The sequence below is a fragment of the Chenopodium quinoa genome, unplaced genomic scaffold, assembly GCF_001683475.1.
Source record: "Chenopodium quinoa cultivar QQ74 unplaced genomic scaffold, ASM168347v1, whole genome shotgun sequence".
NCBI lineage: Eukaryota > Viridiplantae > Streptophyta > Magnoliopsida > Caryophyllales > Amaranthaceae > Chenopodium > Chenopodium quinoa.
In genome coordinates, this window is record NW_018745488.1 from 44,986 (window position 1) to 117,074 (window position 72,089).

Consider the following 72,089-nt stretch of genomic DNA (forward strand, 5'->3'; position numbering starts at 1 on the left):
CTAAGGTTTAATGTCGCTTTACTCATTGACTTGACACGACTCAAGGTATGAACTTGACTCGCTGTAATTGACTGACTCGAGGTTGACTTGACTCGATGTCACTTGTGTGTGCATAGTGTTGACTCAATGTGATAACGCAACATGACTCAATATGTACATGACTCGTGTGTGCATTGTAATGTGACCGTGCGACTCGAAAATGCAAAAAGGCAAAAAATTTCTGTCATTTTTGTGGAGGGTACCGACTTTCTCCCGAAAAAGAAAGGCGCGAAAAAGAATCAAAGTGAAGTTTTTGAAGGTGCATGTTGAATGAGCTTAGTCAAATGTTGTTTCTCACAGTACAACGATTGTAACATCTTAGACTATCCTAGTTGACTCGATAATGAAAGTATTTAGGTAACTTAGGCACGGAGGCTAAGCACTTCATACTTCGATGCAATGATGATTATGATTGATGAGTGATTTTGATATGACAATGCATGCTTCAACGTTGTGTTAAGATTCCATGACAAAGGGTTCCTAAGGGAAGTATATTTGGTCATGTATCTAAGATGTGGGTGAAAGTGATTCTAAAGTTAGGCCGCAAGGGCTAAGTGTGTGGGTAGATATTATTTTAAGAAGAGTCAAATTATAGTGACTCTTAGGTTAGGTAAGCTAATAATGTAGGGATCAAGCCCCCAAGTCTAGCTCTAAATTAATATGGATGAGCACAGGGGATCCCTTGATATGATCATGGTGTGAGTGTGTGAATGTGAATATGAATGCATTTTTGTCACGGCCGCACCTCGATGTGAGGTTGCCTACGTATACGTTAGGAATCAGGCCGAACGTAACTCTAGCCGAACCTCGCACAAGTGTGTGTATATATCAAAAAGGTCTTTTTAAGGTTTGTAACGTGGTTAGGCTAAAGGTTGAAGAAGAAGGGTATAAAGGCTCAAGACCCTCGATAAGCCCCCAAGGTGTGCAATCTTGCTTTTGAATCTTTGTATTATTGTGCTTGAGTTTCTACTCTTTTTTAGCTCTTGTTTTTGTATTTTGTATTTTTTTTTTGTGCTTTAGCATTTATTTTTATTTTTATAAGTGTGGGAAATCCCGATCATGCGGTCTATCACTCACTTGGCATTCATGTTTCTCAGGCACGGTACCGAGCACTCGATAAGAGACGCAATCTGAGACGTGTTCATATCAAAGACTTGTTCATGTCAAAGACATTGGAACACTTGCCCTTTTTATACACTTTTATTTATTTGTTTTCTTATTTTATTTATTTTTTGCTATTTTAATCTTTTGGAATCACTCAAGATTTTTATGAAATTGAAAATTGCATAAGTTGCACACCATCCCATCCCAAATTTAGATAGATGTAGGTTGAAAACTGAAAGGTCTATCGTTAGACGAGGCACAAAGTGGTTTATGAATAAAGGATTGTATATTTGAAGGGTGAAAATGATATGATGTGGCTACAAGGGTTGCCTCAAATCATTGGTATACCTTGTGCTTAGTTTGATATGGATTTTTATTTATTTATTTATTTATTTTTTTTTTTTTTTGCAAATACAATGATCATATGTAAGGAAATCAATGCTCTTTTTATTTAATAAGTAAAGGGTAAAAATCAAACTCTAAGAAATAAATTCAAGGAAGATGATGGGTGCCTATGCTAGACTTATTGGGGAAAGGGTTTGAAAAAAAACAAGAAGAAAGCATGAAATCTTGGTGAGAAGCTTGTCTTGTGCATTTATTTCATCATTACCCTCATTTTTTTTAATCACATGACTCAAACTCGATTCAACATGCAAGGATGGAAGAAGGTAGGAAGAATGAAGGTTGTGATATGTAGAAAGCATGTAGAGAATGGAAAAATGATGTAGATGGAGAGATATGAAAAAAATTAGGAATAGAATGTACCCCCCAACTCAAATGACGGAAAAAACCGACTCATGCATGAACCTAAGACATGGTCATGGTGACATATACACAAAGTGTGTGCTACGACTAGTGGGTGTAGGTGACATGTTAAGACTTGTGTCATGACCATGTGGCTAGGCTATGTGACTAGACTCAAGCAAAGACTAAGTTAAGACTTCGTGTATATGCATTAAACTGGGCAGGCTGTGGTATTTTAGTCATAACTTTTGATCTACGACTTTGATTTGAATGAAACCAACTCCAACTTAAAGATAAAACTCGGGGCTACAGATCCATAGGTTATAAGACACGTAGTTCTTCCTAGAACTCCGGATATTACCAAAACAAGTTAACGTTTGCGCAGTATACGTGAATAAAAATCCGGGTTGACTTAAAGGAACTATGACTCGATTTTAGGTATATTTTTTAGCTCAAATTAATTAATTAATTAATTAAACAAAGTCCTTTAGTCATTAATTAGTTTGTTTAGGCTTAATCACAAGTGAAACAAACGGTTAGGAAAAACACATAGAGTATGCACAACAAATAATGCACAATTAGGCAAGTAGGCACAATATAATGCAATGAGTTTGCGACCTAACCATGGCTCTAGTTCTCTAAAGTTCGGGATATGGGTTAGTTTAAGAGGGTCCATGGTTAATTGTACGGATGTACCATGCGGAAGCCTAACCGTGAAGGGTTGGCGCGAGTGAATGGGACACCGCGAATTTAGAAAAACGCGCTTCCATGGTTTGGTGAATTCAACATTCTCAGATGTACCCTTTGTTGCTCAGAGCGTTCAATCAGGTAGATGGAGCATGAATTCCCAAAGGGTTATGTCCATATGTAGAACACATATGGGTTTCAAAAAAGTTAAAAAAACTCAATCAGGAAGTAGGATCGAGAAAACAGTGCTAAAAACTTGTAAAAATTAGAACGCATACTTCTGGCTCGGTATTGGAAGAACTTGGCGCCAGCAAACAGAGGCCAGCGTCACTTTTTGGCTTTAGCGCCTGGCGACAGAGGCTATCGCCTTGCGCTAAAGTCAAAACATTGGCGGTATTCTTTGTTCGCTGACGCTAGTTCCTACATGTCTCAGCAGCTTTCTAAGCTCGATAAAATTTTCCAGTTTCGCGCAACATTATTTCCATCCTAGTTGTGAAAAATATTCCTCAAATTTCCTTCGTGTAAAAATCCTATGTTTTAACTCATTACGGATAGTCTTTCCAATGATATCTTTTTTATGCATACGACAATAATGTTAATAAAAAATACGCACATGAAATACTTAGAACTTTTCGAGTCTCATCAACTCATTCTAAATCATTGCCAAAATAAATTTTAGGAATTAAAATAGAAATCCTCCTTAGTGGAGTCGCCAAAAACTGTAGGGAATATTTCAAGCATCATCCAATAGCTTGAACCCCACTGTTATCATACACTTAAGTACGATGGCGTCCAAAGGGAAAGAAGATAGAACAAAAGAGTCGCCAACAAGTTTTAGAAACTTGTAAACCATTCACGAGGTGAAGGTTACACCCCTTAACGATCTAGGATATCGTTAACTCCAATAGATATAGAACCATGACTGGTAGTTCGGGGATGAAGGTACAAATCCAACCTAAAAGAGATTGAACCTGCCCTAATAATAGGCCTCTACTTTATTCTGATCGTATTCATGTGCGCTTTCTAACTAACATGCAATCATTAGATTTACCCTAAACCTGTTTATCTATGTTGGTTGAATATTAATGCACAAATAAACTATTATTGTCGATCACTTGTATTATATTAAAATTAACCATAAATAAGATTATTAATTATCTTATTAAGCGTAATTACAAGTATCAAATTCCCTTTAAACATGCATAAAAGGTGTGATCAAAAAATAAATAAAAAATCAAGCAACATAATAATAATCAAATTATATATAAGTTATCCGTCAATTAACAAATAACTTGAAATAATTCGAATTTTGACAAATTACGTAAAAAAAAATTCGTAACTCAACAAATTATGTAAAACAATTCGTAAATTAACAAATTACGTTAAACAATTCGCTAATTAACAAATTAAGTTAAATTATATAATTCGACACAATAATCATAATCATAATCATAGTCATAATTATCATAATCATGTTCATGTTAAAGCATAATAATAGCAAGATCCTAGGCATGATACTGACAAGATTAATAACAAACCCTAGCATGTCACAAAACAATAAAGATTAAATATGAAACCCTAACATGATACTAACATGGATATTAGGAAAGAATATTGGAAGTATCGCAGGAAACACAATTGTCATATTTGATAATAGAAATTATAGTTGTTACCCTAAACATGATACTAGGAAGATTAAAACGCCCTAGCATGATAGTAAGACTCATAATAACAACCTAATCATAATAACAATGTAAACAATCAAAACACTTAGTTGGATGCCTCGTACCTCTTTCTAATAACAAAATACACGCGTTAGTAACTTCAAGGAAAATAATAAAACAAACAATTAAATTTAAAAATTGGAATAATGATTTGGGACCAAACCCTCAGAAATTAAATTTTTCATGTCTAGGGCGAAGGCAACTTTGAACAATGCTAGGTATGTCTAGTGTTAATGTATGAGGAATTGTGTTTGTAATAAGAGTTAGTTTAAGAAAAGAGAGAGATAATATTAAGAGATTTTTTATGAGAGTTAGTGAGAGAGAGAATAAGAATTGATGAGAAGGATTCATGAGAATTGATGATTGAAAACAGAATTTGAAGAGGCTATTTATAGATAAAATCAGTCGGATGGATAAAAAAATGAATCAAAGTTTCGACGAGAATGAAACTCGATCGCAGCGTCAAACACGCGCGTGGCTCCAAATGCTAGACTCTAGCGCCAGACGCCAGGATTGGTGCCAGACGCTACAATTTGGCGCCAGACGCTAGGCATGGCGCCTGGCGTTGGCAAACAGTTTTTGCGAATTTTGTTTTTATCATATCCTTTGATCCAAAATTTCAAATAAGTCATATAATATGTCGTTGGAAAGCTCTTGAAGTAATTTTCCAACCCAATTGGAATCAGATTAAAATATTTTGTAGATATGGCCGAAATAGTGGAAGGATGTCAGTTTTAGATAGAGTTTTGTATCTCATTCATATATTTTTTCGTTATATCTCGGATTTAATATTATAATATATCATTGGAAAGATAACTTCAAGATCTATCCAACTATATAAAATTTGGATAAAGATTATGAGGCACGAAAATAAAATCTAAATATATTCCACTTTGACAAAACAAGGATTCTTAAAAAGAGTAGTTTTATTCAATTTCAAACTCTTTAAAACATAATTATCAATCCTAACTCCATTAGGATTTAAAAGTAATTTCTAGAGTATTCTAGAAGACTATAATCAATCCTAATAGCTTTAGGAATGATAATTAATAATAGGCCCTCCCCTAGATCATTGGGCCGCATATAAAAACCAAACCGGGCCCAATTTAGTATTTTAATCATAACTTCCTCATTATTCATCGGAATTGGGCATATAATATATCGTTGGAAAGGTATTTTCAATCCCTATCCAACTACACCGTTATTGGACTCATATTATGGACCAAAATAAACTAGAATGCACGTTTTTCATAAATAAAGTAAGAAAAGAAATATTTTCAAAAACAGAAAGAAGAGATATTTTAATAAAAACATCCTCATCACTAAACTTTGCACACTTTTGCTTTGTTCGATAATCAAATGACCTGAAAGGTATTCATCACTGGGTTTGGTTTTGGGGAAACACAAATGGGTGTCTACATGTTCTTAAAGGAAAGGATGATCGATTTGGATATGGATGTGTGAGTGAAGTGTGTGAATGTGATACTAAGGCTGGCTGCAAGGGTTATGGTGATGGAAATATATGTGAGAAGAGTCAATGATGATGACTCTTTATGCTAGGTAAGCTAACGTGATGTGGTTTCAAGTCCCCAAGTCTAGCTCTAAATGGGTAGGGGTAAGCATTGGATATTCTTTGACTCAATCATGCATGGATGTGGATATTAATGTGGCTGCACCTCGATATGAGGTTGCCTACGTATCCGTGATTGTTCAAGTTTGAGTTGAATTTGTGATTGAATTAGTTTTATTGATATGATGATGATGAAATTGTTGATTAGCTTAGTTTTGATCTTAATTTCAATGGATTGTGAGTAGTTCTCTTGCTAGGGGAATGGTGAAGCATGTATGAGTGATGGATTGATGCTAATTAAGGGAAATTTATGGAGTTGATGTTGTGATTAAATTGGTTGATTTATTAAGTGCATGTGTGTGATTAATTGAAGAGTAGCTAACTTTTATTTGTTGCACTAGAATGCATTGTAAGCTTGCATTGATACGAAAAATTGATATGTGGCTTGCTTTTGTCGATTGAGTAGGTTTGCAATGTTCCTAGTTAGAGTCTCTCGTAGTTGGTGCTAGCTTGACCTCTAGGAGATTAGCCTACCGTACTCTCTTGATTGCTTAGTTGATTTTCCCTCGCAACACTTGACTTAGTCATCTCCAATCCCAATTAGCTATGTCCATTCTGAGTACATGCGGATCCTAACCCTAGTGCGGCTTGTTAAATTTGACTTCAATTTGATTGTTTGATTGTTTTGAATATACACACCTCACTTTATTGCTTCAAAATAGCTTAGCTTTGACTTTAGAATTCATTTCCCATTCCTAGTGGTTCGACCCTCGACTTACTCTATTCTTTGTGTAGGGGTGTGTTGAAAGATTATAAATTTTGTTTTGACCAAGGGTAGATTAGTTTTCAATGACCTAGTCTCGTCTTCGGGTCAAAAATGGCGCTGTTGCCGGGGAATGGCGTAGATGATTGCTATTGTTGTTCAGTCTATTTCACCATAATCTCAAAAATAAAAAAAGATTTTTCTCTTTAGGCTACATTTGTAGCTCTGCTATTGATATTTGCTTTGAGTTTTTGTATGCGTAGGATAAGAGGAAGAACTTTAGTTCCATTTGACTTGGAAATTGAGAGAACAATAGCAAGGATAAGGGTTGCTAATCATTCTTTGAGTCCAAGCTCTCCAAGATAAGAAGTGCACCAAGAAAGAGAAGAAGAGGATCAAGTAAGCATGGGAGATAATCCAAGAGTTGCTTTGAAGGAGTTGGAACTCCCGGTGCATATAGGTTTGAAAGTGGGATTACATTGCCAACAACACCGGCAAATGACTTTGAATTATGACCGGCCAGATCACTTTGATTGAAAGAAGACAATTTAACGGGGCTAAGATTGAGAGTCCGCTAAACCATATCAAAGAGTTTGAGAAGTATTGCAATATTATCAAAGTGAATGGTGTTTCTCAAGAGTTTATTCGGCTCAAGTTGTTCCCCTTCTCTCTCATAGGTCGAGCTTTGGAATGGTTAGACAAGGATATCAAGCTAAATTTTCATAGAACATGGGATGAAGCTACCAAGGAATTCTTATCTAGGTTCTACCCCAAAAGAAAACGGCGGAGGCAAGGGCTTTGATAAAAAGTTTCAAGAAAAAGCCTAGTGAGAGCTTGTATAGATTTTGGGAAAGGTATAAGGAGTATCAAAGATAATGTCCCCATCATGGAATCCCAACATATCAAATCATTCAAATTTTCTATGGAGGGTTGAGTCCTCAAGGAAAATCGTGTCTTAATGCGGGAGCCGGAGGCCCAATCATGAACAAAACCGAAGAAGAGGTTGTGAACATTATAGAAGATGTGGTGCGCCATTACATGGATTGGCAAGAAGGAGAAGAGAGACTTCAAGCAAAAATGGATCAACAGTTTACTTGGTTGATCACCTTAATGCCAACAACAATCTATCCTCTCAAATTGCAAGTTTGGGGAAGGAGATGACAACAATCAAGGCCAAGCTTGAGAGTGCAACTTCCAATGTGCAAGGTCATCCTTCCCACATTGAAGGGAGAGGTAAAACTTCTAACTCTACTCCTCTTTTTACTTCTAACAATATGCCCAATTTATGCTTGTTTTGTGATAATTGTGGGTCTTATGACCATGATGCTTCTACCTGTTCAAATGGGTTTGAAAATCTTGATGATGGTGAGAGTAATGAATGTGAACATGTGAATTTTGTCTCAAACAATAATAATGGTCAAAGGTTTGAAGGACCAAGAAACTTTGGAAATAGAAATTCTCACCAACAAGGTGGATTTGATAACTATAAAAATGGAAATTATAGGAACCAAGGAAACAAAAATTTCCGAGGCAACTATAATAGCCAAGGTTATAGGAATCAAAACCAAGGCCAAGGTTATGGAAATCAAAGCCAATCTCAAGGCTTTGGTGGCCAAAACCAAAATTTTGGCAACAATCAAAATCAAAGAAATTGGAACAATCAAAATAGGGGAAATTTTCAAAACAATCAAAGAGGACCCCCACCCGGATTTGGTCCAAAGTCTCAAGGTGTTGGTGAAAATTCCTATTCTCAATTGTCCAAGTCCAATTTGGAGGAGATAATTGAAAATCAAACAAAAATCTTAAACACCTATATGGCGGTGAGCGATAAGAAATTTAATGAGATCATGACACATAACAAAATGATTGAGACACAAATCATACAACTAGAAAACACTTTGAAAGATTGAGCTAGTCCTTCTTCATTTCCTTCTCAAGGAGTTGATCCTAAGAAACCCGTTTATTCCATCACCACAAGGAGTGGAAGAGTTCTTGAAGAGAGAGTTTCTAGGGATTGTGAGGAGGTCAAGAAGAAGAGTGTTTCAAGTGAGCAAAAAGAGGAAGATGTGTCAAGAGATTTGAGCAAAGAAGAGAACCATGAGAAAAATAAGAGTGATGAGATAAAGCAAGAGGAAGTGTGAAAACCCGACCTTCTAGTCCCAAAAGTTTATGAGGAACAAACTAGATGAAAAATTTGGGAGACTTCTTGAAATGTTGAAGGAGGTTCATCTTTCTATCTCTCTTACCGAAGCCATGACCCAAATGCCTAGATATTCCAATTTTCTTAAGGATATCTTGAGTGGCAAGAGAGATTGTAATGAGATTGATTCGGTGGAGCTTGGTGAGTGTTGTAGTGCATTGATTCACAATAACCTCCCAAAGAAGATGAAAGACCCGGGTAATTTCTCCATTCCTTACAAAATCAAGAGTAAGATGTTTGAGAATGCTTTTTGTGATTTGGGTGCTAGTGTGAGCATAATTCCCTTCTTGGTCTTCAAGAAGCTAAAGCTAGGAGAAATTCTTCCTACCAACATGATTTTGCAATTGGCCAATAGGTCCATCAAGTTTCCCAAGGGAAGAGTTGAGGATGTTCCCCTAAAGATAGGTGGTTTTACAATCCCCGTTGATTTTATTGTACTTGAAATAGAAGAAGATGACCACATTCCTATTATCTTAGGGAGACCGTTCCTACCTACTTCGTGAGCTTTGATTGATGTTAAGGGAGGCCGAATTACCTTGAGAGTTTGTAACAAGAAAGAGAGTTTTGAGCTAAAGCCAATGCTTGAATCCTTATCCCTTGTGAAAGGAATCAAGAGTGATGATTCCCTTCGTTCTTTCGACAATGTGTATGTGATTGGTTCTTCATCTAACAATGTGCATGATATTTTTTATGATGTGCTTGTGAGTTTTGATTTCATGAAAGTTAGTGAAGAAAAGAAGTAGCTTCCAAAGTCTATGAATGAGGAGGAGATTGACATTCCTCATTGATTTGAGCTCTACCCTCGAGAGGAAAAGGAGGATTCCATGGAGGTAGATGGTGTGAAACCATCTACGAAAAGAATTAAAATCAAGAAGAAAGCAAGAGCTTTGAAGAAGAAGAAGAGAATGATATTGAAGATAAGAAATGAAAAGATTGTTTTTGATGTGCAAGCTAGTGAAGTTTTGTCAAGCAACAATGAGAGGTTGCTTAAAAATGAAGGAGAAGTTGTTCTATCCGCTACCTTTGACAACGTGGTGTTCTTTGACCCTCTGTGATTTGGAGGAAGGGTTGAGCTAAGGACCTTAAGCAAGCTCTTCCCGGGAGGCAACTCGGAGATTTCTAACCTTATCTTTTGATTTCAATTTTTCTTAATTTTCTTTCTTTTAGTTTCTTTTATTTTCTTTCACTTGTTTTTACTTTGGATTTATAGGTTGAATTCTTGGAGTTGGTTTACATCAAGTGGAACGAGAAATGGAATGGTGTTTTGCGGTTTTTGAAGTGTTTTATGTTCAATTTTATTGAAATTTTGAGGTAAAAGGGGTAAGAATTGTTAGAAAGGTAAGTTAGGAAATTTATGCTTAAGTTTGAAGAAAATGGAACTTGGTGAGTTCATCGTGGTGCTACCATTATTTGGGGTGTTGAACCCACTTTTTTCACATTTAGAAACTGATCGTTATGATGGGGTCAAAAATCACGGAATGATATTTATTGTTGTTATGAACGCACCAAGGAGAAAGGCAAGAACAACAGCTGGTGGCGCGGGCGCGCCAAGCCCCTAAGCGGGCGCGCGCGACACTGGTGCGGGTGCGCTGCCAGGCCACGCGGCCGCCCACTCCTCTTGGTGTGCCTATCTCATTTCCTTTCTTCTTTTTTTCCCTCATTTCCCCTTCACCCTCATTTTCTGACGCACACAAACCCCTTCACCCTCATCAAAACCGCACCATATCCCTACACTCATTCATCAAATTTTCACTCAAATTCAACCAAATTTCCATCAAAATTCATCAAATCCTTTTGTAATTCTTCCAATTTTAACAAATTCATACTACATATCACCCATAACAACCACCATTCTCTCTCTCCTCCATTGTTGAAGCTTAATTGGGGTTTTTCGTGTTGGTGGAAATTGGTGGCTAAGGATTGCTCTAATTTGCTTCTTGTATGGTATAATCATCTACTCTTACTCTTAATTGCTTTATTATACCATATAATTGCATGTTTTAGTTAATTCATGGGCATAAATAGTAGTAGTATGTATTTTGATGGTTTTGATGTTTGAATTTGGATTTTGGTTGGTTATTTGTGATGTATAATGATTGTTTATTGCTTACATTGTGTTGTTTGTTATTTGTGTAGCAAAATTGATCATTATTGTTGAGAATTGTTGTGATCAGATTTTTTGTAGTAGTGCTTTGTTGATAATGTTAAGCCTTGGTTCTTAATTTCTTTGTGCTTGGTATATGGTTTGAATACATTTGGTGGCTTGAATTGGTGGTAATTGTGTGTATTTGGGATCGCTCATCTTTGGTAGTGAATATTTTCTTATCGGTTTTGGTTAAGGAGTTCAATTAAAGCATTCAAGATTGTCGGTTGGAGTTTATTTGGGGTGATTGTGGTGTTTTGAGTTGCTACATTTGAAAATCATCATGTCTAAACACATCAAAAGCCTCTTCAAGAAACGTAAAGCTAATGAAGAACCCGCTCCTTCTCCATCTACCTCACAACAATGACAACCTACCCCTATACCCAAACTTAAAATTACCGACCCAATCAAAAAAGCTAGACATTCCAAGCTCAAAGCAAACCGTCCCCTCAAGCTTTCTCGTCACTATTTTTAACCGGACATGATTAAATTGGTGATTGATGAAGACTTAAGGGAGTTGATCAACAACCTTCACATGGGGTCTTTTGTGAGCAGGAGCTTCCGTACATATGTTCAACCAACTTTGGAGTTCTTGGCCACACTTGATCTTATGGTGATTGAAGGTGGTATCTACCATGTTCGATTTAAACTCTTCAACATTCAATTCGATCAATCTTTGGAAGGGTTTAATGCGGCTTTTGATTTTGATCCAAATTCTGATATTTTGGATCCCGAGTTCTTCTTCAACGATGAGTTTGATCAGAATTCGTGGTGGGACAATTTTTCTGGTGGTGGGACAATTTTTCTGGTTGCGGTGACTTTGTGACCCGGTATGCCAAGATTAGTAAGGTATACTAACCATGTCTCTGGGTGCTCTATAGGCTATTGGGATATTCGGTGTTCCCGAAGCAAGAATTGGGAAAGAAGAGCCAATTGGATCTTCGAATTTTATGGGTGGCCACTCGAGCGGAGTACTAGGGTCACCTAAACTTGGGGTACACTTTTCCAAACTATTGCCAAGGGTTGCAAGATAGGGAATATGGCGAGATCCCTTGTGGGAGCATGGTCACTAGGCTCGTGACCAGCCTTGAGCTAGGGCATTATTTGCCATCTTGCACTCCGGTGGGGGATGTTGATTCTCTGTACCTCAACATCAAGCAATTAAAGTAAATCCATTTCTTGGCGAAGAATGATGATGAAGAGGTATTTAAGTGGCTAAGGGACAATGAGCATTAGTGTTATCTCCCTAACCCTTCCTTGACTTCTCTCCACCGAGAGAATGTTGCAAACATTTGGCATGTCCCCATTAGTTACCGCCCGCCGTACTTCAATGATGATGAAGAAATGGGTGAAGAAGAAGAGCCTCCACAACAACAACAACAACTACAACAACAACAACAACAACAACAACAACAACAACAACAACAACAACAACAACAACAAGAGCAACATCATCAATATGCTAGCGCTGACTTGGATGCCCTTAGTGCTCAAATGAAGGGCATGCAAATCCGGTTGGAGGGCATGTGTGTAGACACCTAAAAATGTCTCCCTAAAACCAAACCCGATGATGAACAACCTTTCACCCCCATTATTGGTCGGGTTGAGTATTTAATCTTGGAGTGCTTAAATCCATAAATCCATATTTCCATAAACCAACCCAAATCCTATCCCATTTCCCCAAACCATGACTTATTTTCCTCTTTTCGTGCCTTTCAACCCAAAATAATTCATTTCGTGTCCTTTAAAATCATTCATTTCGTGTCCTTTTTATAAAAACGTTTATTCCAGTTTTTTTTGGTCCATAATATGGGTCCATTGATTGAATAGTTGTATGGGGCTTGAAAAGAGCTTTCCAACGATATATTATAAGCCCAAATCCGAGTTATAACGAATAAGTAATGGCCAAAATATTAAACTAGCTAGCCCAAACCGAACCTAAGCCCACCTTACCTTCGACCCAATGATCATGTGGAGGGTCCAAATTACTTGATCCAATTCCTAAACCAATTAGGATTAATTAGTAGCTTCTATAAGTTTCTAAAAGATCTTAATTATTCATTTTTGAAAAGATAAGATTAAAGAGTTTGAAATTGAATAAAACTCCTTTTTTTAAAGTTCTAATTTTATTCAAATTGAAAGACATTCAAAGATAGTCTGATATGATTTTTGTGCCTCATTATTTTTATCCAAATTTTATATGGTTGGATAGCCCTTGAAATTATATTTCCAATGATATATTATAATATCAATTCCGAGCTATATTGGAAAAGATATGAATAAAATGTCAAACTCTATCCAAAACTGACATCGTCTCACTATTTCAGCCATATATTTTATTCTATAAAATATTTTAATCTGATTTAAATTGTGTTAGAAAGTAGAATTAAAGATATTTCCAACGATATCTTATTCATCTTATTCCAATTTCTGGATCAAAAGATATGATAAAAACAAAAACCGCAAAAAACTGATGTCTATCACAAGAGTTTTATCCGATTCGAATTCTTATCTTTTGTTGATTCTTAGACCCTTTTTTTCCTCTATAAATAGAGGCATATCACCCCTTTTTCAATCATCAACAAGCTTGATCACAAAATAATTCTCTTCTCCCTCTTTAGCCTAAATACTAGCCACCCTATTCTCTCAAAATACTTCCCCTAATTAAGCACTCCTAGGAGTTCATACAATACCCAAAGTTCTATACTTAAACCAAGGCGTGAAAGTTATAATTAACTGAGGGTTTGGACCAAATTAAATCTACATTTATTTAATTTAATTACCATTTTATTTATTTTTATTGAAGTTACTAACAGTTTATTCATGATGTAGCAATTTAAAGGAAACGCGGAAAGTGAGTAATTAATCACTTAATTACTCTTATTTTGATTCTTGTTGCTAGTATCATGATTAGGTTTATTATTATTTGGTTTGATTAACGCTATTATTGTTGAATTGCTTCCAATATTAATGCTTATTCTATTATATTTATTGATCACCACATTGCATGTTTAAAGGGAATATGTAATTGAAATCACGCCTAATAAGATAATTTGGACAACCGGTTTAGGTTCCTTTTTAATCTTGTTATTTAATTCAAGTGATCATAAATATATATGAATTATGTGTTGCATTAATATTAAACAAATTTAGCTTAATAATTGTTTGGAGCAAATTGAATCTTTGTTTGTATGCCTTTGAGATCGCAGGAGTCACTTTTCACTATAAGAATCGAGTAGAGGCCAATACGGGCGAATGTGACTCCATGACTCACTTCGTACCATCATCCCCGATCCTCCTTTCATGGTTCCGAACCATATGGAGTTAGTAATCACATGGATTATGAATGGGGTGTAACCTTCACGGGTCAATCGTTGTTGCCTTCGTTGTCCCTTAATCATGGTTGCCTTAAATGATCCGTGAACAGTTTACAAGTTCCTTAAAAACTTGATGGCGGCTCCCTACTTTCCTTGTCCCTAATCGTATTATGTCAATTCCCACTTCCTATGAGTGCCAAGCATATTCACAACATGCTTTTACGTAGGCGCACTTCGAACGACGCCTACAATGTGTGATCAAGATTTTGAGGCCCTCTATACCCATATGATAGGGATTTCGGAGATGCAACAAGGAATGTTTCTCCAACAAAAACACTTGTATGATGCGAGTGTTAACCAGAAAGGAATCACTCCCCCGGTTAACTACCCTTTACTTTTCACCGCAATATGGTCCTTTACCATCTTTTGGGGGTGATGGGGTACCTACGTACCCATATTGGCAAGGACCCCCGGGGTCCAACATGGAGACTCGCTCATTCCCCGATGAGCACGGTAACTATGATTACCGGGTTCCCGGTGAGAGAGACTATAGGGGTGATCCTAACTACCCCTATGAACACCCCGATCATCTACTAACGCTCGCTTTGCCCGAGCAATTCACTCCCCTTGCCCTTTAGCAAAAAGATTACTTTAGGGGGCATTATGGTTGGCCACCTGGTTACACCGGGGGATGGGATCCTCATGGTCCCCCATCCAGGTTTTCCTATGATGGGGATAACAATGATTGCTCCGGGCCAAGTGGTAGTGGTCGCTAGTTCCCTCATTTTTGTGCTTTGTGCCTCTATCCCTTGTCTTATGTGTGCTTGCTTTGTATTGTTGGGATGTTTAGATGTGTCTTTTTTTAGCTTGGGGGAACTTTTTCTTTTTCTTAGGGGCTTTGTCTCGGTGGCCAACTTGTTGTTGAAACTAACCTTGCTTCTCTTGATTCTTTGCATGATAATCTCATTCTTGATCCTACTTTGATGATGTGTGCTCATTTTCGATCTTGTTGTTGTTGTTGTGATGATGATGTGTGTTTGCTCCCTTGTATCAAAACCCCCAAAATCCTAACCCCCAAAATCCAAATCCCATGAATCCAAACCCCTTTGAATCCAAATTTTGTAGTTTAGTATTTTGTTGTTTAGTTAGTTGTTTAGTTAGTTTTTTTTTAGTTCTTATTTTCTTATTTTTGTTTTCTTGATAGTTTAGTTTTGCTTATTTTTGCTTTTTATTTTCTTTTCTTTTCTTTTGAAGTTACTAACAGTTTTCTTTGTCTATAGTTTTCTTTTCCATTTTTGTTCTCATGTGGCTTTAATGATGATGCTTTGATTTTTGGAGCTTCTTGATTGGTTGATTCTTCACCTTACTATTTTAGCATTGATTGGAAGCCAGTGAGGTCTTTCTTTTTTCCCTTTATTCCCTTTTATTTTCTTGGATGCATAGTTAAGGATTAGTTTTAGGAAAAGTTGAATGGTTCGAGGATGGATGCTTTTAACACCTAGAGTGTTTTGGATCATTGGCGATGTTATCATTTGATCACTTGTTTGTCGATTGGAAATTACATGTTCTACTTGCATATTCGTTCCATTCTTTATTTTCCTTCTTTTCCTTTAACTATGTTTTTCCTTTTCTCTTTTCTTTTCTTTTATTTTTCTTTCTTTTTGTTTTTGGATTTTGGTATGTTTTTGAGGATTAATTTGTCACCTTTTTGTTTTTCTTTTCGAATTGGACTATATACAACCGATTTTTGCTTTTGAATGAATATCTTCCTAATTGGTATGGGTATGCATGGTTTGAGAATATGTTTGGTTGATTCTAGGATAGGTGTATGCTAAGGTGGCATGTTCTAGAACTAGGAGGATCATGAAACCGGATTCTACTTGTTTGTGGCATGTTGGTAGTTGCTTCCTATGGTCGATTTGAAACCTTTAATGAGTTTTTGCTACATCCATGTGAGGTTATTCATTTTTCAAGCCTTCTACATAACTTGCATTAGTGGCATGGATCCTTGCCTATTACGGACCTAATCTTGAATCTTGACTCGTAATTCTAAAACACGAGACCGAACTATCTAGGGAGGACAAAGGCATCTTTTTGAAGTGGTAATTTTTCTTTTTTTATTTTAATCTTCTTTATTTTAGTTCTTTGGGTTTACATTTTCCCTCTTGCTAACCATTTGAGCCTTTTCCCTTCTTTTCAAGCCACATCTTTAGAAATTTGAGCCTTTTGTTTCTTTTTGTTCCATTTTTGGTTTTTGTGAAGCAAATGGTCATGTTTGTGGAGTTTGTGGTTTATAAGTATGGTCATTGGTTCTTTTTGTAACCAAGCTTGTGTTTTGTAAATTTTTTGTGATAATGGCAAATGTATGATAGAAAAAGTCGTCCAAAGTTAAAAAAGGCAAGGACAATTGCTTTGAATTTTTGCTTCAAAAAAGTTGAAAATGAGAAAATTCAAAATATTTTGATGTGATTCTTTTCCCTTTTCAAGCATAACCTACACCTACACTAAACAAGTTTAGTGGTAAGTAGAGGGTCGAACCACGGAGACGACATAAACACTATCAACACCACCACCAATTAAGCTAGGTCAAAGAGATAGGATGGATAGAACAATAAACAAAATGAGATTAATATTAAGTTAAACTAACACCAAGGGAGAGGGTCAAACATGACAATGGTCTTTAATAAAGTTAGGCAATGGAAATGAGTTTACATGCAAACCAAATATCTCATATAAGGAAATACCAACAATACCATCTAACCACCTATCGGGGTCAAAGGCTTTCCCAACTTAACACATGCTCATACTATGGTCATAAGCTATGAAAGTTAAGGTTTTTGCATAGAATCGATCACCTAATGGATATCCCTAAGTTACACTATCGTCATAACTTAGTTCAATCCACCCAATTACAACACATGATTGGCCATTCACATGGAGTAATTAGTAAAACATGGTTACAAGGTATATTTAATCACATATAAACAACATTTGTCTAGCCTAATACATTCAAGATTCACCACATGCTATCACCAATCCCTTAGTAAAGGGAATTACTCACTAATCATGAACACCTAACACAAAACCCAACAAGAAGAACAAAGAGAAGCAATTAAACTAAACAACTACTCTAATCAAGCAAGAAATTAAGAAAGAACAATAAATGAGATAGAGTTTAGAATGCTCATTAAAGTATTGAAAAGGAATCCAAAACAATGTCACTTTGGATCTTCATCTTCATCAATCCACCATTGAAGCTCTTCACTTTCTCTCTCTAAAATACCCTAAATTACTCTTAATCTACATTACAAAGTATAAAAACAAAGATTAAAACTAAATCTAAGCCTAATTTATGTGAAGATTGATGGAGAGATGTTAGGGTTTAACCCCTCAAAGAGGAGAGAGAAAACCCCAAAGAAACCCACAATCCAAAACTCCAAAAAGAGGAGAGGAATAAGCGTTTAAAGAACCCGTAGCTGCTCGTGCGCGCCCGCGATAGAGGCCTGCGCGGCCGCGCACTGGGATTGGTCTGACAACGACATTCATTTTCAAACGACCATAACTTCTGTTCTAGGAGGCTTCTGGAGGCGTGCGACCTACTGTTGGAAACCTCTTGAAGTCTAGTTTCCAATACAACTTGAATCACTTCAATCCGATTTGTAGATCAAAAGTTATGGCTAAAAGGTCAGTTTTGGAGTTTAGGCCCTTGAGCGCCCGCGCCTAAGCCGCGCCCAAATCGCGTTTACATTCTGCCTCCAATATTTTCGACCCCAAAGTTAGGCACGCCCGCGCTAGGTTTGGCGCGCCCGCGCTATTCTGAAAGCGCGACCCGCGCTGTTCGCATGGCCTTGCTTGCTTGCTCCTTAACTTCCTTTGTAGCTCTTCAAATGAACTCCAATTCTCCAAGCTCTTCATTCTCTTAAAATCAACTCCAAAAGCCTACAAAACACGAGGAAAAGCACAAAAACATAATAAAGAGTGAAACGGAGAAAAAGTGGTACAACAAGGGACAAACGTAGAAAAATACCGCGATTAGAGGATCTAAATAGTGGCATAAATGCCACTGATCAAATTCCCCCACACGTGCCTCTTGCTTGTCCTCTAGCAAGAACAAAAGAAAAAACAAAAAGAAAGAAAAAGGATCTAATAACACTAAAAGGAGAGGGGTGAAAAAGAATATACACTAACTCACTTTCGTATGAATCACGGTTGTTTTTAGCGTAAACAAAAAGCTATTTAAACCTCAAAGTCGCCTATGAGGACGAGTTTGCTCTCGTAAGGGTTTCCAAAGAGTTTAACCCATAACTCTACACATAAAGCAACACAAATAAGGCAATGCATAGACAAATAAAATAAACACAAAAACAAGACGTTCTTGGTGGACTTTTTGGAACGAAACAAGCACCAATGAATGCACAACTTTCTAAACAAATAAGGGTATGCACGTTCCAAGATGTTTAGGGTTGAAAGAAACATAGACTAAGCTAAGCATAGAGAACTAAGAGCTGTACAATTCACCTTTCATCCCAAACTAGCTAGCCGTGTTCTCTCCACTAGCTTCAAGTCAACCATTAGGTGGGCTTCTCATGGTTCCTCGAAGGAACCGGAAAAAGATAAAGAAATGAAAACGATGAGAAGGTTATCCCGACGTCTTGGCTATGCACTCTCTCTCTATAAGCTTGACAACTATCTTCCTCCATCGATAAAGACTAAACTCTATAGGGTCTAAAGGTTTTTTATTGGTTGTTAGGGTATGCTTGGGGTGTAAGGTGGGAAAAATTTTGAAAAATTTAAAAATTTGGTGGTATTCCCCCACACTTGTTCAATAAACACACACTAACAAGACTAAGAAACAGGACTCCCCCACACTTGAACGGAGCATTGTCCTCAATGCTCAAACACGAGGGATATGAAGGTTTTTTTTTTTTTTTTTGGTCCTTACCTTATTTGAGTAAGGACGGCTTTTCATAAGCATTTGCTCTTATTTCACTGAATAGAATCACAGTTTACTCACTTGCTTGACCAAAGAACTACAACTTTCTCATTTGCGTTCAAAATAAACACAAAACAATTCTCAAACCAACATGCTTCACATAAACAAAAGGTTTAGGGGAACAAAAGGTCATTCGGTTTGTAATGTGGCTCAAAATCAAGAAAGGGAAATAGGCTCAAAAGGTTAGCAAGAGGGGCAAATTTAAAAGAAAACAAATTTTGTAACAAAACAAAAAGAAGGATTAGAAAATGAAAAATGCCTATGTCCTCCCTTAAAGGGTTCGGTCACGATCTCGGGTAGATAGAAGTCTAACTCTGGATTGAAAAATGCATAACCAAGGATCCAAATATGCCACTCAACAAAGTTGATGAAGGCTAGAACAAATAAACCTCACACGAGATTTGTATAGCAATTACCGACCTAAGGGGTTCATATCCACCATGGAGAGTGACGCCGTCTTACCACAACCATGGATTAAGGCTACAAGTATCCCAAAGTTCTTAAAACCGTTACCTTAGCATTAAAATATGTTTAACTCAACCCAAAACACTCTCAAACCGTGCATACAATTACCAATTAGGAAGAAAAACATTCAAGGACACAAGTTCAAAGTAGTAAGACCAATACAAGAACGGATCAAAACACATATGCAAACTTGCCTTGTTTTCAAAGGAAAAGACGCTATACAAACAAATATTCACAAAACGAGAACAACTTGAGAATGTATATACAAATTGCGCTAGAAGAGAGCATGATCAACGACAAAGCCATGCATACCAAAAGTCAAGTCAATAAGGCACTCATGGCCATCCAAATATAGAATAACCAAAGTCAAAAATAAACCTTGGTATGTATGGGGGGTAAATCAAGCAATCAAGGGACCAAGAAAGGGAAGAAGGAAACAACAAAACCACAAACATTTATCTTTCAAACCATATGAAAATAAAAGGGTAAAGCAACAAAAGAGAGGAGATGGAAAGAGTGAACCAAAATGTTAGGTGGGTGTAGAAACCCGCAAATTAAGTCATTTTCCTCATTTCCATTAAATTGCTCTTCTTTGATGCTTCAACTTCCATTTACAAATATTCCTTGGTTTGCTAATTCTTATGGTTCTCGGTCCAAGGTCATGCGAAAAAGTATAGACACAAGTACCTATATACAAAGATAAACAAGAGGAAAACAAAATTAAAAGATATAAAAGAAAGGTAAAAGCAATATAAACACGGGTTACTTCCCGAGAAAGTCTTGTTTAAGGTCCAAGATTGACCTTATTAGTAAATAACTGGACAAAGAACGCAAAAGCTTGTCATACGCATCGGAAAACATTTCAAGAAATAGAGCATATACGATGCTCATATGACAAGCAAGCACAAAGTTGAAAGAAACTCTATGCTTGAGGGGAGGGGGAAAAGAAAAATCAAAAGAATCAAAAGAAAAATCAAAAGAAAAATTTAAATAAGAAAAAGAGAAAGAGGGAACAAACTCATTTAGCTGCATTTTTGAAGGTGAAAGCTCATCATTGAAATCAAAAGTAAGGTCATGGTGGTATAGAGAGGTAATGGGCTCCTCAATTGGTTTATTTTTAAGAAAATATGGTAGTGAGATGGGAAAAGAAGGAATATTGCTAAACTTCCTTGAAAAAGGGATGTAAGTTGAAGGGGTTTGAATTGGGATCGCACTCACCACCTCAATTACACCACCTAGCATTGAATCACAAGCTTTCTCTTCCAACTCATCTTCAATACCCTAAAAGATTTTCGATGTATTCTCAATCACCAATTGGGATATTTCACTCTCAACAAGAGCATGATCATCATTGTTAACATTCCCCAAGTCACCATGAATGAACATTGGTATCTCATCATCACCTAAACCAAACTTTTCTCTAAGCAACCTCAAATCAATGTTTAATTGCATCAATTTTGTATCGTCAATGGGTTGCGAACAGTTTTGAGGCTCAAATTGGGTGGAGGGGTTGGTATTCACGAAGTCATGAAAAATCTCACCATCCATACTCCCTCCATCACTTTCTCAAATTCCAAATGAGTTGTCTCACTCTCTTAATTACCCTTAGGCTCACTCAAATGGGAGGAGGGAGAAGAAGGAAAGGTATCCTCTTGGGATGAGGCTTGTTGGGAAATTTTACTTTCCATCATTTTAATCCAAGCTTCCCTTTCATTCCTCTCTTCATCTTGTTTTCTCATAAACTCCTTAAGCATCTTCATACACTCTTCTTCCTTCGATCTCCCCACTAAATTACCCTCACAAAAAGGCTCATTAGACACATAGGGGAACTCATTAGGAATCGTGTATGAAAAAGGAAAGGAAGATGAAGAATTATGCATTTGAGAATTTGGGGTGTGTGAAGCATCATTGGAATTCATGCACATAATTGATGAACATTGAAAAATATCATGAACATTATCAACATTGGGATGCATCTCATTACAATTAGCATACAAAAGGGAAGGGTTGCCATCATTCATCAAGGATCATCATGGGGAACATAAGAATCATCATTAGAGTTTATGCAAGAGTTAGAAAAATCATGACAATTATCATAACTATCTTGCTCATTGCTATCCCGAGAAAACCACAAATAGAAATCCCAAGCCTCATCCGAAGATGTGGCTCGAAATTCACCATTAAATATGTTTTCAACCACCCCCCTAGTGTACTCATTCAAACCCCAATAAATCATCTCACAAGACTCCCATAAAGTACAACCAAGGTAATTAGAGAAGTCTTCAAACCTATTAAAGTATACCCAAAAGGGCTCATATTCAAATTGAGGCAAAGAAGGACATGACATTTCATTTTGGACAAATTGATCCATGACTCAATGAGGCAAAACAAATAGCAACCAAATAAGAAAGCTCGAATATTTTTGGAATTTCCCCTTTTTTTCTTTTTTTTTAAACAAAAAATAAACAAAAAGAAAAGAAAATATTCGCAAAGACCTAGACTCAATAAGGTAATACAACAATAATGGAAGTCGTCCCCGGCAACGGCGCCATTTTGGTGAAGGATAATTAGGTCGTTGGACTAACTACCCTCAACCAAACAATATTTATAAACCTACACCTACACTAAACAAGTTTAGTGGTAAGTAGAGGGTCGAACCACGGAGACGACATAAATACTATCAACACCACCACCAATTAAGCTAGGTCAAAGAGATAGGATGGATAGAACAATAAACAAAATGAGATTAATATTAAGTTAAACTAACACCAAGGGAGAGGGTCAAACATGACAATGATCTTCAATAAAGTTAGGCAATGGAAATGGGTTTACATGCATACCAAATATCTCATATAAGGCAATACCAACAATACCATCTAACCACCTATTGGGGTCAAAGGCTTTCCTAACTTAACACATGCTCATACTATGGTCATAAGCTATGAAAGTTAAGGTTTTTGCATAGAATCGATCACCTAATTGATATCCCTAAGTTACACTATCGTCATAACTTAGTTCAATCCACCCAATTACAACACATGATTGGCCATTCACATGGAGTAATTAGTAAAACATGGTTACAAGGTATATTTAATCACATATAACCAACATTTGTCTAGCCTAATACATTCAAGATTCACCACATGCTATCACCAATCCCTTAGTAAAGGGAATTACTCACTAATCATGAACAACTAACACAAAACCCAACAAGAAGAACAAAGAGAAGCAATTAAACTAAACAACTACTCTAATCAAGCAAGAAATTAAGAAAGAACAATAAATGAGATAGAGTTTAGAATGCTCATTGAAGTATTGAAAAGGAATCCAAAACAATGTCACTTTGGATCTTCATCTTCTTCAATCCACCATGAAGCTCTTCACTTTCTCTCTCTAAAATACCCTAAATTACTCTTAATCTACATTACAAAGTATAAAAACAAAGATTAAAACTAAATCTAAGCCTAATTTATGTGAAGATTGATGGAGAGATGTTAGGGTTTAACCCCTCAAAGAGGAGAGAGAAAACCCCAAAGAAACCCAAAATCCAAACCTCCAAAAAGAGGAGAGGAAGAAGCGTTTAAAAGACCTGTAGCTGCTCGTGCGCGCCCGCGATAGAGGCCTGCGCGGCCGCGCACTGGGATTGGCCTGACAGCGACATTCATTTTCAAATGGCTATAACTTCTGTTCTAGGAGGCTAAAAAAGTGAACAAAGGTCTTCAAGTCTAGTTTCCAATGCAACTTGAATCACTTCAATCCGGTTTGTAGATCAAAAGTTATGGCTAAAAGAGTGAACAAAGGTTAGTTTGTAGATCTTAGGCGTGCTCGCGCCTAAGTCGCGCCCAAATCGCGTTTACATTCTGCCTTCAATATTTTCGACCCCAGTGTTAGGCACCCCCGCGCTGGGTTTGGTGCGCCCGCGCCATTCTGAAAGCGCGACCCGCGCTGTCTGCATGGCCTTGCTTGCTAGCTCCTTAAATTCCTATGTAACTCTTTAAATGAACTCCAATTCTCCAAGCGTCTATCCCAAAATCAATAACAATAACAATCATCCCACCCATATCACCAAAAAAATGTTGGGAGGGCGATGTAATGTGTCAACACGTTGAGTGATTGATTTATGCATCGTTTCTTAAGGTATGGTACCTTTGGACACCCAAGCCTTTTTTGACCTTAGAATGGAATTGCGTGAATCTTGACTTATAACATGCTTATGTGATTATGTGACTATGTGCAACGTGTTAGGATAGTCTTCTTTTTCTTTTTTTAGTTTGGTCTAGGTTCCCAATTACGTAGTTGTCTCTTCGTGATTTAGCGTCATATTCAAAAGATAACATAAAAAAAAGAAAATAAAGGGTTAAATAAAAAAATTGATTAAAAAAATCGCTGGAACTTAAAAAAATACTAAGAGCAGGTGGCGCGCGCAACTCAAGAAGTTGCGCGACCCCTCCTAACGCAAGTTATTTTGTTGCGCTCGACAGCCGCGCGCAACCTTAGTAACTTGCGCGCGCCCACTGGACGAGTCAGTTTTGATTTCTCAAAAACAAATTGACTCGTCCGAACAATATCTTCATTGAAGAATTGTTAAAGGCGATATTATCCATTTGAGTATATTTTGCTTCTTTTTTCTTTTTTTTTTCCTTTCAAAAGCAAGCGTATCAATTTACTTATCCTTTCGTACTCTATTAGGGCCGATTTTCAAGCTTGGGAAAGAGGACTCCCGGGCACTCGCATTCTACGCTTACCACCCAAAGATCAACCTCTTTCAAACCACTTTCATTCGACAACTAATCCTAGTCGAACAACAATGACAACTGTCGAAGAAATTCAACAAGAGATTCTTCGTATAAGAGAGGAAAAGGCTCAAGAGGCCTAGGAGAGGAGAATTAAGAAGATGGAAAATGCAGAAAAGAAAAAAGTAGAAGCATTAGCCTTACAAGAAAAGATGGAGCAATTATCCATCAAAGAAAAGTCGTTAGAGAAGTTAGTTCTTCGTTCTACAGTGGGGAACAAGTACTTTGACGCAGAAAAGTTGTTCCCCCAGGACTTGCTTTGCCAGAAAAGTTCGTAGCTACGGACTTGCTAATATTTAAGGTGACCAATAATCCACAAAATGATTTAATGTGTTTTACTGGCACTATGGCACTAAAGGGAGTTGATCCTATGCTTTATGCTTTGACTTTCCCTTTATCACTAGACCTAACTGCGAGAGAGTGGTATTATGGGGTAGATCCAAAATTCAAAGCAACATGGGAAGATGTAGTTTCGGCTTTAATCACCCAATACGAGAGAAACGTAGAGTTCAAGTCAACTTTACGTGCACTCGAGATGCTTAAGCAAGGCGGCGATGAAGTTTTCCTTGCTTTCTATGGTAGATGGCGAGAAAAGGCGGCCCATCTTGCCCTAAGGCCTCCTGAACTCGAGTTAGTACAAAATTCATTGACAATTGTCATGAAAAGTACAACAAACATCTACGTTACCTTGGCCTAGACACTTTTCAAAAGGTCTATTATGTGGCTACTAGGATTGAAGATGATCTTGCTAAGGAAAAAGCAAACAAACCTCATTGTCATCATTAATCTAAGAATAACTACAAGAAGGGGAATGATAATGCATCATCCTTTATTGACGTATTTGAGATTTCCACGCAATACAATGACACGAATCGATATGATGATCCTAGAAAAAGATGGACAAAGAGAGAAAATTTACTCCATTTCCTATAAGCTATAAAGAATTGCAAGAAAAACTAAATGAAAAAGGCTTACTTGCCCCAACAGGGCCAACACCACCCACTCCACCAGAAAAGAGGTTTCCTCAATGGATTGGTATTGCTTATTGTGCTTATCATAGAGGTGTTGGACACGATACTGAATATTGCTACGTTTTAAAACACAAAATACAAGATTTAGTAGACGATGGGAGAATTCCCACGCCTAAACCTAACAATAATGCATCCCCCTTAGGGGTGTTTCACATCGAGGAAGACCATATGGGAAGTGACACGTTCAATCCTTCGGACTATATCACACCCATAGGAGAGCCTCTATCCAAAATACTCATAGGGGCAACTAATGAAGTATGTGGACTATGGGATGACGACTTTCAAGACTTATATGTCTCTAAGTATGCCGCCGTCCCACCTCCATTGCAAAATGAAACAAATGGAACGCTTGATTGGGATCATTTCTTGGGGAAATCACAATACTTATATAATCTCTCCTTGGATGAACAATGGCATCAACCACAATTCATGGAGCATCTTGAAATGAAGAAACATCCAAAGCCTCTAGAAGAAAGTTGGTTTATGAGTCCTATGACTAACCTAAATGAGATAGATCTTTAACTCGTTTTGGGCGAGTTTACCAAGCACCACCACCAAATAGATCTTTTACCACACAAAATCATGTTGGGGTTTGGTGAGTCCGACTCACCGCGGAAACAACCCCGACCCAAAGAACCACTTGCAATTAATAAAACCATAAAGCATAACAAATAAACATAAAAGGATAAAATCGGAATTTACCTTTGAAGCGTTCTTCGCCCTCAAAGCCGGGCTCTTACTTGAAAGCTTAAGCTCCGAAAATATGCGATCTACGGAAATCCACCCGCAAAACTACTAGCGACTTTTAGGTTTGTTACCTCGAGGTTAGCAAGGTCCGACCAAAATCCGAGTATTATATGAGTTTAAGAGTTTTTGCTAATGCAATGCTCTATTTAACTCCTACTCAAGCAAGGAATTCTCATGCCATGCTTTGGCTTTTCATAAGGAAGGATAGCTTGAGAATTCCACTCATCTTTCAATGTGGGACTTTTCACAAAAAGATCCCACATAGAAAGATTGATGAATTCAATCCTTAGTTAAATAAACCAAGGAACAAGTGTCACATGGTTAGGTGAGGACCACTTTCCCACTTGGTCCCCAAGGCATTTCACATGCAATGTGAACTAACCATGTGTCACCCAACCTTGAGCCCCAAGTTGGGTTCGGTTGGGCCATTTTATTTTAGCCCATGTCCATGACCCATTGCCCCGGGACCACGACCCTTGCCACATATGTTTCCATAGTGGCGTGCTGCCACATGGCACGCTACCTACGTGGCACGCTGCCACTTGGTGGCTACCACTAGGTGGCTGCCAATGTGGCGGCTGCCACTTGGTGGCTGTTTGTGCTGCCACATGGCATTTTTCCATGTGTGCTGCCACGTGGCACTCTTTTATTGGCGCGCTTTCCTAGCATTTCGCGTGGCTAGGATTTTACTAGTTACTTGAAGCATTTTCCCGTCTCGCCAAATCTTAAATTTTGGCTCGACATTTGAGATTCTCCGACGCTCGGTTTCGACACTCCAAGATCGAATTACCGACGTCTAAATATTTAATACTCGGGCGATGAATTAATTTCTTTCGAATTAATTCGTCGAGTCGGTTTGTTTACTGCTAAGGATGTGACTCGAAAGGTTCAGTTAAGATTAAGCTTTAACATTAATTATGCGTTAATATTACTGATCGGAAGCGGCCTCCACCTAGGCATTCTGATCACTTCACCTTGTTGAATATATTAGCTTTCTAATAATTCTGAACCCACTAACGAAATAGTACACTTATTTTAAGGACACCATTCCTTTCAATCTCTCACTTGTCCTTCCGGACAAGTGCGCATTTAGTGTACAAGCTTTTTCCTATGTTGCTTAATGTCTCTTCATGAACAATAAGGTAAGATTATTTTGTCATCCTTATTATGTCCAGAAGTGTTTCTCAATTCCGAGTCCGAATGTCAATAAACATATGATTTCTAAAATCCTTCCGAGCACGGCCATTCATTTTCACAGTCTCGCTCTACGAGAGGCCTTGTATACAACAAAGACATCTTCCGTTTTTTAGTAGGGGGACATTCCCAGTATTGTAATGTAGCTCCTCTTACTGGGAGGACCTAGCCGCCCGAGTGTTGTCATTATAATCCCCTATTGCGGCAGACGTTTGACAACATCAAAGCGGACTAGTACTCAACAAGAGAACTCACAATACTCATGATCGAGGAAATAGGTTCCAATAGCCATTATGAGAAGTATACTTATGACGATTTTTAATCTCTTAAAGTATTCTCATAGGTCGATCCAGTATGGTTCTAAACCAATACCTATGCAAATGATTTATGACATTCATGTCCTCTTAGCACAAGAAATGGTGCTATAAATCAGACTACGCACTAATCTCAATTGGTCATTAGTCTTCCATCTTTAAATGACCTCGATTAGGGATAATTTTCTATTATAATATTCAACGTTCACTTAATAGGTGTTTCCTTACCAAGACTGGTCTTGATACCCTATTTTGAATATTCCAAGAATCAAATGGACTCATTATTTAATTCTAAAGCACAATTAAACAGAAAACAGAGTGATAAAATTGCATGAAATTTTAAATTACTCCAAAACCAGAATGGTTCATCATATGATAAATGGTTTTTCCGAATGTTTTAAAAGTATCACTCTTTATAGAAATCGCAGCCATATCTAATATGCTTTATTTCTTTCATGCAATTGTGAATGTTGTCTTTCACTTATTGCATAGGTTTAGTTATAACTACTTTGCTAATCTTAGCATCTTCATTACTGATCACTTTCATAATAACATGATAAAATTTGAGAGTGTCATGGATTATATGTGATTTAGGATTTATCGTCCAAGTGATGGCTCCCTCTCATTTTCATGATTGAGACCTTTAACTTGACGACCTACAATCATTAACGTTCAGCAACGAACTTTCCATAGAACATCTTCTTTGTTATCACCATTAAGGTAATAATATTCTAAGCATATATTCTAGTAGACTTACTGATGATGCTTTGCTTAGAATTCACTCCAAACGGCTCACAATGATTTAAGATACCCTAATCACTTGTGATCATGGAAATTTTCCTTAAATTCCTGCACATTACACATGGATGCACGTCCATGTTACCATTCTCAAGCCACGACTTATTGTTAGCTCATGCTTATAAACAACTTCATTGTTAAGGATCTAATCCTTGTTAATGTTTGTACTTGCAACATCAATTCCTAAATCGTATTTGTTTCCACAAGTCAAGAACTCATCTTGTTACTTATCCAAGTACTCTGGATGTTCTTGGCCATAATCTAACGATCTATTACATAGAATCAGGTTGATTGGTACTACATACATACTTCAGATTCTCTAAGCAAGTAAGTCGTGCGACGATTCCATATCTCAGCGTACATGATGGATTAAATTGCAGAGTAATTCTCAATCTTATTCCATCAATTTGTCATTTTAGCTCATTTAGTTTCATTGAGTCTTTGCTAAACAATTTGCTGTGTGATATGGTTGAAAGTCCCTATTAGAGTCTTTCATGTCTGACTTAGTATTTAACCTAGCTTATACTTAGTTCAAACATTTACTTAGTTTTATACATCCAAGTCGAAAGTCTTTCAAAGTCTTTCAATTCATGTTTAACACGGTAAAATCCTTTATACGTTCAAACATTTTATTAAGTCTATACAGTAGAACTTAATACCCAATACGTACTAAGTATCGTCTTTTGCTTGGTTCATTGTCGACAATACTTTCAAATCTAAGCATTTCGCATTTGATAGTTATTCACAATAGAGTTCGTAAACTTCTCGTTGGATTTACTTTTGCTCCCACTAAGCTTCTTATTCATGAGACTTTTCATGTTTCTCCATAAGTCAATCCTCTTATTAACTTTATGAGAAAACACGTTCCAATTCCTATACGCAATGCTTCCTTTCATCCTATGACAGATTCCTTGAGCTTGCTTTCAAATCTAACATTATTTAGATTTTCAAAACCCTTATACTATTCCATAGTCACTTCCAAAATCCTATTTTGGGAAGGCGGTTTTGGTATCTATTTTTCCATATTTCATATGTGAAATTTTGCTAGATCAATCACAAAAAGACATAAGCATTCCGATTGGTGAATAGGTGTTTATTAAAATCAACTCCGTGAATTTAATTGTATCCTTTTCATCCAATCTAGCTATGTATGCATATACGTTTCCACATTTGTTAGTTTTCTCCTTGAAAACTTATTTGCAATCGATGGGTCTTTCACCCTTTATGCAAATTAATTAAGTTTCAAACATGATTATCAAACATGGAATCTATCTCGGATTTTTATGGCCTCTAACCATTATTCGGAATTTAGATTTGTCGTAGCTATCTTACAAAACATTATTCCTTTACTATCTAATAGTAAATAGTATGCTCATAAGTCTTAGGTTTATTTCTAACTTAATAGAAAATTTATAGGATTCAACCTAAGCCTTTGGTGAATTCTATACCTATACGGGAAAATTGCATTAACCACTGATTTTCAAGGCGCTTCCAAAGCCCTATTATTATGTTGATCTTACTCCAACATTTTTGATGTTTTGTGAGTAATGAAATCTCTTTTAAGGCACTTGTAAAGTCCTTTCGAGTATTCTTTATCAAGCATTCTCACGAAGTCCTTTTAAGGTCTTCTGAGATTTCAGTTCTAGTTTGTTTCTAAGCTCGATGGTCATCGAGGTCATTTTCCTCCCACTAGTCGTTTTGGAAATGTGTTACTTTCCATAAAGACACCTGTTAGAGCAACAAACACTATGTTCTCAATTAGGTTGTGAAGGTAATGCACGTGGTCTCACTTGAACGCTTACAAAGAGACATGTATATTTATTTGGGTAAAAGTTCGTTGTAAAACAAACAGTAAGCTCCCACTTGAGCTATCTTAGCCTTTAATGAGCCATTAAGCTCCCACTCAATCACCTAGCTCTTGCTAAGCTGGTGGCTCCCACTGAGTCACTTAGCTCCCACTGAGCCAGTGAACTCCCACTAGGCTAAGAGTTTTAGACTTATGCTTGAAAAGACATTTAGAAGACAATTCTATCCATAATTGAATATGGCATCCTTTCTTAGCTTTGTCATTTTGTTTAGTGTAACATTAGTCCTTCATTTAAATCTTAAGAACTTTATAGGAAGGGATGTGATCCATCATTGTTCGAGCCATTTTTAAATGGCATCGAGGTCTCCGTGAAGTCCCACTATGTTCTTTGTGGAGTTATTTATGAAAATTTAATTTCATAACTTTGTGATGGTCGCCCTTGGCTCAAGAAAACATCGCACGATCCAATCTAGACGTTTTGATATCTTGCCAAGTCAATTTTGTACTTCACTGAACTCTTGAACTATTCAACGTAAAGTTTGTTCACATTTGATGAATATAGCCATATTCTTTCAAATTCTTTGTGAAACATTGAAGTAAATGAATCCTCTTTAGCTTTCGGAGTCAATTGTCTTTACCAAGAACAATAGCTCTTTACTTTGTTGGTTTCAACATTTAAGACTTGCTTGTCTTAAAATGATTCTGAATCGTTCAATTATCAAGAGCCTATCTAATAGAGCCTTGAGTATGTTCTTGTCAATGTGACATTGCTAAAGATGTTTGAAACGGAAATCATGCCCATGACTTTGAGCTTTTGCCAGTTTATCATGTTAAGAAATTTGTTTATTTATAATCAACCATTCTTGACTCAATGCTTGGATAACCATGCCATTCAAATAAATTTGCAACTATTGCTTTTACTTTGAATGTGAGTCTTTCCGTGCGTAAACGGTTCAATTGCTGATTATGGAACATAATAATAACCATTACCTGTTCCAGGCTTTTTCTTAAAAGGTCTTTAAACAATTTAAAGCATACGACCTTACAACTTATGTAGCTCTCCTTGCTTCATTCTAAGCTTGTAAGTCGATAACTTAACTTAACTTCAATAATTTGAAATCACTTTCAAAGTGGAACACTCAAGCAGTATCCAATACTCGTGAAGGTAACGAATTGCTATATTAACTACAATAACATGAACTCATGGGTTGAAATGGAATCTTATTCCTTTTCTTCATTCCTCATTTCCTATATTTCTTATTATACTTTATCTCATAATCTTTAAGAACCATTTCTGTAAGAGTCTTTGACTTTTATGCTTTGTTAGACATAATTAAGCATCAAATGTGTCGTAAAACAAAGTTCCATCTTTTCCTTTAATTCACGCTTGAATTACTACATCAATGAGTCCTACTCATCTATGTATTAAGAGAAAAGATATGTTGGTTGTCAATATTGACAATTTGAGTTTGCAACTCAATTCTTTATGTTTTATCAAAACTACCTAGTATTTTGAATACATGATATCCAGCCGTCCTTTCGGACTTTGTTATAAAAGTCATTTATGAGAATTGTATTTTAGAAATGCTTTACGTTTCTTTGAGAACCATTCTCAAAGATTTCCTTTACCAATCACGGAAAATAATACGGTTTGATTTGGAATTCTACAAATACAAGTGCAAAGTATAACCATTTATCAAGTAAATAACATAATAAGTTTGAAAATTAAAAGGTACTCATGAACATTTTCAATCTTATTAAACGTCTTATCCACGCATTAAATTTGTCCCCATTTGGCGAGAATAAGTCGATTCCAAGATCCAAAGAAACAAAGAGTGGTTAAGAATGCTTTGGCTTGTCTTAACACTGAATCTCCTAAGGTAGGCAATGCTTTGGTAATGGCTCCAAGCCACTCTTGGTTGAATAAATCGTCGCATCTAATGCTCTCTCAACAATTTATCCACTTTGCAACGACATGTTAGGACTCCATCACTCATATCGTTGAATACAACCAAAACAAACTTGCATACCCGGTATGCCTTACGTTCCTTGGAGAGGTAGTGATGCCTCGCTTTGGCTAGACTACCACTACCCTCGTTCGGTTGGTAAGTGTTGTTTTGGAATGACAAGTTTTACTCAATATTTAGGGACCTAGGGTTTCTATGTTGGTTGATTTATGTGAAATTAATTAATCATCACAACATTTGAAATCCTAAACATACATCTAACATAAAATTCATATACATAAGTACATATATATATATCGAAAGACATAAATAGAGATGCATTTGGCAACTAGCATGACCCCTTGAGATCTTCAAATCTTCAAAAGGTCTTCATTTGCAACTTCATGGCTTCGTCTTCCAAGACTAGACTAATAATAAATGCACACTAGTAGAAAAAAAGCATTAGGCACCCCCCATATGGCACCGGTTCAGGCTAAACCAGTAGCCAAAACTGGTCTAGAAATGGGCGGGATTTTACCAAAAGAGAAAAGGCACCGGTTTGGCCTGAACCGGTGCCAAAAATAAAAAAGGCACCGGTTTGAACCGGTGCCATTTGAACCCATGCCAAATTAAAAAAATAAATAAATAACCGCGACTTTCCTTTCTTCTTCCTCTCTTTCTCATTCATTCCCTTCATTTGTTCTAACCCTTAGCTTCACTACAGCAAACTGAAGTGCCTCCCCCTTTTCCCTCCACCACAGCCGCCACCTTCACCGGCCACCAGAGGTGTCGAAAACCACCGCCCCTGCCCTTCTGTTTTCCCTTTCTTTCTCTTTGAATCCCTTAATTGCATTGTTCGAAACTCATCACCCATTGTTGCTTGTTCCACCACCGCGCACCGCCTCCACCACTCCGTCGCAGCGCTGCCTCCACCATTGCGCACCACCGCTGCAACCTCCACTACTAGGGTCGTCCTCCTAGCTGCTGCCCTCCTTGTCTCCTCCTAGTTGCTGCCCTCCTTGTCTCCTTCCATTCAAGGTTTCTTTTTAATTTTTTTTTACATTATTTTCTAATTATATAATTATATATTAATTTGTTTTGCATTTTGAACCATTGTTAGTAAATTAAAATATAGGTTTGAATATAATTTTTCTCAATTTTAGGTTTGAATATAATTGGGAAATTGTGAAAATATTAGAGATTAGTAACCTTGTTACTCAATTAGTTGGATTTTATTATGGTTTAATGGTTAATTTAATGTGTTTTGGTGGATAATTTTGAAATAATTATAGAATATATATTAACCTTGGTACTGAAACAGGTGAAATTTGGTATTTTACTTTTAATGGTTAATTTGAAGTTGTTTTGATGGATTATTTTGAATAAGTTAGAGATTAGTTAACTTTGTTATTAAATTAGTTGAATTTTGAAATGTTTAAATGGTTAATATTAAGTTTTTTTGATGGGTATATTAGAATTAATTTAGTAACCTTGCTTGTTAATAAAGTAGATGAATTTTGGAATGGGTGAATGATTACTTTTAAGTTGTTTTGATGGGTAATTTTGAAAAAATTAGAGATTAGTAACCTTGTTAGTTTAGCAATTGTTAGTTCAATGAATGATGTGTTTTAGCTTATAAATAAATTTGTGAATTGACATGTTATGAGAAAGAAATAGTACATACCTTATATTTAACCTAATTTTTGTTTATTGTTTTTTTTATTTAATAGATTTGTGAATTGAAGCAAGAGTTTAATGAGCTTGAGGACTACATATTGAGCTCAAGTAGGTAGTTTCTATATTGGTATGACTTATAAACTTTACTTAGCTATATTTCTTTCTATTTATCCATTTAATAAAAGTTTATTCATGAAATTGCAACTCGTGTATTGTTTAATTGCAAATAAATACAACAATATATAGAATACTTGCATCATCATATGCCTAGATACCCGTTCAAGGCTTTCTCATTAGGAGAAAGTCTTGAATCGTCCCCGGTTGGGACTGTTCTTGAATGTGTACTCTCATTTAGGTGGCGAATGTATGTTTTCTTATTGATTTTAAGGAACATCTTGGCTTACCATTTCCTCACTACGTTCTCTGGGTACATATGTGGGTAATTAATTATCTACATCGTGTACTTGGAGAACTAGGGGGAAATGCTGCTGGATTTTCCGTAAAATTGGAAAGTTGACATACATTCACTAGTGAGAGTAGACATTCAAGGATGGGTTAGGTTGGAGTGATAGGGACCCTTTGGAAACATGCATTTTTTCACTATATGAATGGTATATTCACGTTTTGTACTTGAATTTGATTTACATAAAATATGTAGCAATTACACATTATAAATTATATGTTTCTATATATGTTTAGAGACAATTTACTAAATGGAGAAGGATCTTGGTTGGATGTATGGTAGACGCGATACATTGGAATTTTGGAATGGGGTTCAAGAGTTTTGCGAGAGGGCTTTAGCTTATCAACGCAAACTGGGTGGCAAAGGCCTTTATTGTCCTTGTGTTGATTGTAATAATGTGAATGTGGTCGATAGTGTTGAAATCATTAGAGATCATGTATTATGTCGTGGGTTTAGGCAATTATACCATATGTGGATTGGGCACGGAGAAAGTGGAGAGTACAGTGGGGATCTTGATCGGAATGATGTGCGTGTTAGAAGCAATGAGATTCATGTGGACGAGGAATACGAGAATGATGACTAAATTGTTGATAATGGTGAGGATGGAGCCAATGATGATCAGGCGGATGAGGTCGAGGATGAACAAGTGGATGAGATGTTGCATGGTGTTGAAGGTGAAGTGTTTGAGTTATTATCGAAGGCTTCCTAAAAGCCTTTATATCCCGGGTGCAAAAAATACTCCAAACTATCGGCCGTGCTAAAACTTTTCAACGTTAAGTCGAAGCATGGGTGGACGGACATCAGTTTTACTTCTTTGTTGACCGCATTAAGTGATATGTTGCCTGATGGGAATGAAATTCCTAAGTCTTACTATTACGCAAAGAAGCTCATGTGTCCCTTTGGTTTGGAGTATAATAAGATACATGCATGTCCTAATGATTGTATTTTGTATTGAAATGAGTATGAACAACTGCAGGAGTGTCCACGATGCAAGCGGTCGCGGTACAAGCGCATGAGTTGCAATCCTGGCACGGAGGGACCTCCTGTTAAGGTGTTGTGGTATCTTCCCATTATTCCAAGGTTTAAGCGTCTATTCTCAATACCATAAGACGCTAAAAACTTGAGGTGGCATACAGAGGGAAGAAAGAAAAACAGTGGAAGAACATTGATTTGAAGTTTGAGGAATTTGGTAATGAAGTCAGAAATTTAAGGCTTGGGTTGTGCACGGACGGGATGAATCAATTTGGCACTCTTAGTACCCAATACAGCACATGGCCGGTATTTTTTAGTGATTTATAATTTGCCTCCTTTCCTGTGCATGAAACGTAAGTATGTAATGCTTTCATTGCTAATAACTGGTCCTAAGCAACCTGGTTTCGACATAGATGTTTACCTTGCGCCGCTTATTGACGACTTGAGAAAGATGTGGGACGAAGGGGTTTACGTTTTCGATGCTCATCAGAACGAGATGTTCACATTGCGTGCAACCCTTATGTGGACCATGAATGACTTCCCTGCATATGGCAACTTGTGTGGGTACAAGGTCAAAGGGAAAAAATCATGCCCCATATGTATTGATGATACATCAAGCGTATACCTGACTCATTCTCACAAAGATGTCTACCTACGGACTCAAAGGTTCCTTAGGCGTGATCACCTGTACCGTAGGCAGAAAAAGGCTTTCGATGGAACCGTGAAAGAGGGATACTGCGCTAAGACCATTGACTGGTGCTGAGATTAGTGCTCGGGGTGAAAGGGATATGAACGGTGTTTGGAAAATCAGAAAAAACTGTGGTCTCAGCTGCTCTGTTTAAGAAAGAATCAATATTTTGGAAGCTTCCATACTGGAGAGAACCTGACGTTAGGCATTGTCTTGATGTGATGCATATAGAGAAGAATGTGTGTGATGCTCTTTTGGGGACGCTTATGAATATCCCAGGAAAATCAAAGGACGGAAAAGGTGCACGGTTCGTCCAGAATTATGGCCTCAAGAAAATATTAGAAAGGGGAAGGAGCCGAGAATAGAAGATGAAAATGTTTCGAAAAAAGGGAATGAGAAGATCAAGGGAAAGGGAAAGGCCAAAGATGCGTCAAAGAAGAAAGTTAAGGGTAAAGGGAAGGCTGAAAAGAATTATTTACCCCCGTCTTGCTATACATTGTTAAGGGTAGAGAAACGTATGTTTTGTGCATGTTTGTACGACATTAAGGTTCCATCAGGGTACTCATCTAACATGAAAAGATTTGTAACCTTAAATGGAGAATTGAAGCTGACAAGTATGAAATCCCATGATTGTCACATTATGATGCAAGTATTCCTACCGATTGCAATCCGTGGTATTCTACCGAAACACGTGAGGGAAGCTATTACAAGCCTTTGTTCGTTTTTCAATACAATTTGTAGCAAAGTTCTTGATCCTTGTACACTAGATGCTTTGCAAGCAGATGTGGTTGTGACTTTTTGCAAATTTGAGATGTATTTCCCACCCTCATTTTTTGACATAATGGTTCATCTGGTTCTTCATTTGGTGTGTGAGATTAAGTTGTGCGGTCCAGTGTTCATGAGGTGGTGCTACCCTTATGAAAGACACATGGGTACATTACAAGATAAAGTACGGAACCGGGCTCACCCTAAAGGAAGTATGATTCAAGGGACCGTGGGTGAGGAGATAGGTAACTTTATGGCGGACTACATAGCCCTTGCTCAACCTATTGGTCTTCCTACTTATCGACATGAAGGTAGACTTGATGGTTATGTCACAATTGGGTCGAAACAAATGTCACCAGACCGAGATCAGTTCTTACAAGCACACCTTTATGTGTTGCACAATGTTTCATATGTGCACCCATATTTAGACGAGCACATGGCTAGTTTGCGTGACGAATTTCCATCCAAAGGTGAAAGTGCACTTATGCAGTTGCATAATAAGAGGTTTGTTGATTGGATTTGTGATCGAGTAATGAGTGGATTGAATGATACTAATGTGACCGATACAGTACGGTGGCTTGCGTACGGTCCTAGGGATGATGTCCGTTTATTTGAGGGATATGACATCAATGGGTACTCTTTTTGGACCGAGGGTCGTGATTTGAAATCTTCCTCCACCCAAAACAGTGGTGTAACTCTTGTGGCATCGTCAAGGTAGTTTGCAAGTTCTAAGGATAAATCACCTGTCAATGCAGAGTTGTCATACTATGGTCTAATTCAAGAAATATGGGAGCTTGATTTTTGTTACTTCACGGTTGCTCTTTTCAAGTGTAAGTGGGTTAACAATATCAAGCGTAACGTCAAATATGAGGACTTTACTCTTGTAGATCTTGGCCACTTGAATGATAGTGCGGAACCATTTATCCTTGCATCTCAAGTTAAGCAAGTGTTCTACGTAACTGACCCAATGGATTCAAAATGGTCTATAGTGCTAGCTGGAAAAAGAAGAATCCTAAGCATTGGAGATGTTGAGGATGAGGAAGAATATGATGCATTTGATGATTAAGAACCTTTCACTGTTCCTAGACCTGTTGTACTAAATGACATAGACAATGAAGCAGATTATATGCGATCAAACCACAACGAAGGAATTTCAGATTGAGGTAGTTTGATTAAAAGTTAGTAATGGTTTCATTGCAAATATAGTTTAGTTATCATGTATATGGGAGCATAAGTAGGAGAAAATGACATATTTGTAGTTTGAAATTTCCTAAGTGTACTCATTATCATGCATATACAAGGTTATATGACCATAAGTAAGTGAAAATGGCTTAAATAGCTTCTACTTAACTCAATTCTTTTGTTTTGTGTATGAACTAACATTTATTCATTCTAACAACCTATATTCAATATATTTAACATGTTTGTAGTTTGAAATTGCCCAAATGTACTCATTATCATGCATATACAAGGTTATAAGACCATAAGTAGGTGAAAATGGCTTAAATAGCTTCTACTTAACCCAACTCCTTTGTTTTGTGTATGAACTAACATTTATTCATTCTAACAACCTATATTCATTATATTTAACATGTTTGTAGATTGAAATAGCCATTTTGTACTCATTATCATGCATATACAAGGTTATAGGACCATAATAAGTAGGTGAAAATGGCTTAAATAACTTCTACTTAACCATAATAACTATCATGCATATACTTTACTATACACTAATATTGTTTTATTATTGCTTTGACAGGTGCTTATATCTCATGGCGAACGATCATGGTCCTTATTGTGTAGAGGACATTGACGATGATGAGTATGAGGACGAGTACGAGGATGAGGACAAGGACGATGATGATGAGCCTTATGATGTGAATAAGGAGGATGACTTGGGTGAGCCAGAGGATCAGGCTCAAGATGAGTTCGAGCGTAGGCTTGACGATTTTGAAATTTCAGCTAAACGCGCACCGCCTATTGTAAATACAGCACGTGAGATTGTTGGTGAGAACCCGACTCCTGAAAGTCATGGCCAAGGACAAGATGAAAACAACACAGGTGGAGGAGGGGGGGGGGGGGAAAGGCACCGACTCAAAGAAAAAGAAGGGGTCCGACGAGAAGCTTTAAGAAACCGGACGGTCCCATGGTCTTGGAGTATGTCAACAACGGCCAACCCGGGCACAAATGGCGTCGAAAATATTCTAATCAAGTTGGCATAGGTGCGTGGAAAATCCCCATTACACTTGTAATGCGGCAAGTACCTCCGGGTTTGGTTCAAACATTTTGGGATGATACAAGGGTAAGTGTGTTTTTGGCACATTTAGACAATTTAAGATACCTTAACCTTATGGTTGTTACTAAATAGAAACTAATAATCGGTTTTAATTTGTGCTTGCAGAGGCTGTTTTCTATTCCTAATGATCCCGAGAAGAGAAGGGTGTTTGAATCTTTATTAGCGGAAAGATTCAGAGGCTTTAAGACCAAGTTGACTAATGGGTGGATCTACAAGAATAATAAGAAATCAAAGAAGAAGAATGCTGATGAGGATGACCGTCTCGCGTGGCAAATATGGCTGACCGTGTTAAAAGATGATTGGGAAGAGTTTGTTAGAATGAAGACTCAAAAGAAAGCCATTGTAAGTTTTTGTAAATCTGATCTCAATTGATTAATAGCTTGACACTTTTTGTAGCAATGATACTAACATTTTTAGTTTTATAGGAACTTCGAGAGCAAAATAAAAAGAATGCAGAAAATAAGGAATACGTCCATCGTCTGGGTCCTAAGACTTTTGGTGAAAAGAGACCTGAGTGGGTCGATTCGGGTTTATACCCTAAATCGCTTCTAGTGGTATCGAAGGAACCCTCTAGTTCCACGATCACTACATTGGTGAGTCGTGCCGGTGATTTCTTTTGTTCTCTCCATACGTTTTATAAGGAAACCGGAAAATGGGTCATCAAGGGTCCGGAAGCCAAAAAACTCTAGTTCCACGATCACTACATTGGTGAGTCCTAGACCGCTGCAGCCTCGGCAGCAGCATGCCTGGGCTGCTGCAGCCTCGACAGGCGGCTGCCATTGCTGTAATAGCCCAGGCAGGTGCTGCCGAGGCTGCAGCAGCCATGGCAGCCGCCTGTCGAGGCTGCAGCAGCCCAGGCAGGCTGCTGCCAATGCTGCAGCAGACTTGGCAGCCACCTGCCGTTGCTGCTACAGCCTTGGCATGCGGCTGCCAGGGCTGCTGTGGCCTCGGCACGGGCTGCCTTCGCTGTTCCGGCAGCGGGGGCGGCTCCCTCGGGTGTTCTGGTTCGGCGGAACTTGCATATTTTTTTAAAAAAAAATTTGAGCAATTTTATCAAAATAAAGCCATTTTGAGCCGAAATAGCTTCTCACTTGCCTATTTTCTTCATTTCTCAACTAATAAACTTATAAATTCTCAAACCATATAATAATTACATATGTATAAGTGATTGTGAGTTGAAATTGCATAAAAGACGCAATGTTCTAAGTTTTTTGGAGCATTTCATCAAAATAAAGCCATTTTGAGCCGAAATGGCTACTCACTTGCCTAATTTCTTCATTTCTCAACTTATAAACTCCTTGCATCTCAAAACAACTCATAATCACATATTTATAAGTGGTTGTCATTTGAAATTACATAAAAATCGCTAAGTTCTAAGGTTTTGGATCCAATTCATCCAAATAAAGCCATTTTGAGCCGAAATGGCTACTCACTTGCCTATTTTCTTCATTTCTCAACTAATAAACTCATACGTTCTCAAACCATATCATAATTACGTATGTATAAGTGATTGTGAGTTGAAATTGCATAAAAGAAGCAAAGTTCTAAATTTTTTGGCGTATTTCATCAAAATAAAGCCATTTTGAGCCGAAATGGCTACTCACTTGCCTATTTTCTTCATTTCTCAACTTATAAACTCCTTGCATCTCAAAACAACTCATAATCACATATTTATAAGTGGTTTTAATTTGAAATTACATAAAAATCGCCAAGTTCTAAGTTTTTGGGTCCAATTCATCAAAATCAAGGCATTTTGAGCCGAAATAAAGCCAATTCATCAAGAGAAAGGGAGAAGGAGGAATAAATCCTCCGGATAAAATAGGAGCGCCTGATCGGGCAATCCTCGCCTGATCGGGCGAAGGTTGTTGTTGCTGAAATGTAAAGTGCGCCCCCCATCGGGCGCGAACACGAACCTGGAAATCGCCCATATGCTCGCCCGATCGGGCGAGCTTCGCCCGATATTTCTTTTTGTGGCACTCGATTTCTCCAAAATTCTGCCCGATAAGGCGGCCTCGCCCGATCAGGCGAAATAAAATTCAATTTTGATCCTAAGGTGCGCGCCCGATCTGGCCCGTACCCAATCTTGGAGCTTCTTTTCTTCGCCTTTTTTTCTCTTGAAACCTCCATACTTTGTGATCTAAAACCTGTACAAAACACTCATGAAAGGTAAAATTTCACTCTCCTCACCTCTCTAAGAAAAAGTAAAAATAAAAATAAAAAACAAATTAGTCTAGAAAGCAAGAAATACGGGTTGCCTCCTGCAAAGCGCTGGTTTATCTAGGTCCTGCAAGACCCTCTTACCACATCGAAACTCAAAGTGAATCAGAACCGCTTAGGTGAAGTAATTCAACTGCACCAATCGTTGCCCCCTCATGATATAGCTTGAGTCTTTGGCCATTAACCTTGGACTCGTTACCATGTTTGTCGAAAACCTCCACAGAACCGAATTTATTGGCCCTTTTTACAATAAAAGGACCCGACCACCTTGACCTTAACTTTCCTGGGAAAAGTTTAAGTCTAGAGTTGAATAGTAACACTTTATCACCCTCCTTGAATTCTCTCGGAAGGATCATCTTGTCGTGTCACCTCTTCGTCTTCTCCTTGTAGACTCGAGCACTATCATAGGCCGTCAACCTGAACTCATCGAGTTGGTTAAGTTGAAGTAACCTCTTTTCTCCCTCTAGTTTGGCATCTAAATTGAGCTCCTTAAATAGCCCAATATGCCTTATATTCTAATTCGACCGGGAGATGACATGCTTTACCGTACACGAGTTTAAACAGAGTAGTGCCTATAGGGGTCGCTCCAATCTTTCCTTGACTTTGCCACCACCTTATCTAGAATGGCCTTGATCTCGCGGTTAGAAACTTCAATTTGGCCACTAGTTTGGGAGTGGTAGGCTAAGCCTGTCTTATGGTAGACACCATACTTTTTGAGGAGGGTATCTAGCTTCCGTTCATGAAAGTGAGATCCTCCGTCACTTATTATCGCTCTAGGCACGCCAAAACTTGGAAAGATGGTCTTCTTGAAAAGTTTGTGGACCACCTTGACATCATTGGTAGGAGTGGCGATGGCCTCAACCCACTTGGATACAAAGTCGACGGCGACAAGAATATAGCGATTTCCTTTTCAAGAAGGGAACGGTCCCATGTAATCAACACCCCAAACGTCAAAAATTTCAACTTCTAAAATTCCGGTTTGGGGCATCTCATGCCGCCGCGAGATGTTGCCAGTCCACTGGCAAGAGTCACAAGCCTGCACAAAATTGTTAGCATCCTTAAACATTGTAGGCCAATAAAAACCCGACTCATTAATCTTGGCCACCGTTTTAGTGGGGCCATGATGTCCTCCATATGGTGGGGTGTGGCAACTAGTAAGCACACCGTGGACTTCCCATTCGGGAACACACCTGTGAAACAATCCATCTGCACACTCACAAAACAAAAAAGGATCATCCCAAAAATAATGTTTAACATCAGAAAGGAATTTCCTTTTTTGTTGGTAGGACAAGTCAGGAGGTAGAGTACCACCCACTAAATAATTAGCAAAATCTGCATACCATGGGTGTTGCTCTACAACTGCATATAGATTGTCATCAGGGAAAGAATCATCTATAGGAAGAGAATCCTTACCCTCATCATAACTAATACGTGACAAGTGGTCTGCCACTATGTTCTCTGCTCCCTTTTTATCTTTTATTTCGATGTTGAAATCTTAGAGCAAGAGAACCCATCGGAGTAGCCTTAGCTTTGATTCCGACCTTAGCTATCAAGTACTTCAATGCTGCATGGTCAGTAAAAACAATGACTTTAGAACCAACAAGATATGATCTAAATTTTCTAAAGCATATATAACAGCAAGTAAATCCTTCTCCGTAGTGGCATAGTTGACTTGGGCTTCATCTAAAGTTTTGCTTGCATAATAAATAACAAGCAAAACCTTGTTCTTTCTTTGTCCAAGCACGGCTCCTAGTGCAAAGTCACTTGCATCACACATGATCTCGAAAGGAAGGTTCCAATCGAGAGCACATATGATGGGTGTCGATATCAAAGCCTGCTTAATCTTATTGAAAGCCTCAAGACACTCGTCAGTAAAAAAAAAGGAGCATCTTTGAGCAAAAGCTGAGTCAGTGGTTTAGCAATTTTAGAAAAATCTTTGATAAAACGGCGATAAAACCCCGCATAACCTAAGAAACGTCTAACTCCCTTAACATTAACTAGGGGAGGTAATTGCTCAATCACTGAAATCTTAGCTTTGTCTACTTGTATGCCCTTATCAGATACAATGTGACCTAGAACTACTCCCTCTGCCACCATAAAGTGACATTTCTCCCAATTTAGAACTAAATAGCATTCTTCACATCGTTTCAAAATTTTAGAGAGATTAATTAGACATGAATCAAATGAAGAACCATACACACTAAAATCGTCCATAAAGACTTCCATAATAGACTCTATGAAATTAGAAAAGATGCTCATCATACAACGTTGAAAGGTAGCGGGTGCATTACATAAAGCAAAAGGCATTCTACGATATGCAAAAGTGCCATAAGGGCATGTAAAAGTTATCTTTTCCTGATCTTCAGGGTGAATCGTAATTTGGAAAAATCCCGAATACCCATCCAAATAGAAAAAGAATTTATGGTTAGCTAACCTTTCAAGCATTTGATCAATAAAGGGAAGAGGGAAGTGGTCCTTTTTAGTGGCGATATTTATCCTACGATAATCAATACACATACGCCACCCTGTTACAGTTCTAGTGGGAATTAATTCATTTTTTTCATTAGTGATCACAGTTATCCCACCTTTTTAGGCACTACCTGCACAGGACTTACCCATTAAGAGTCATAAATAGGATAGATAATACCTGCATCAAGTAGTTTCATAACCTCCTTGACTACTTCCTGCATGTTGGGATTTAATCTTCGTTGGGGTTGAATGTAGGGCTTATAGTTGTCCTCTAGATGTATCTTGTGCATACAAAAATTAGGGCTAATACCCTTGAGATCATCAGTACTGTACCCAATAGCTATCTTATGGGTTTGAAGAACCCCTAGAAGTTGGGAAGTTTGTAGGTCATTAAGTGCAGTACTGATGATCACGGGGTATAATTCCTATTCACCAAGAAAAATATATTTTAAATTAGAAGGGAGAGGTTTTAGTTCAGGTTTCTTGACCTCTGCAGGTTTCGATTCCTGAACTAAATTTACTACCTTCATTGTTTCCTTGGGGCTTAGCTCTTTTAAGGAAAGAGCATTTTCAATATCTTGTACCTCATTACCCCAAACGCTTGCATTGTCTTTAGATAAATTCCCGCAGAGAACTTCCTCTAGGGGATCCCTCGCAAGAACCTGTGGCAAGCTATCATCCATTATATCAATTACATCAATATAACAACAATTTTCCTCTAGCAAAGGCCCTTTCAAAACTTTCCCTAGATTAAAAGTAACATCATTAACACCTACAGAAAGAGTTAGTTTGCCATTTTTCACATCAATAATAGCTCCTGCAGTATGGAGAAAAGGCCTACCTAATATAATGGGTATTTACGTATCCTCTGCCATGTCTAACACAACAAAATCAACAGGAATAAAAAATTTACCAACTCTGACAAGGACGTCCTCTAAAATACCTAAGGGGTATTTTATAGAACGATCTGCCATTTGCAAAGTTATATTAATAACTTTTAATTCTCCCATATTAAGTTTAGCACAGACAGACGATGGCATGACACTGACACTAGCACCCAAATCACACAAAGCTTTATCAATAAAAACATTTCCTATATGACAAGGGATAGAAAAACTACCGGGATCATTTAATTTAGGAGGGGATTTGTTTTGCAATAAAGCGCTACACTCCTCTGTGAAAGCTACAATTTTTACTTCATTAAAGGCCCTTTTCCTAGTTAGAATGTGTTTTATAAATTTAGCATAAGCAGGAACTTGAGTGATTAAATCAGTGAAAGGAACTGTTACCTGCAGGTTTTTCACAACCTCTAAGAACTTACCAAATTTTTTATCAAACTTACTCTTCAGTTGTCTATTAGGGAATGGAAGTTTGATAACCGGGCTCTGCACATCTCCTCCCTTATCCTGAGATTTACCCTGCACATAAACATTAGTAGAGTTAGTATCTATTTGTAGCCCTGCAAGGTTAGCAGGGTTAGCGTTTGGTATAGAGGAATCTAGATAAGGAACTGGTCTATCTTCCTGTGGAATAGGAGGTCCATCATAATGTGAACCACTCCTTAGAGTGATTGCATTGGCATGATCTGTAGGATGGATAGGTTGTAATGGTAGAGCTCCCTACTAACGGGATTGTAGGGTAGATGAAAGTTGTGCAATTTGATTATCCATGATTTTATTATGGGCTAAAATATAATCAATTTGCGCATCCCTACTCTCCATATGATTTTGCATATTGACAAGCATTGCTCTAATTTCTGTCATGGCAGGGTTGGAAGATGATGACGGTGATGCTTGGCTTTTCTGGCCGGAATTAGGGTGGTAATATTTTTGTTGTGGTGGGGTTTGCTGTTGTGGTTGTTGCGGAGGTGGAGGGTTTTGTACATTGGTGCTCTGGTACGAAAGATATGGATGCTTCCGATAACCGGCATTGTAAGAGTTGGAATATGGGTTATTCCGCCTATAGGTTTGAAAGGCATTAACTTGTTCCATAGAGATCCTACAATCTTGCTCCCAATGCCCTACAATTCCACAATTTTCACAAAAAGCTTCATTGTTAGCAACAGCAGAAACATTAGCTACAGAGTTAGGAGTAGCAGTAAGATTATCTAATTTTTGACAAATAAACGTTAATTGAGCTTGCAAAAAGGATACAGAATTGACATTTAAATTGGGAATTGTGTATTGCCATGTCTTCGATAACCTGTCCTACATCGTCCACATTTAAATTCATGAACCTCCCACTGGCTGCAGAATCTAGAACTAATCTAGAAGAATTTCCAAGTCCATTGTAGAATGCTTGGATCAATTGCCATTGTGCTAGATTGTGGTGGGGGCATTCTCTGTGTAGATCCTTGAACCTCTCCCAAGCCTCATATAGCGTTTTGTCGGCCTCTTGAGCAAAGTTCTGAATATCATTCGTTAGTACCGCTGTTCTCTCTACAGGATAGTATTTATTATAGAAATTCAAAGCAAGAGTTTCCCAGTCAGTAATACCAAGTGCAGTTCTATTCAAACCATTAAACCATAATTTAGCTTTGCCACATAATGAAAAGGGAAAAAGAATCTCCCTGATTTGGTCCTGCGTGACCCCCACTTGTCTAATGGTGTTACATTACAGACAGAAATCTGGGATGTGAAGATTAGGATCTTCACCCTTAGCTCCACTGAATTTCTTCCTCTCTATCATAGTGATAAATTGGGGCTTGATTTCAAACTGAACTCCATCTAGCGCCAGAGTGGGAGTAAGGTGCGGGAAATCTGTGAGCTTCGGCTGTGAGTAGTCACTGAGTTTCTTCTGGGCCGTCATCTCTAATTCTGAATCCGAGGGAATTTTTGTGTCACTAGAATTAGAGGGAGGATCTCTTCGACAGTTGTCCTCCTCGGAACCCGCCAGAATTTGTCTAAAGATTTTCCTTTACCTATGAAAAGAGCGCTCGATCTCAGGATCGAATGGGATGTAACCGGATCTGGAACACCTGGGCATAAACAAGGAACTAAAAGACAAGTATGAGAATTGCCTCAAAGAACTAACGTTCTCTGAGACAAAAGGGGATAATTTAGACTACAAAAAATAATCAGAAAATAAAAATAAAACTGTTTCCCCGGCAACGGCGCCAAATTTTGACAAGGTAAAGTCGTATCCCCTAATCAAAAGTAATTACCTACGTCCTCTAACTAAAGTAGATAGGAAAGTAGGGTCGAATCCACAGGGAAACAAGTCTTTCTACTCCTAATTAATTATTATAATCTAAATTATCGAGGTAACCAATATTGTTGTAAATAAAGTCTATACTACGAAGAATAAGATCGGAGGAAATAAAATAGGGAGAAATTAAATATTAAAAGACCTAGGGCATAGGTTCACTAATAAACAATAATCCAGGGCAAATCATAATAAGCAATCATCAAGCATTGATTAATAAGATTATAAAGGGATTTTGCTACGCATTTTCATCAAAGTGTTAATTTACCAGTATTAAATCTCATCCGTCGAATCTCGACTTAACCATTTAAAAATTAGTTCGCCTATTGAAACTAAGCCTAAACATCAGTTCGCATCTGTCGAATCTCGAATTAATATTGTTAACTCATACAATTAAACTTGGCCAAACCTAATTGCATAGCATTAATTCAATCAATAGGAAATTAACCAAGAATGAATAATCAACAATCACAAATTTACCCCTTCATATTATTTATTATATCCCCATACACCCTAGAAATAAAACTACTCAAGCATCATCATAACTAAACTAATCAAATAAATAAAGCAAGACATAATCAAAGAAGTAAATAAAATAACTGAAATTAAAAGAGAAGAAATTGTTACCAAAAGAAATCTGGATTAATGAAAGTAATTAAGAACAAAGTTGAGAGATAATTTAAGAGAGAGAAAATATCCTAAGTATAGAGAGAAAATCTAAAAAAAAGGTAATCAGAATTTACGTACATAATTCGTACTTAAACCCTCCTAAAACAAAAACTAAAACAAAACTAATCAGCTTCTAAGAAAAACACGCGCCCGAACGGGCGAAGGGCCGCCCGATCGGGCCCGCCTTTTTACAACGCCCACTGCTGGTATGCCACGCCCGATCAAGCTTACGCTCACCCGATCGGGCGCGCCTCTTCCTTGAGGTTACTTTTGCGCGCACTCGCCCGATTGGGCGTATGCTTGCCCGATAGGGCCTGACTTCTTCTTCGAGGCTTGGATTTTGATCGGGCTCGATTCCTCGGCCCAATCTGGATTTCTTCATCGGGTCTTGATTAATTGATCCAATAGCCCTAGTATCACATACCGAGCCCTTAATCACCGGCTCTCACCGATCCTGGGCTTCAAGAGTGGTCGTGTCCTTCTAGCTTCCGTAGTTGATCTATGAAAACCCGGAAAAATGCTCCAAAAGTGCAATTTCCTGTAAACTCAACTAAAACTACGAAAACACTAGAAAACAAAAATTAGTAATAAAAGTGACCCTAAAGAGCCAAAAACACTACTAATTATGACCGTGGGACGGGGGTAAAAAATTATATAAATTGGACATATCATGAAGACCCCGTCAAGTCGACGCATACATAATGACCTTTATCCCAGGAAGAAAGCAACACATCTACTGGTCGTAGCGCCCCGTCGTTACCTCCAGTCAACCCAACGTTAACCTCCTTTCGAGCAGAAATCCCGGACCAAAAACAAATATCAACAAGGGTGTCACGAACAACAATTAAATATTATTATTATTATTATTATTATTATTATTATTATTATTATTATTATTATTATTATTATTATTATTATCATTATTATTATTATTATTATTATTATTATTATTATTATTATTATTATTATTATTATTATTATTATTATTATTATTATTATTATTATTATTATTATTATTATTATTATTATTATTATTATTATTATTATTATTATTATTAATGTTATTATTATTATTATTATATCTCAAAAACAAAAGTCATACAACCTACAATAAATTAGTGGGAAGCTGAGATACAATCTGGGCCCCCACTCCTCTAGCTATAGCAAAGCCTACCCTAATGAAGATATGAGCTGCAGCACGAGCCCAATGTCTTGCGTCGTCGAGAACCTCTGAATCTGCTTCAGGAACGCAACAGCTTCCTTCTCTAATTCCCTAAGCGAAGAAATAAAGAAGAAGGGAATGAATCTGTAGCCAATCGCCCAACAACGAGCTTCATACTTAACCCGCTTCTGATGAGCCGCATCAGCCACAACCCGTCAAGGAAAAAGTCAGATAGCCCTGTCTGTTTCAAAGGGAGAAGACCCAGTGAAGTCGATACATACATCACAACCACGATCCCATGAATAAAGTAACACATTGGCAGGTCTGAGGGCCATGTCATTCCCTCCACACAACCCTATGCCAACCTCTTTTCTCGCTGAAATCCCAGATCTGTAGCAAATATCAACAAGTGTATCTCGAACAACATTATGCAGATACTTAATACCTACAATACTAGCACACGACACCGCGTGGTCGCTGAAAATATCCCCAGTAAAAACCCGAGAGCAAGCAGAGCACGACGTCAAGATATTATTATTATTATTATTATTATTATTATTATTATTATTATTCTAATTATTATTATTATTATTACTACTGCTACTACTACTACTACTATATTTACTACTTTTATTATTAATATTATCGCATTATTATAATAATCATTAAATATTAATTATTATTATTATAATTATTATTAAATATTATTTTATTATTATTATTATTATTTTAAATTAATAATTATTATTTTTATTAATATTATTACTAATAAGTATTATTATTACTATCATTGTCATTATTATTATTTTGAGAAAATATTATTATTATTATTATTATTATTATTATTTATAAATATTAATTTTTATTATTATTATAATTATTACATATTAATTATTATTATTAATATTCTAATTCTTATATATTAATTATTTAATATTATTTTTATTATTATAATTCAATATTAAATATTATTTTAATTATTAAATATTAATTATTATTAAATATTAATTTTTAATAATATTATTATTAAATATTATTTATTTATTTATTTATTTATTATTATTATTACTTTTATATATTAATATTTAATATTAATATTATTATTAAATACTAAATATTAATTAATTATTGTTACTATTATGAAATATTAATTTTTAATAATATCATTATTATTAAATATTAATTATTTATTATGATTATTATTAAATATTAATTATTATTATTATTATTATTATAATAATTCAATATTAAGTATTATTCTTAAGAAGAGCAGGACGGAGCAGAGCATAGCAGATTGAAGTAGAGCATAGCAGATTTCAGCAAAGAAGAGCAGCTCTAAAGAATGGGGTCGTACCACTTCGCATTACTCGCAACAAAGGGGTATTATTTTTGAGACATAAAATATTCCATTGTTGCAAGTAATGCGAAGCAGATGTAGTATTTAATTTAACTCCAATTTAGTTGGTAATCGGACTTTAGAATTTTTTTATCAATCAAAGCATAAGATCCATTGTCACTTTAAAATCACAGTGGGCGTAATTATAAGATTAAAAATTTCTTAAACAAGGTTATTTTTGTGTGACTTGAAATCTAGGAGAAATGGCATAGGCCGGCTTCAATTGCACATGTCTATCAATCTAACGTGAGGTAATTCAATTTGGAGGTGATACCTTGTTTCAATAGCTTTCCGGCAATTGGTCATATGTCTCTTTATAATAAGAAGATAAAAATTGAGAAGGTTATGATCTTTTAAAAAATAATTGTTCAAAGCTAAAAGTTTTTTCCATTAAAGTTTCCTCGAAATTTACTTTGCTTCATTTCATTTATCTTCCAATTTGTTTCCTATAATCTAATATGCTCATGAAGACTACTAATTTATTCATTAGAAAATAGTTTAGGGTTTCTCTATGTCATAAAAGAAGCTATTAGGTGGACAACAAGGCGCACCTGTAAGAAGTCTCGAAACCAAGATGTTACTCCACTTTTGATAGGGATACTGTAGGCGTCGCTCGAAGTGCACCTACGTTAAAAGAATGTGTGAATATGCTTGGCACCCATAGGAAGTGGGAATTGACGTATACAATTAGGGACAAGGAAAGTAGGGAGCCGCCAACAAGTTTTTAAGGAACTTGTAAACCGTTCACGGATCATTATAAGGCAACAACGATTGACCCGTGAAGGTTACACCCCATTCATAATCCATGAGATTACTAACTCCATATGGTTCAGAACCACGAAAGGAGGATCGGGGATGATTGTACGAAGTGAGTCATGGAGTCATATTCGCCCGTATTGGCCTTTACTTGATTCTTATATTGAAAAGCATTCCTGTGATCTCAAAGGCATACAAACAAAATATTCAATTTGCTCCAAACTATTATTTAACTAAATTGGTTGAATATTAATGCACACATAATTCTAAAATATTTGTGATCACTTGAATTAATTAACAAGATTAAAAAGGATCCTAAACCGGTTGTCCAAATTATCTTATTAGGCGTGATTTTCAATTACATATTCCCTTTAAACATGCAATATAGTGATCATAAAAATAATAGAATAAACATTAATATTGGAAGCAATTTAATCACAATTCCAACAACATAAAATCATTAGAAAAATAATAGAAATAAAAGGAACATGATTCTTACTTTGATTATGTTTGTTTGCAACTACAAAATAATAATCGAGTTAGTAACAAATAAAGTAGAGTTGATTTGGGGCCAAACCCTCAAACAGTTCTACCTTTCACGCCTTGGCATAAGGATGGAACCACGAGTAAAGTATGGACTCCTTTGAGCACTTGAAGAAGGAATTTTGAAATAAGAAGGGTAGGCTAGTGTTTAGGCTAAAGCATAGAAGAGAGAAAAATAAATCCGAGAATTAATTGGTGCCCCGTACATCAGAAATGAGGGGGTATTTATAGGGAAAATGTGCTGAGGGAGCACACGGAACCCTAAAATGATAAAAACCCTAAAAAAGTATCCCGTGACACGACAAACTGTACCGTGACATGGGAAGTCCCTCCGTTAGACGGCAAACTTTCCCGTGTCACGGTACATTTTTAGTGTGACGCGGGAAATTTTCTGAAAACGAGATAGAAAACGCGTACAGAGTTTACGCGGAAAAGACACGGAATGTCCCATGTCACGGCAGACTTCCCGTGTCACGGGAAATCCCACCATCAGACTGGAAGGATTCCCGTGACACGGTGGCTGTCTACCGTGGCGCGGGAATTTCCAGCCCACTTTTCTGTCTAAATACATTTTTAACCCTAATTTCATTCGGCATTTTAAGTGCCGATTGATAATTTCGGGCCTTTTTCTGACTTATTATTATTTGGGCTAAAATAAGAAAATAATTAAATAAAAATAAATAAAAGGTTTGGGCCAAAAATAAATAATAAAACATAAAATAAAAAAGGTTTGGGCTAAAATTAAATAATAAGTTTGGGCTGAAATTAAAACTATGCTTTTACCAAATATCAAGACTAATCCATGGACTGTTCAAAAATATGAATTTAATCAAATACGATTTTTTAAGCACTCTCGGGATTAAATACTGAACCCGACCAATAGTGGCGGTGAAAGGTTGTTCATCAGCGGGTTTGGTTTTGGGGAGACATTTTTAGGTGTCTACAGAAGCCCCCACTTTGACTGAGTTTGTAGAAACGTCAGTTTCGAAAACGATAGTCAAAGTAGCCAATAGGGACGGAGAATGATTTAAAACGTTCTACGATCCGAAATCATTCTGTATACGCCGATACCTGCAGAAAAATGTTAGTTCTACAGATAAAAGGGTAAAAGGATAGAATACGTATCTGACACCAGTGTATCGGGTACAAACGAATTTGGCAGCTTCCTATACTTGAAGGAATCCACCGAGTGACATTTGTTGAAACGCTTTCCATGCTTGAGGAAAGCTGACTGAAGAGTTTGGTAGTTTTCTAAACCTGAAGAAACCTACCGGATGACACTTTCCATGCTTGAGGAAAGTCGACGTATGAATTTGGTGTCATTCTATGCTTGAAGAATTCCAACGATAATGCCTTCCACGCTTGAGGAAAGCCGACAAAGGAATTTGGCGGTTTTCTATACTTGAAGAAAAATCCACTGATAACTCTTTCCATGCTTGAGGAAAGCCGACTTGGCGGTTTTCTATACTTGAAGAAAAATCCACTGATAACGCTTTCCAAGCCTGAGGAAAGCCGACTTGGCGGTTTTCTATACTTGAAGAAAAATCCACCGATAACGCTTCCCAAGCCTGAGGAAAGCCGACTTGGCGGTTTTCTATACTTGAAGAAAAATCCACCGATAACGTTTTCCAAGCCTGAGGAAAGCCGACGATTGCTGAAATTTGCAAGTGTTGATGGTTCGATTATCCCCAAACGTGGACCGCAGATGATTCACACCTTTAGGTCGATTATCCGACCATATTAGGTCCTTAAAATGCCGAAAAACAGACTTTGATGCTTGCTAGGGGTAAAATGGTAATTTTAGTCCCCTTTAAGTATCAATTACAATTTTCCACGTAATTCCAGCGAAAAATAACTGTCCAATTTACGCAAAAAGTCGTGCAACCTTAGTCAAAATGTCAGGAATATTCGCAAATAATGGTACAAAGCCACCGTGTCACAAAAAAAAATTCCCGTGACACGGCACGGGTCCCTGTCCCACGGAGCTGCTTCCCGTGACACGGAAAGGGGGTCCCGTGGCGCAGGAATCTATTGGCTGCAAAAATCGGTCAAATGGCATCTTTGACCAGTCAAAGCTTGTGCACCACACAAAATATGACCGTTATGTGGGAACGGGGTCCGTTACACGGGATTTTTTGGTTTTAAATATCAAACATTTTTCTCATTTTGCTCATCCCCTATTTTTCTTTCTCGTCTAATTTTCACCCAAAAGCTCGAATTTTTTTTTTTTTGCTCGGTTTGCCGTGTCTCAGAGACTTCTCACCGGTGCTCGGAGTTCTTTCCCGTCAGCCGGCTTGCATCACTGTGTCATGGCGGTTCTGCTTCCTATCTTTTATTTTTTTCTTTCCGCTGCGACTTGCTGTTGTTCGTTGGTGCTGCTGCCTGAAGCTGCCGCTGGTGTCGCCGGAGATCCGTGGGTTCTAGGGCTCTCCGTGACACAGGACACACTCACCGTGTCACGGCATTAACTGATTGTGTCGCGGTGGTCTGTTGCGTTGCCGGAGCTTTTTCGAGCTTTTGTTGTTCGATTTTTCACCAAATTCACTCCAAATTTTTGCCATACTCTTCATATTCGAACCTCTACAAGGATCTATGTAAGTTCCTCTTAATTTTTGTCTCAAATTTGCTTCAAATGAGTAATTTCATGAGAAACCCTTAAAAATCAATTTGGGGATTTTTGATTTTGAGGTTTTATGTTGAAATTATTGCCATGATTTTACTCGTATAAGTATGTATGTGTGTTTGTGAGAAATTTGAGACAAAAATTGCATGATTTGATGGAGAATTGAGCAAATCACCATTTTTGGGTACTACTTTTGTGAAATGATGTTCATGTTACTTCTTTGCACTTGAAATGGTGAAAATATGGTGGTAGACCTTGTAAAATATTTCATGATGTGTTGATTCATTGTTTTTGTGCAACTTCGAAACATATTTTGCGTATGTACTATATTGTCTTGAAGAACATAGTATCATGCGGCTAGGAGAACTGTAGTATTAGTTTGTCATGGAGAAACTAAATACCATAATTTTGCCAATTTTTAGCCTGGAGGTAAAAATTTAGCGTATAATTCGATAAATAACTAAAATAACTTAAGAAATGATGCTAAGTATTTAGATCTTTATTTTTATAAAAATGCAACTTGAATTAAATGTCTTAGGAAATGATGCTAAGCATTTAGATCTTTATAATAGCATGCCTAGGCGACGGGATCACGATCATTCTACCCATGGCCGGCGTCAGGCTTTTCGGGAGGACACTCCCACTATTCCTGAGGGTATGGACGACGATGCCTTAGAGTTCGAGCCTCGGGCTTCTACGAGTAGAGGTAGGTGGGTTCCACCTCTGTGGACTCCAGACCAGTTGGTTTTCTGCCATGAAAACCATGATTCTGATCGCCCACTCTTTGGCATAGTCGACGGCACGCTTCTCCACCACGGTTTTGGAGCCGGAGATTTGATTCCTCGACTTCACCAAATCATTACGAGGGATCCTGCTACGAACGCCCTATGGGAATCAACTGGTTTAGTAGATTTCTATACTGCAATCGTAGGTTTTCGCAGCCCCCGAGGTTGCGGTGCGACAGTCGTTCGCGCATTGTTGGAGTATTTCTGGGATACTACCAACACTTTTCATTTTGCTTGGGGGAGATGACAGTGACCCCTCTGGACTTCAGTATGATTAGCGGGCTGCACTTCACTTACCGGGCCATAGCTCAGATGTCTGATCTGTCTTGGGGATCGGCTGAGGCATCCGATTTGTTAGGTCCGATCGTTCAGCATATCAGGACTCGACCAGTGTCTCGAGGTAGTCCTAGGAGCGGGCGATCGGAGCTGGCTTCAGTTCTAGCTCGTGGCTTCGACATGGAGGATGCGTCGGCTAGGGAGCGAGTGCGGATCTTCGTTCTGATTCTGATCTCCATGACTCTTTCTCCTGATAGGAGTTCACGCGTACTCCTTTTCTACCTCCCTTCTTTGGTCAGGATCCATGAGATAGGATCCTATAGCTGGGCCAGTCTCGAATACGCCGACCTTCTCTTATCGCTACGTCATGGCTGTCGGCAGCTGAACGACGAGTCTCCCATCACTGTCTATGGTTTGTGGAGAGTCGTAGAGGTGATGATCTTTTCCTTTCTTCTTTCACTTTAACTTGTTCGACTCATGTGCTCAAAGATTACTTTTCATTGCAGCTATGGTTCTACAAGTACTTCCCAGGCTTGGCTCCTCGCCGGCGTCGTGGAGCGGTCCATGACTTCCCTTTCGGGGCCAGCTGGCGTGATCGAGGAGAGTCATGGGGTGGAGTCTGTCCCTGCGCTGCGTGGGCTGCTACGCCGAGGCACCTCTTCTATTGGGGTAAGAATTAGTTTTGTTTCCTGTTATTTTCCCTCTAACGTCGTTTCCGTTGTTTCACGCCAACTTTTTATGGCTTTTAGGTTGCCATTGATGTCCAGTATCGTCCTTGGGCCAGGATGACTGATCTTCCTGAGGCCTTGCGTCTTTCAGCGCACCGCACCATTTTGGTTGGTACCGGACGCTTTGTATGGTATTTGGGGGAGCGTTTCGTTCGTCAGTATAGCGTCGATCGCTTTGTGGTACCCTCATCTCCACCAGAGTCGATGCTAGACTCACGCTTGATTAGGGAGTTGATAAACAGGGGAGAGCGCCATACTTTTCCATGGCAGGAGCTTGTGCACATGGAGGGTGGTTATGCGCAGGACTTTCTTCCCTTTCTGGATCCTCCACCTCGTCTTCCTGAGGTATGATTTCTTTTGAGGATCTTTGTTATTAGTCTTTGTTTTAAATAGTCGAATAACTTGATTATTCGATCATATTTTCAGACGACTATTCGCCCTGTGGGGAGGATCCAGATTCCGCCTCAGTCTGTCCGCTATACAGGGCGGATTGGTATCACCGAGGACCATATTGCTGACGCGCCAGAGGGTTATAGATAGGCGCAGGAGTCTCTGCCCGAGGTCTTTAAGACGGTGAGTTTTTTTTATGCATTATTCATCCTTTAAACACTGCTTGTTACTGACTTTTTTTTGTTTTATCCTCAGCCTAACCGCCCGGAGAAGATGGGACTCATTAAGCTGGTTGACGCCCTAAAGTATTGCATCATCAAGCTTCGGCGTGGTGCGAGTTGTCGGAGCTCTGGCGACGTTCTTGAGGTATCATTCATTTTTTTTTTAATTCTATCACTTGTTTTATTTTTCATTTTTGACACCTTTTGACTTTGTATCTTTTAGGAGCAACGGAGGTCCTGCTCGCGCTCGAGGCATAGAGGCTCGGACGAGGAGGAGCTTGGTCGTGGTGGACGATCTCCTGAGATTCACCGGCGTTCTCATTCTCAGCGAGAGCCTCAGACTTTGTATCTTTAAGGAGGCTCAGTGGCAGCAGCCTCATTCTTCCCAGCGCTATCCAGGCCAGAGTCAGGGGCAGCGGTAGTCGTTTTCAGAGCATCCACATCTTGAGTTTGGGTCTGTTTTGACTCCCTTGGATCCTGGTTCATTCTCAGCTCCGTTGTCCGGGATTCCTCCACCGGTGTCGGGCTTGTTCTCAGTTCTGATGTATGGGACGATGTCTTCACCGACGATTCCCGCGTCTTTGAGTCAGTCTACACCGTTTGCCGGTTGGACAGGTCCTGCCTTGAGTTTGACTACTGCTGGGGTCACAGGGACTAGTAGGGAAACTACTTCTTGTACTCGGATGATGGAGGGACTCTTTGGCTCACCGTTCCCATATTCACAGGGTGGAGATGATACTGATTCTGGCTCTATAGACTTCTTACCGAGGGTTTTTATTTGTACATACTATGATGACACTTAACATGTTTATTTACTATGACTCTTTTGTACATTATTCATAGTTTATGTATTTATTATTGTGTGTTAGTGTGTGTTTGAAACTCATTGTGTGTGATCGTGTATTAATGACGCGACAAAAACGTAAGTGGAGCAATGGAGGGTACCGACCTTCCCCAAAAGAAAAAGAAATAAAAAGACAAGTGAAAATAAATAGAATAAGTAAATAAAATGATAAAGAGAAAAATAAAAATAAATAAATAAAATAAATAAATATAATAATAATAATAATAATAATAAAGTTGAGAATTTTATTAGAAATAAAACTCTCAGAAAATTGAAAAATAAACGGTGAAGATAAAATATTAAAAAAAAATCCGGATAGATACGGGAAAAGATGAAAAAAGAAAGCGCGTGAGGTGCCGTGACACGGCACTGTACACCGTGTCACGGAAAAAATTGTCGTGTCGCGGCAAAAGTTCCCGTGACACGGTGGGACTTCCCGTGTCACGGTACGTGTATTCCTCAGCAGTGTGTTTTACGCGTATGAAAAGATAATTTCTGGGCAGTTTCCAGCGCTTTTGCTATAATATAAGACCAGAATATTCATGATATGCATAATTACGAAACACAAAATAATTTAGAATTTCATATTTCAATAATCATGTCTCAGAATTTTGATAATACATTGCGCGACTAGTCTTATTTTTTGACCAATGTTGAAAAAAGAGAGTTAGAATTATTTCATGTCAGGGGTTTGCTAGCCCTACGACATGTTGCTATTGAACATGATTTTCTTAGGGAAGCATTAGATTATTGGAGTCCGGAAGCACACTATTTTAAATTTGATTATGATGAAATTTGTCCCCTGCCGGAGGAATTCGGTGCAATCTTTGGATTTCCTGCTAGAAATCTTATTGCCATGCCTACCCTACGTGAATATTATTACCAAGATTTTGAACGCCATCTGAATCTAACAGATCCAGATTTAAATATAATTGTGTGTGGTAATGAGGTAGACTTAAAAAAACTTGCAAATTTATATTTTAATCGCCCTATCTCTGAGTCTTATCATGTATATCGTAGAAGGGCATATATTTTTTGCATGTTTAGCAAGCTTTTATTTGCAAACGGTAGGGTAGGACATGCTTGTCTGCGCGTCTGTGCTTGAACATGTCGAATCTGGATGATCTCCTATGCCGACGTGCCTTGGAGAAACATTTCGTGGCCTTGACGTAGCGAAAGCTGACCGGAAAGCCATTAGGAAGGGCTCTCTGGTACTACTGCAGGTAAAAATACGCTCCGAGTAGCCCCCGTGACACAAAACAGGCACCCTGTCACGGTGGGTGTCTGCCGTGACACGGTGAGATCTGCCGTGTCACGGGAATCTGTACCCGTTTTTTTTTCAGATTTGGTTGATGGAACGTTTAGAACTATTTGAAGCCACCGACGATGTTGAAAAATATGGCCCTAACGACCTAGTCCGCAGAAAAAAGAATTACTCTGCGAACATGTCGTATGAAGATTGGAAAAATTTCTTTGTAAAGAGGGAATTTTTCATTCGTTGGGTGGTGCCTTGGTGGTGGCTTACTAGGATGGTTGGCACGAATGATACTCCATATTGTCGTGTTCCTAGTATCTCAAAACTGACCTTTTATTGTCCTTCTCGACTGATGCGGCAGTATGGACTTGAACAAGTAGTTCCACGCTATAACGATAGTCCTCGTGAAGTGTCGTTGCATGAAAGTAACGTTCAAAAGTACGATACTTATTGGATTGGAAGACCTTTGTGGACCGTTTCTGCAAGTGACCAAGCACCTCCTCCTTTATCTAGTGCATACAAGGCATGGTTGAACCCTAGAAGTAGGAGGGAACGATTCGGATCACGCAAGTCTGATGTGAAGAGTCGTCTTGGAAATAAGAAAGCCCCTCCTAAAGATCGTCTAGGTCCGAAAACACAAGGGATTGAGTTTAAGACTCCTATAATGCCGAGAAAGAAGAATTATGTGAAAGGGAAGGGTAAAGAAAAAATAGTCTATAGGGAGAAACAACCGAAACATTTCAAGAAAGGTGAAAGGGGTGAAAGTTCGACTAGGGGTGTGACGGTTCGGGCTACGAAAGACACATTAATGGAGAAGGCCGACCTAATTGACCAAGAGAAGGATGTTCCTAAAGTGAAGAGAGATTAGATCAATAGTGCTTTTCTTTTTACGATTTATAATTATTTTTTAAAATAAGGCATATGATGCCAATAATTGTAGTCGCATTTATTTCAATAATAATAGCATATTTATTTCAGCCTTAAAAATAAAAAAATTACAATGACTTTTATTTATTATTTATTTATCCGAGTCAAGGAGTCGGACGCAATGGAAGAACGAAAATAAAATAACCTCGAACAAACAATAAATTCGCAACGAATGCGTCACTTAAAAAAAAAAACAAAACGGAAAACCTAAAATTCCACCGTGTCACGGTGAAAAATCCCGTGACATGTTACAAATTCCCGCGTCACGGCAATTCTATTTTTTTTTTTTTGGACTCAGGACCACCGCGCCACGGTCAACTGTACCGTGACACGGTGGAATGTCCCGTGTCGCGGCAAAACCTGCCCCCCCCCCTTTTTTTTTGTCGTGACGCAATGCTGAACTGACGCGCATATTTGATCAACAGAGGGAGGATTTTTAGTTTTTTAAAGCGGCCGGGCCCCCTTGAGGGGTTGCCTACGCATCCTTAAAAGGAATCAAGCCAAACGTAGCTCTATTGGGTCATGAACCCATTCGACTAGGCATAGAATTTCTTGAGTTGATCCAAGTTGGTTAAATTCTGGAAGCCGTTACTGTCCATGTCTACCAATTGTGCCGCTCCGCCAGACAGGATGGCTTTAACAATGTACGGGCCTGACCAATTCGGTCAGAATTTCCTCTTAGATCTAACACATTTTTACGAAGTGCCTTAAGCACCAGGTCACCCTCTTTGATGTTCCTAGTCTTGACTTTTTTATTAAAATGTCGCGCCATACGATGTTGGTAGATTTGGACATGATGCAAAGCTGTCAAGCGTTTTTCATCAAGTAAGACTAGTTCATCATATCTTGCTCTAATCCAATCGACTTCATCTAATTGGCTTTCCAATGCAATTCGAAGAGAAGGGATTTCGAATTCTATTGGTTGTACAACTTCAACTCCATAGACCAAAGATAAAGGAGTAGCCCCTGTTGATGTACGAACAGAGGTTCGATATCCCCAAAGGGAGAAATGTAGCTTACTTGGCCAATCCTTGTAATTTTCTGTCATCTTTTCGATTATAGTTTTCACATTTTTGTTGGCCGATTCGACTGCACCATTTGTTTGTGGTCTGTAAGGTGATGGTCTGTGATGCTTGATATGATATTTCTGTAATAATTCCGCGCATTCGGCTTGGAAATGTGTTCCATTATCACTGATCATCTCATGTGGTACCCCATAGCGGCATATGATATTTTTCTCAATTAATTGAGCTACATGTTTCGCCGTCAGCTTAGCATATGAGGCAACTTCGACCCATTTGGTGAAATAGTCGATTGCTACGAGAATGAATTCATGCCCCCCTTGTCCTGGTGGTGTTATTTTTCCAATGATGTCGATGCCCCAAGTGGAGAAAGGCCATGGAGAAGTATATGTGTAGAGAAGCGAAGGTTGAACATGCTGTAAATTTGCGTAGAATTGACACTTCATACATTTCTTGACGTATTCGTGACAATCTCTCTCCATGGTAGTCCAATAGTAACCTTGTCGTTGAATCTTTTGGACTAACATCTTTGCATTCATGTGTGTTCCACATATACCGACATGCAGGTTTTCCATGGTTTTATGTGCTTCTTTCTTGGCTATGCATAAGAGATTTCTTCCTATTGCAGTTCTCTTGTGGATTCTCCCCTAATGAGCACATAATGTGAGGCCAGGAGCCTCAAAGCACGGTGTGCCCTTTTATCAGTATTAGGAGGGTATTCTCCTCTTGTCATATAATTAAGGATATCTGTATACCATGGCTCTTCATCTTCTTCTTGTGGTTCTTGTTCATCGTCAAGTGCGTGAACATAAGGCGGCTCATATCTTCTTTCTATGGTCAGTGGCATTCTGATTGTATCAGTTGGAATTCGCACCATTAATGCTAATTTAGCTAGTGCGTCGGCGAATTGGTTTTTTTCTCTTGGCAAATACATATATTCCACTTCATCTAGTTGCTCCGTGAGAGTTTCTAAATGAGCTTGATACGTAGCGAGACTTTCACTTCTCACTTTCCATCTCTTGGAGATTTGGTTAATGATTAGTGAAGAATCACCATAGATTCTGAGTTTCTTAATTCCCAAGGCGACTGCTGTTTCTAACTCCAAAATGCATGCTTCATATTCTGCAGCATTGTTGGTGAATCAAAGTCGAGCTTCATGGAAATTGGGATGTGCTCTTCATTGGGTGATACAAGCAAGACTCCTACACCACATCCTTTTTGGTTTGAAGCTCCATTGAAATAGAGTTTCCAGCTATCATCTTTAGTCATGAGTAAATCTTCGTCAGGGAAATCGTACTCATCTTCTTCTTTTTCAACTTCTTCTAGCGGAAAGTCTGCTAAGAAGTCATAAACCGCAGAACCTTTGATGGCTTTTTGTGGCACAAATCTCAACTCAAAGTGAGAAAGATTGACTATCCACCTTGATAATCTGCCATTGAGTGTTTCTTTTTCGAACAAGTATTTGAGAGGATCCATCTTGGACACGACATGCACTGTATGAGTGAGCATGTAATGTCTTAGTTTCTGTGCGGCCCATACAAGTGCGAGACACAACTTTTCAAGTGGTGTATATCGCGTCTTGTATCCTTGAAGTTTCGTACTCAAGTAATATATTGCATTCTCCTTGCTTTCGATCTCTTGTGCTAGCATTGCCCCCATCGTTTCTCTTGTGACCGTAAGGCAGAGTCGAAGAGGAAAGTTAGGTATTGCTGGCGCTAGCACGGGTGGGTTTGCCAAGTACTCTTTGATTTTGTCGAAAGCTTTTTGGCAATCGTCATCCCATGTGACTGGGACATTTTTCTTGAGCTTCTTGAATATAGGTTCACATATCGCTGTGAGCTTTGATATGAACCTACTTATATACTGCAACCTTCCAATGAAACCTCGAATCTCCTTCTCATTTTTGGGTGGTGGCATGGCCATGATCGCCATTACTTTTGTAGGATCTATTTCAATCCCACGAGAACTGATCACGTATCCAAGTAATTTGCCTGATGTAACTCCGAATGCGCATTTTGCTTGATTTAATCTCATGTTGTACTTGCGGAGTCTTTCAAAGAACTTTCGAAGTGCAATAATATGGCATGGGCAATCTTTAGACTTAACGATCATATCATCGACATAGACCTCCACCTCTTTGTGCATCATGTCATGTAACAATGCTGTAGCTGCTCTTTGGTAGGTGGCACCCGCGTTTTTCAACCCGAATGGCATTACCGTATAGCAATATGTACCCCATTGCGTGATGAATGTGGTTTTTTCCATGTCTTCTTCGGCCATCAATACCTGATTATATCCGGCGTAACCATCCATGAATGATAGGAGTGCATGGTTTGCTGTGTTATCGACCAGAATGTCAATGTGAGGTAGAGGGAACCCATCTTTTGGGCTTGCTTTATTGAGTTCCCTGTAATCAACACACAATCTGACCCTTCCATCCTTCTTTGGAACTGGAACCACATTTGCTATCCATTCTGGATATTTGGATACTCTGATGAAACCTACAGCCAACTGCTTCCTTATTTCTTCCTTGATTTTGAGAGCCACATAGGGTTTCATACGGCGCAACTTTTGTTTGACAGGCTTCATACCTGGAATGAGTGGTATCGTATGCTGAGCTATATCCCTGTCAATTCCTGGCATATCTTGGTATGACCAAGCAAATACATCAACAAATTCACTAAGCAAGTTAATTAGCTCTTTGCGTTCATCTTGACTTTGTGTTAATCCAATTTTTATTTCTTTGTCATTTTGATCATTAAAAAAGAAATATTCATCAGGGCTAAGGGAATGACACGCATCGTAAGCAAAGGAACTCATTTTATTGAATTCATTGGCTAATACATCAAGAGAGGCAAGGTCGGCTGCGACCTCACCAGAATTATTTGGACTAGAAAGAGAGGACTCAACAAGAGACTCGAGATTGAACTCTATAGCAGAAAGAGGGTCGGCCTCAGACTCTAAGGACTCGTCTATAGACTTAGAATCAGACTCGGAGTCGGACCCAGACGACTCATACTCATCAAACATAGGACCCTCGCCAGCGGTTATTTCCAACTTCTCTCCGCTTGGCGTAGTGATCCTCAGTGCCTTGCGCCATCCCCTTGAAATGTTGTCAGCTTGGACGATTAACTCGGAGGGGTCAAAATCCTTGTTTGCTATGACAGCTTGAACGAGTTCGGAGTTATCATTGCGGACCGGCTTAGACTCATTCTTCTCCATACCAAAAAGCAGGTTGATTCCTAAATCATCAGAGTCCGGGCTAGCTGGTTTCTCGGTTGTGAAGAGCTCTTTGTCTTCATCAACAAAGTCACAATCGAGGAACATCTCCAATCCTGGTTCACGGATCCCATCATGGACGAATGGTTCAGGGAATTCATAGCATGGAAAGTCTTCCCCTTCTTTGATGTACTGGCCGTTGAGGGTGAACGGATATGGATCCATGGCCATTTCCGTCTTTGTGATTCGAGCATTATTGCGAGCCTTCATCTTCAATAAAGCTTGTTTCAGATCTTCTTTTGTTGGCTTGAATCCCAAGCCAAAAGTATCCTTCTTGAGTGCACCAGGATGGCCCCAATATTCAGCCATTTTCTTCTTGAGTCCAAGGGTCATTCCAGGGAAATGACTTTGCTTCTTCAGAATGGCATTGATATTGGTGTTTGAATAGGGATCGAAGTCGAGATGGCACTTTTCCTCCTTTTCAATCACGAGAACATCATCAAGTGAAAACCCCCAAAGATCTTCATCTTCTTCGTCATGTTCAACATGGACGATAGGAGTATCAATAACTTGAATGCACAAAGGAGAAGCATCAATAGTAATCGGAACCCCTCCAACTATGGCTTTCACTTTCTGGTGCAGCGATGATGGAATCGCCTTTAGCTCATGAAGCCAAGGGCGTCCTAACAACAGATTGAAAGAGGCCTTAATGTCCACCACCTGAAATTTGGTGCGACGTTCAATGGCCCCAATAGTTATATTCAGTATGATAGTACCCACGGCTTGACGGCGAGTATTATCATAAGCGCGAATCCCTTGAGTGGAGGGAGTCAGCTCTTCATTCTTTATGCCCAACTTCTTTGCAGTACGGAGTGGGCACACATTGATTGCAGAGCCATTATCAACCAGGCTCATAGCAACATTCATCTGCCTACACACCACAGTGAGGTGTAAGGCCTTATTATGCTAGTCCCCTTTCGGGGGCAGATCCTTGTCAGAAAACGAAATCAGATTGCTAGTACTTGGCAATTCAGTAGTGAGAAAGTTGACTGGTCCTTGAGGAGTCATGTCATCATCAACTCCTATTTTCACCAGATCATTCATCACAGCCTTTCGATGCTCGTAGGAAGTGGCCAAAAGCTTCCATACATTCATCTCCACCTTGGTCTTTTGTAGTTGTTTGATCACATCGCTGTTCACAGGGACGATGGGATCAACTATCGGATGTGATTGTGGTGGAGGTGGAGGTGGATTAGGTTGTTGCAGCCGTCCACTTCTGGTGAGAACCTTGACCTCAAAGTCCCCCCAAACATCTTCACTTGTGCCAAGAGATGAGCAGGCTATATCCTTGAGATAGACGTCTTCATCGTCACTATCCCAAATTCCGTTCACTTCTTCAGAACTCGAGACAAATACAACTTCTGGCAGAGGTTCATTCACAGGTTGAATGAGTATCGACGGATCAAAGGAGACTTCATCTCCTGTGATAGCCAAAGCATCAGAAAGAGGACCTGTTTGAATATTCGGCTTCTTGCCCCCTAGAGGGACAGGAAGTTGATTAGCATCAATTAGGTCTTGGATCGCATCCTTCAACCTCCAACATTTCTCAGTGTTATGAACCTTGCCTTGATGAAACTTGCAATAAGCATTGGGGTCATAGCTAGCGGTCCTATTCTCAGGTCGAGGTTCTGGAAATGGTCCGATTGGCATAATCAGTCCTTGACCATGCAAACGGTCATAAGCAACATCATAAGTCATTCCCAAAGGCGTGTAAACCCTCCTTTTCCTTTGGAATCTTTGAGGAGGAGCATTAAGGGCGAGCACATCATTGATATTGATATTGTTGGTATCATTATTGGGCTTGGAAGACGAAGAAGAGGGAGTGTCGTTCTTCTTGTTTTTCCAAGTGCTATTATTATTGTTGCTACCAACAGACTTCATTAGTTCATCCTCGATATTGATTCCAATATCATATACAGCTTCAAAGGTACTCAAAGGCAGAAACTTCAAGTGTTTCTTGTACTTATGAGTCAGATTGGCAATGAACAAGCGAACCATTTCTTTCTCCTTGGGGGGATCCACCAAGAGCGCAGCTGTTTCCCTCCACCTGCTTAAGTAAGTGGTGAAGCCTTTATTCTTTTTCTGTTTGAGAATGGAGAGTTCACGTTTAGAAGTCATGGCCTGAATGTTACATTTGTAACGATTCATAAAGCTTTCAGCAAATCCTCCCAGGTCGCGATATGTTTGGACTACAAAGAATAGAACAACTGTTGACAGGCATGCTCCAAGGAAAGAGGGAACACCGTAGGGAAGAGTGTCACATCTACTCCCTTAAAAGCCATGGTTGCAGAAAAAGCCTTCAAATGGAAAAGCGGATTATCAGTAGGCTTGAATTTGGGAATGTCAGCAGTGGAAAATTTCTCAGGAAGCTTGTCTCTTATGGACGAAGAGGTGACAGGCTGTTCCACATAGGTGAATTCTTCAGAAATTTTGCTCATCTGTTCCTTAATCTTGTCAATTGCAGCGGTAGTGACATTGTTTTGATTGTCTTGTTCTACTATGTTGACTCTAGTGGTGAGTGTCTGCATCATGTCAGACAATTTTTAATTGTCTTTTTGAGGTTCTCGATGTCTTCCTTGGTGGCCATTGGTTGAAAGTAGACTGGAGATGGATCTTGTGGAGATGATTGAGGTGGTTTCCTTGTACGCCTCTTTGATATAAGAGGTTGTTGAGGTATGGACTCGAACCATAACAATCTACCCCTGCTTCTTGACCAAGTGCTGTGACACCGAAACAAACACAACTTTAATGACCAAACTTAACCTTAACCCATCCGGATGAAAAAGAATAAAAAAGAAAAAAAAAATTTATTAAAAAATCTATAATTTTGAAATTCTACTTGTTTATTTAAATTTTTTTTTTAAAATGGGAGGATACCATCCGACTTACTCCGAAAAAAAAAAACGACACAAAAACAAGGCTACCCTAAAAATACGGTGAAAAAGTAGCGTACGACTCAAATAAAAAAAGTGTGTGAACACGATATGTGAGTGATTAAGTGAAGTTATGGACGCGTGTTTTGACCGTACAGCTGGACATGACACCAAACTGGACACAACAACCACATACGTACGCACAAATATCGAAAAAAGGACTGATAGGGCACCTTTCCTGGGCATCGTGTCACGGTGCAGACTGTCGTGACATAGTGCAGTCTATCGTCAGACGGTAGAGAGCCCCGTGTCATGGCACTGTTCACTGTGGCGCGGCAGAACATGACGTGACACGGTGCGCAGTTCCAGGTCAGTTTTGTGATTTTTCTAGATTTTAACCGATTTTAGGTCCGTACTAATTACTATGTGAGAATAAAAACCCTCGGTCATGGGTTAATCAAAAGAGTAAACACATGAAGGTTAGCACCAAACAACCATATAGCATTTAGGCACGACGATGTAAAAAAAGTTCGCAACCTAGAGTCAAGATCTATGTTCAACTATTGGTCAAGCTTTGGGTGTCAAAAGGGTACCATGGTTAAGAGTTTGGACGCGTTAGCAAGGCAGCCTCCCTTGAGGGTGTATGCCAATGGGCGGCTCCGCGAGTTCGTGATGAAATCGAACTCGACTCCATGGTTAGGGTGGATTTAATAACTCGGATGAACCCTTATTTCCATGAGCGTTTTTGGGTCGATAGAGCTTAAATCCCCCGAGGCTAAGACGCATGTAGAACACATACGTTTTTTCAGAAAAATCGAAGAAAGTCAACTGTGAGGAAAGAAAATAAGCCACCGGACTGATTTTAGGACTACCGTGACACGGCAGATTTTGTCGTGGCACGGCAGTTAGAAGATCTGACTGGTGCCCTGTTTTCCTTCGCGCGCAATCAAGTTATCCAATTTTTCCTACGGGACAGACCTGAGTGCGACGTTAAAACGTCTATGCAAATGCAAAAATCGCAGGAATGCTTTTCAAGAATCTTTCAAGTCTCATCCACTCATCTTAATTAAATACCGATCACTCAAATCGATAAATAATTAAGAATCCTCCCTAGTGGAGTCGCCAAATTGTAGGCGTCGCTCGAAGTGCGCATACGTTAAAAGCATGTGTTAATATGCTTGGCACTCATAGGAAGTGGGAATTGACTTATACGATTAGGGACAAGGAAAGTAGGGAGCCGCTAATAAGTTTTTAAGGAACTTGTAAACCGTTCACGGATCATTATAAGGCAACCACGAGAAAGGGACAACGATAGGCAACAACGATTGACCCGTGAAGGTTACACCCCATTCATAATCCATGAGATTACTAACTCCATATGGTTCAGAACCACGAAAGGAGGATTGGGGATGATTGTACGAAGTGAGTCATGGAGTCACATTCGCCGGTATTGGCCTCTACTCGATTCTTATATTGAAAAGCATTCATGTGATCTCAAAGGCATACAAACAAAATATTCAAATCGCTCCAAACTATTATTTAACTAAATTGGTTGAATATTAATGGACACATAATTCTAAAATATTTGTGATCACTTGAATTAATTAACAAGATTAAAAAGGATCCTAAACCGGTTGTCCAAGTTATCTTATTAGGCGTGATTTTCAATTACATATTTCCTTTAAACATGCAATATAGTGATCATAATAATAATAGAATAAACATTAATATTGGAAGAAATTTAATCACAATTCCAACAACATAAAATCGTTAGAAAAATAATAGAAATAAAAGGAACATGATTCTTACTTTGATTCTGTTTGTTTGCAACTACAAACTAATAAACGAGTCAGTAACTTCAAGGAAATAATAAAACAACAATTAAATTAAATCAAATAAAGTAGAGTTGATTTGGGCCAAACCCTCAAACAGTTCTACCTTTCACGCCTTGGCTTAAGGATGGAACCACGAGTAAAGTATGGACTCTTTTGAGCACTTGAAGAAGGAATTTTGAAATAAGAAGGGTAGGCTAGTGTTTAGGCTAAAGCATAGAAGAGAGAAAAATAAATCCGAGAATTAATTGGTGCCCCGTACATCAGAAATGAGGGGGTATTTATAGGGAAAATGTGCTGAGGGAGCACACGGAACCCGAAAATGACAAAAACCCTAAAAAATATCCCGTGACACGGCAAACTGTACCGTGACACGGGAAGTACCTCCGTCAGACGGCAAACTTTCCCGTGTCACGGTACATTTTTAGTGTTACGCGGGAAATATTCAGAAAACGGGACAGAAAACGCGTTAAGGGTTTACGCGGAAAAGACACGGAATGTCCCGTGTCGCGGCAGACTTCCCGTGTCACGGGAAATCCCACCGTCAGACGGGAAGATCTACCGTGGCGCGGGAATTTCCAGCCCACTTTTCCGTCTAAATACATTTTTAACCGTAATTTCATTCGGCATTTTAAGTGTTGATTGATAATTTCGGGCCTTTTCTGACTTATTATTATTTGGGCTAAAATAAGAAAATAATTAAATAAAAATAAATAAAAGGTTTGGGCCAAAAATAAATAATAAAACAATAAAATAAAAAAGGTTTGGGTTAAAATTAAATAATAAGTTTGGGCTGAAATTAAAACTATGCTTTTACCAAACATCAAGACTAATCCATGGACTGTTCAAAAATATGAATTTAATCAAATACGATTTTTTAAGCACTCTCGGGATTAAATATTGAACCCGACCAATAGTGGCGGTGAAAGGTTGTCCATCATCGGGTTTGGTTTTGGGGAGACATTTTTAGGTGTCTACAGATACCAAACTTTGTATTCTGGGAGCAGACTTCTTTTAGCACATCATCATGAATCTTCATAGTCGCATCCTTAATTTGTTTTCTTTTTTACTATATTTGTGACTTCATCTGGCATATTCATAGCACGACAAAAATTGGGGTCATCCAAAGACTTATCTAATTCCTAGTATAGTGTTTTTCTTTAGCATTTTGTCTTTTCTAACCCCTGTTGCCCCTCTGACTCGAGTCACCTACTATAATTATAGAGTATTGGACAGGATCCTCCTTTTCGAAAAAAGAGAATTAGCAAATTTGGATTTCGGCCATAATGGTCGAATAATCCTCTACAAGGAGTTTGAGTGGGGGGTGATATGTCAATTTTATATAGTATTTTACCCCCGTCCCTTGGTCAAAAATGGTAGTATTTTTGGCTCTTTAGAGCCACTTTTATTACTAATTGGTGTTTTCTCGTGTTTACGTAGTTTTGGTTGAGTTTTGTAGGAAATTGCACCTTTGGAGCATTTTCCTGGGATTTTGTGGAACGACTACGAGCATTAGAGGGCACGACCACTTTTCATAGCCCTGGTCCGGTTGGATTCATCAAGCCAGTGATTAAGGACTTGACATGCGGATACCGAGCATTAGACATCGAGTGATCAAGACCCAACGTGGAGATTCGAATTGGGCAAAGATGTGAGGCCCAATCCAAGTCCAACCTATAGCCGGGCCCAATCGGGCAATCCTTAGCTCAATCGGGCGGCTGCCCAGAACAAGGGGAGTAAGAAAAAGGCAGGCCTAATCAGGCGGCCCTTCACCCGATCGGGCGCGTGTTTCTGAGGAGATAATTTCTGCGATTTACTTAGTTTTAATGAGGATTAATTAACAGTTTTGTATAAATACGTTTTAGTGTTATTAGTTTTGGAGCTCTTCTCTTAGACTTTCTCTCTCTACTTAGCTTTATTTTCTCCCTCTACAACTCTATACTTTGTTCTTGGTTCAACCCTTTGTTTACGTTAACTTTGGTAACGATTTCTTCTCGATCAATTCAGTAATTCTATTTCTTTATTCATCATGTTTTCTTTAATTGCTTTTTTTAGTTTAGATTTAATTATGCGTGAGTAGTTTTCTTTCTAGGGTTTATGGCGATAAATAATATGAAGGGGTAATTTATTTGTGTTGATTGTCAATGCTTAATTAATTTCCTATTGATTGATTTAATGCTATGCAACTAGATTTGCGCAGATCTTTTATGTATGAGTTTAGCAATATTGATTTGAGATTCGAGAGATGAGAATTGATATTCAGTCTTAGTTTCAATAGGCAGGTTAATTTATAAATGGTTAAGTCGAGATTCGAGAGGTGAGATATTATACCAGTAGATTAATTCTGTGATTGTAATACGTAGCGAAAGCCCTTTATGGTTTGGTTAATTGATGCATTGATGATTGATTTTCATGTTTTACCCTGGAATGTTATTTATTGGTGAACCTATGCCCTAGGTCCTTTATTCATTGATTTCTCTTTACCCTTGATCGTCGTAGTTTAGTTTCCCTTCCATAATATTATTTTGTTACTTAATAATTTAGATTGCTTAGATTAATTAGGAATAGATAGATCAGTTTCCCTGTGGATTCGACCTTACTTCCCTATCTGCATTAGTTAGAGGATTTAGGAATTACTGTTGATTGGTGATACGCCTTTAGCCTGTCTGGGGGGGATAGAAGAGGAAGCGATTGTCAGTTAGTTGTTTGGATAGAATCTGTGTCATAGAGGGAAGCAATTCAAGGCTATGAAAAATGTCTAGTTTGGATACTATGAGTAAGGAAGCAAAGGCAAAATAGAACTTTTTCGGAGGAGGGGGGTGTTGTATCTCCTTCATTGTATTGATCAATTCATTTACCCACCAACGAACCTAAAAAGCTAATAGGAAAATTAACTAACAAAAGTACCAATTTTATGGGTTACAATCTTTTAAGTCTAATTTGCAAAATACAATTAAAAAAGATATCCAACCTTTAAGACTACATACATCCAAAAACCGGATTCCAATCCTTTTAACACGAATGTTACGCAATTAATAAGTAAGTAGAAGCACGAATAATTTAATGGAGAACTGATTAACAAGAGTAGTTTCTTTCTTTTTCTTTTTTGTTTGTTTTTTATTATTATTATTTATAAAATCCTTAACAAGAGTAGTTTCATCATGACTTATAAAAATATGAGTGGAAAGGTGGTATACTGGTATGGTTTTATGGAGAGTGAAAATGTGGAATAGCAATTTTTCTTTCAATGTATTGTTACAAGGAGAGGTAAAAGTGGAGAAATTGATTTTTTGGTTTTTAAAATTAAGCATATGTACATTTGGGAAATAAAACATATTCCTATTTAAGATAAAAAATAATGAATATGTAATAATTTAG